This window comes from Quercus robur, chromosome 1 (assembly GCF_932294415.1).
Source record: "Quercus robur chromosome 1, dhQueRobu3.1, whole genome shotgun sequence".
Classification (NCBI taxonomy): domain Eukaryota; kingdom Viridiplantae; phylum Streptophyta; class Magnoliopsida; order Fagales; family Fagaceae; genus Quercus; species Quercus robur.
Genome location: NC_065534.1, coordinates 28,426,269 through 28,498,357, shown reverse-complemented (window position 1 = coordinate 28,498,357; position 72,089 = coordinate 28,426,269). Strand labels below are relative to the sequence as shown.

Below are 72,089 nucleotides of genomic sequence, written 5' to 3'. Positions count from 1 at the left end.
TTGTTTGTACCTAGTTTAGCTTTGATGGGCTTATTTATTGCACTCTACTAGTTGAAGATTTGTAGTGCATGTTGTGTGGGAAAGATGTGTATGGTTTTTGATTACTATGTCTTAATCTTGAAGTCACTTGTTTTTAAATGTTGGACTTGAACTTTTAGAGAAAGGCATAAATAACCATCTCACCACTATTCACTAGCCAATCATGAACACCTTAGTGCATATCATAAGATTTTGTACTCGAGAAAGTGTAGCACATGCACAAAAAGAACATAAGGTGAAGCCTCGATAAAAGTGCTTAATTCTTAAAATCTAATTCGTGTGTACTATTAGGCTTGATGCCAAATTCACATAAACTTAAAATTGAAATGTATATTATGAGGCATAAATACAAGAAACTTACATAATTGCAAGCTTATGATCTAGGAAATGTGGGAGTTATATGATGTAACTCTTTAGGTGATAGTCTCTTTTAAATTCTTTGTGATGAATTTTGTAGATTTGGTGATTGATTACTATTCACATATCACCTCACATGTATCTCATGTCTTTGCTAGTCGCACACACTACACGTGTCACGACCCAAATCCATGGAACAGGAATTTCGAAGCATGACTAACTTGTTGAATTAATATCACTCAATAAACATGATTAATTTAAACATAATTCAAAACTCCAAATAAACAATGCTATTGATAAATCTCTTACAAAAGTCCAAACTCCTCAAATTTAGAATAATCTCCAAAATACAATGCAATCTAAAGCGAAATAAAAAGAAATAACTAATAATCTCTTAAGACTTCAAGTATTATTGACTTCGCCTAAAACTCCCACGCTCTACCTTGCACCTTATTAAGCAATCCAAAGGTTCTGTTCCCCCAACTAAACTTTAATCTGAAAATTGTAATTGATGGGGTGAGCCATACATCCAGTAAGCAATTATACAGAATACACAACGGAATAGAGTCAAGCCAGGCACGAGTATTTTGATTTTTCACAAACTCATTCAATGATATCAAAAATAATTATTCGACAAAGCATATAATGAATCACTTAATACATATGTACTCACATCTTAAAATCAATTGAAATCACATACATAAAATTGATCAGAGCACAGTTTCACATATACACATCACATATTCTCACATACAATCCTGTGAGCGGATACCAACATCTAACCCCTGCTGGTAAGGGATCAACACATATTCTCACATACAATCCTATGAGCGGATTTACACATATATCTGATATATCTGATCAATTCTAAAAACACTTATTTTGAGTCACATATCACAAAGCAAAGTTTATACAAATTATAATAATTTACTTGATATTAACAATTTCTTTTCAAATACAGAGGCATATCAAAGATCACAAAATCGAATAGAACATAAATCAAAGGAAGCTTGACTCTCTTAGGGAATGAATAAGAACTGAAGAGTTTATATACATATATTACAATTCTTGAGTAAATCTAAAAATTTAATTTGCTAAAAGAAACATTTTAAATACCATTTGGAAAATAGGAATATAACCTTAAAATCACTTGGTTTTAACAAATTTAAAGAACAAACACCATTTTGGAAACTTACATTGAAACTCAATTATTTTCTAAAAAGAGTTTAGTTTAGAAATCATCTTTTAAATGAGATTCAGATATTCAAAACATTAATTAAAATTTGAAATTTCTCTTTTAATGATATAAAAATGCTTTCAATAAACTTTAGGAAACTTTAACTTAAAAATATGACTTTTGAAAAAAACCTTGACATCTAAGAACCTAAATGACAAAACTTGTGCATATTATGCATAATTACTTACCTCTCTTGCTAATATATCCGAACACAGCCGAGCACTTTTAGTCTTCTGTAAGCTCTAAACAGAAAATTACTTTAATCAATAAGCATGAAAATTCATTATCATGAACTACTTCCTAAAAAAAACACTATAATCCTCCATAACCTTCTCTTTTTCCTAGAGTCACAATATAGGCAGAATTATTTCCCATACACAGAAACATCTAATCCGAATATACCTATTAGTTATTCTATAACAATCGACCAATATATCAAATATCATATTAAACCAACTACACGACTTCATGTTATTATTGAACACTACCTTCTCTTTAGGGTCAAACCTAAACTAGTAATATAATCAAAGTATTCAAAGTCTAGTCTAGTCCTTCATACCAAATCCTTCACGCACTAAAGTATAATAACCGAATTAATCAATAATCATGGCAGCGATACACTTGAATAGATATTCTATTCATCTTGAATCACAGGCCAAATACTATATGACAATAGCTCTAATAAAAACTATAGATCTGTCCCTGCCAAGACTAGGAAATGATTACCTAATGAGAGATCAATCTTTGAGCGCTAACTATAGTCTATAGATGACGCCTCCAGCCGTCTATGCTCTTTTTCTTTTTTCTTTTTTTGTTAAAGCGTATAATGAAGTAACCCTAGAGCCTTCCAAGATTTTATAGCTTCTAATTAACCTCAATTTAAGGTATTTTAAACTACTGGCCTATTTAGGTAAGCTAGAATTCCAAGGGACTCCAATAACTGTTAGACTTGTTATCCAAAAAGGTTTTTATTCTCTCAGCCTTTTCCTTAACCGATAAGGAGAATACTGCTTTAATTCCTTAATCTTTCTATAATTGAAACAAAATAAATGAGGACTACACGTTACCTAATTGTGCAGTCTATTGTTTCATCTCTTACTTGGTAGTAATCTTTGTTGGCCGCAAAATTACACCTCACATGTAGCATATCCAAAAACTATGTAAATAATCCTATCATGACACTACATGTTTATCCACATCACTTGTCAAAGCTAAAATAATAATATTAATAATGATGATAAAATCGGGGTATTACAACACGAGTTACTCGTTGCTAAATATTGTACATGTTATTGTGTGTGTTTATGGTCTGACCAACCAAGTTTTTGCAATCACCTTGAATTATGTGCAAACTATATTTATTGCTTGAAAATTTGTGAAGAATGCAAAATTTTGTTTTTGGAATATTGGGCTTAAAATTCTTGTTTGGAAAATCATATCATCTCATACTCATGTATTTTTGTTCTTAAATTTCAATGCTTTGAGTTAAATCTTTTTGTTTTTTTCAAAAATTGTGTTTTTCCAAAAAAATTTGGTGAGCCTCTGCCTGATTCGATCGGTCCATTCTGTTTTTCGACCGATCGAAATTTTTAAAATTTTAAAATTTTTAAGAGAGGGAGTCTCTGTCTGTTTCGACCGGTCGAGACTGATTTTCAACGGATCGAAACTCGTGTTTCTGGTTTTTTAAAAAGGCAGAATAGGACTTTTTCAAAGTCACTATTCAAACTTTTTCAAGTTACTCTCTCTCTCTCCGCGTTGGCTCTTGGCTCCACCATTAATTTTTGTCGTTTTCCTTCAAGATTTTTGCAAGGTTTTTGTCCCTAGAAGCCGGTAAGACCTTTTTGCCCTTCTTTTTCAAGTTTATTTCTTGTTTTCATGCATTTTTCATGCATTCTCATGGGTATTTTCGCCATCTTCAAAATTATTGGGTTTTTGATGATTCAAGCCAATTCTTGTGTAATTGATCAATGGGTTTTTGTGCCATGATGTTATATTGATGTTCCCTATAGTTTAATTTGATCAATTTGGTGGTTTTTGAAAAATTGAAAATTCTAGGTTTTTGAATTTGATCCGAATTGGGGATTTTTGTCAAATTGGCTTAAATTGACGAAATTGGCTTCGCCAATTGATGTAATTGGTCATTATTGTTGTTATTCTCTCATGTGTAATGATCAATTCGTCAATTTTTTAAAAAAATTGATCATGTGGTTTCTATATTTTGGGGTTTTTGTGTTAAAAACCTTTATGTGCAAGCCAATTTTGTAATTTGAATCTTTTTGACTCAATTCACTGCATTAGCACATGCATCATGACATTTAAATTTGTTCATGCATCATATAGATCTTGTTTCTATTTTTTGTGCTAACTTGCAGTCTGCCTTTGGTTTCAGTTTTGTGGTTTTTGTTCTTTTGCTCTGTGTTTTGATCCTTATCTTAGCACCATGCCTAGGAAAACTAGAGCTAATAGGACCACTTCCACTTCCTCTGAGTCTCCACCTAGAGTGGAGCTGTTTAAGAATGATAAGTGTAGAGAAGCCTATGACACCTTGAACTGTAGGCGTAAGATCTGGTTTGAGCGAGCTGTTGTGTTAGATGCGCTTGATCCGGCCATTAGGGCTAATTTTGAGTCTAGGGGTTGGTTACCTCTCGTACAGATAGATCATCCACCTCCGACCGCCCTGATTAGAGAGTTCTACTTGAACCTCTCTTGCCACATCTATGATTCCAACACCCTTGTTAGGAGTTGGATACGAGGTGTAGAGTTCACCATTACCCCTCGGGTGGTGGCTGAGGCTCTTAGGGTGCCAGCTGTTCGGGATGTTGTCTATCCCTATGATGAGTCACCCTCTTTAGATGTAGTCATGTCTTACATCACTGGGTCATCTATCCAGTGGGGTTCTGATCCTCAGATCACGTCTGCTGAGCTTACCGAGACTGCCTATCTCTTCTTTAGGATTGCGTGTCATTCCCTGTGGCCTATCTCTCACTTCCACACCATCCCTTAGAGCGATGTGTGTTTTTGTACGCCTTTGCTTCTGGAGCGTCTATCAGTTTTCCTCACTTTTTCTTTCGTTCTTTGAACGAGGTTCATAGGAGTTCTGCCGTAGGACATGCACTGATACATCCTATCTTCATTCATAGGATTCTGCTCTATTTAGGACTAGATGGTTTTCCGTCAGGTGAGCCTGTTCAAGTGATAGCTCCTATAGGTGCCACCTTTCTTCGTCAGAGGGCTGCTTAGTTGAGAGTTCCTCCTTCTCGTCCTAAAGGTGCGTCATCTAGTAGTGTTTCCCCTCCTCCCTCTTCTACACGTATAGCTGCTGCTGAGCCTTCAGGTACTACTGCTGATGCTGATGCTGATGTTCCTCCATCGACTGCTACGAATGATTCGGACATTCGTCGCACGTTGGATCATCTCTTGACCGTTCAGGCGGCTCAAGGATAGATTTTGGTGGACGTGCTTGATGAGATCCATGCCTTGCGTGCAGAGTTGGCGCAATTTAGACCACCTCCCTTTTGATGATGGATATCTTATGTGCCCTTTGGCATTCCGTCACAAAAAGGGGGAGTACTTGTAGAGTTTTTGCTTTCAGGGGGAGATTTTTTTATTTTGGTTGGAGCTTATGGAGTTTTAGATTGTATCTAGGTGCTTCACTGTGTACTTAACATTTTTAGCTCTTTCCCTGTTTTTTGATAGATATTCATGTTAGGGGGAGTTTTATGTTTTTGTTGGTACTTTATTTGTTTCTTGTTTCAAACTGCTTATTGATTTATATTTATGAGTTATTCATTGATATAGGTCTTTATTTGTGTGTTGTTTGAAATCAAGGAGTTATTTTGTTTACTTGTATTTTTTCCACACATGCGGTTATGCATTTTGTTTAGTGTTTCAGGAAATATACAGGTTGATTCAATTGAGCTGCTGTCTACACTTACAACTGATGGATAGCAGTTAGGATTGAATTTTTGTTTATGAGCATTATTTTGTAAAGGGCTTTTCATTTTGTAAACTTTGAGCTTCTAAGTTGTGTTTTGTCACGGATTGCCAAAGGGGGAGTTTGTTAGGTTCTAAAGTTTAGGACTTTATGTATTTTAGAACTCTAATTTGTAATGTTGGCAAACCATGATCAAAACAATGTGTTTAGAAGTGTTTAAAGCTAGCTCAAAGTTGTATGTCAATGTAAAGTTGGAATCGAGTGTAAAGCAGAAAGCAGTGTGGCTTTCGGCCTGGCTCGATCGATCGAAGCTTAGGCTCGACCGATCGAACGTCGGGCAGATTGCTTTTCTGTAGAATTTTCCAACTCAGCCCTAATTGTTTTAAAACGTTTTTAAGGTTTCTTATTTGTCCTAAGTATAAAAGGCAAACCCTAGCTACGTTTTAGTGTTGCTCATATTGCGGTTTGTGTAAATCTCTTGTGAGATCTAGAGGAGCTTTCCTTTACACAAACTTAGGGTTTTCAAGGAGGAGATATTTTCTATACCTTGATGATCAAAACTGTTGCTGCCATTAAAGCTTAAAGAATACACAAGCGGGGGTGCTTGTAGCTGGTGGGAATCCAAAGAAAGAAGGAGTCGTGGATTCGAAGCTTGCACGTGGTCGTGTCAGTAAGTTCTACTAGTTGGTAGCATTAGGAAGTCGAGCGGGGGTGCTTGTAAGTCCTTTTGTATGAACTTCGATTCTTTCTGATAGTGGATTCAAGTTTACCTTGAGGATAGCTAGGTCAAATCCTCCCCAGGTTTTTACCGGTTTGGTTTCCTGGTGATCATATCGTGTGTTATTTATTTTCCGCTGCTTTGCATGATTTGATCTTTATAATTGTGATAACCTAGACTTGTTTAATTGGACTAAGTAACAACTTGGCTAATTACCTAGGTTTAATCAATTGTTTAAGAGGTCTAAAAACCGTTCAATATATATTGATGAAAGCGAGGAATAATATTAAACATATGTTGTTCTACTATAAAAGAGTTCTCAACTTTTTCAAAAGATAATGGGTTAATCATCATTGGCAATAAAATATCATACAAAATAATAATATTAGAATTGCATAGAACCCAAGTTGGTAAGTGCATTAGCCCATTGATTGACTTCCCTAAATAAATGTTAAAGGCTTAAAGTGTCCTGAGGTCAATTTCAATCAATCTTATTTTCCATTAATTTTATCAGAAGGGCCACAGGCATTTAGGTGAAAATTTGTACTTAGAAAGGTAGGCCTGTTTGGTTGTGTTGTTTAAACAACACAACACATATTTCCACAATACTTAAAACGTTACTAGAACAATATTACAAATGGGCCTACTAGTATCAATGGTGAAGTCCAAATTTCAATTCAAGGAAGGCAAGATTTAAAAACAAGACTGGAAGAAAAAGAAAGTTGTAACACTAATATATTTTAAATTTAAATTGTAATATATCTTTCTAATACTTGGTTAAATTTACTCTAGAGGTATCCATCGGAACCCAAAAACCGACCCACCCACCCAAACCGCTCGAGCCGACCCAAAAACCAACTGACTCAATGCCGGTGATCGTCAGAGATGGGTCTTCGCTGACTTAATGTGGGTTGAATGGCGAGTTATCTTCTTCAAAACCTGATATACCCGATCTGATTGACGAAACCCATGAAAGAAGGCTAGATTTACCTAGATCCTTTCAGTTTTATCGATATTTCAGTGAAGGTTTGGTAGTTTTTGGTTAGATCTAGTGAAGATCTAGGTTTTCTTACTTAGATTCAATGGTGAGATGAAGATTTTGCTCAGATTTAAGCTTGATGTGGTGCTTTTTCTTTGATTTTTACTTAGTTTCGATGATGAGATTGCTCAAATCTGGGCTTGATGTGGTGGTTTTGATCTTCAATCTGGTAAAGATTTGGTGGTTGTAACTCAGTACCAAGGCCGGCCAACCCCACCATTGTCCACCGGAGATCGATCTGACTTGACCCAAGGTCGTCGGCAATCAGTCGTTCAATCATCCACCCGTTGTAAGCGGGACGGTTGCAGGTTAGGCATAAACCCAACCCGTGGACACCCCTAATTTACTCAATTGCCCTTAACAATTTTTCATTTTTGCAATGATTTTTTTTTTCCATATCTAATAATTTGATTATTCAAAATAATAATAAGGAAATGTTAATGAATGTCCTAAGAGAATTGGTTTATGAACTATTTTTAAAAATATTTTATAAAAAAATAATTAACTTTTTTGACAGCTTTTTATATTTCTCATAAAAGTGGTATTAAAAACTTTTCTAATATAGTTTATTAACAATTTAGGGCACCCGTTAAGATGACCCATAATAATATACTTGGAGAGTTGTCTACTTAGTGCCTTAATTGCTTTTAAAAAATTACATAGATTCCAATCTTTCTTTCTATATTCTTTTAATTATTTAATAGATTTAATTTTATAACAAAAACCTAGAGTTTGAACTTTAGATAGTGAAAGATTCAAGAGATTGATCAAAAAAATATTAATGTAGAGATGGAGTAGTAAGGACTGAAAATGTTTTGGACCCAAAACGTTTTTGGGTTCAAACGCTAATGGCCCAAACAATAAATTTTTAGAAAGTGGGCGGAAGAACTAGATTTATCCTAGAAGAAAAATGGTTAAGTTTAACGTTTCAAGACGGTGTGATGCAAGTACTATCAACAATCTCCCTTTGCTAAAGCTTCCCCCCTTTGTTTCATTTGATTTTTTTTTAAAGTAATATTGTCCAGGAGTTCCAATCCCTTCTCTCAATGCATTCTTCCATGTTATATACTGTCATCCTTGTGTCATCCTCACCACACACGTGTAGATTGGATTCGGGGGATTCCTTCCTGTCCCATCCAACTCTTCTTGGAACCTTCAACTAGTATCTATAAGGCTGCTTCATCACTGTTTAGGCATCACCTCCACATTAATGCGGCCAGAGAGTTGGTTGAGAGACAATTAATACGGAGGCAATAGCTGTTTAAGATATTTGTTTATCTTTCCTTTCTTACCCTTGGCCCTATGTCCCACCTTTAGTGGTAATGTAGCTTCAAAGTAAGTCTGTGATGATACGGCGTTCAGGTCGACCTCAGACACATATTGCCGAGAAGGATTTTGTCCTCGGACGAATACTGGACCCATCTCAAGTGGCATCTACTCCTCTTTTCATTTGGTTCCCTTTATAATCTTATGTGGGCCTTCTCGAATGGTCTAATGTCCTCAAATAGGGCCACAGGCCCAGTTAACACTGCTTTAATAATAACTATTGATTAACTGGCCCCCACAAGAGTCATTGGAGAATTATTGTTGTGAGAAAATAGTATACAAATAGTGGACATTTCAAATTATTTGGAATATAATATATAGGATTTGATTTAAACAGAAACGATGTCATGATATGGGATACAACACATTGAGTTTCAATTCCAGTAAAAGACTACCATTTCTATGGTAATTTTTTTATATTTTATTTGTCACATGGCAAAGAAATTATTTTAGGGAAAACTAAAATATGTTTTACCCAAATAAGTTATTTTAGGAAAAACTTAAAAAAAAAAAAAAAAAATTCAAAACTAGATCGTTTTGTAGTAACTAACAACACAAATATAAAGAAGACTAAAGAGTGGATTGAAATGAACAACATAAAGCTATATGACTGAATTAAATTTAATAATGTTCTCATTTAGTTAATTTAATTAAACATCTAAGATACAATAATTAAACAATTATACCTAAATTTGATCATTTCCATAATTATTTATTATTATTGCCGAGGGAAAGTTATTAATAGTTTAATACAGTAATTATATATATATATATATATATATATTGTGGGGGCCAGTTAATCAGGAAGTATTATTCAAAGTGGTACTAACTGGGCCTATGGCCCTATCTGAGGACTTTGGACCATCCGAGGAGGCCTAAATAAGGCTATGAATAGAATAAAATTGAGATAGGAGTAGAGGCAAGGTGAGATGGGTCCAATAAGCATCTGAGAACAAAAGTATTCTCGGCAACATGTGTTCGAGGTGAATCTGAGTGCCTTGTCATCGCGGACTTACTACAGGGTTACGTCACAATGGAGGGTAGGACATTGGACCAACGATAAGAGTAAAATGGCAGACAAATATCTTCAAAGGCTGTGGCCTCCACATTAATTGCCCCTCAACCAACTCTCTGGCCACATTAATGTGAAAGTGATGCCTGAACAGTAATCAAGCAGCCTTATAGCCACTGGTTGATGGTTCTAGGAAATGTTGGATGGGACAGGAAGGAGTCCCCTTAATTTAACTTACACGTGTGTGGTAAAGATGACACAGAGATTACAGTATATAACCTGGAAGAATGCACTGAGAAAAGGGATGGTTTTTGGGACTTTGATACAATTTACCTTTTGAAGAAAACCATATGAATGAAAGTAACATAGTTGGTTCCGAGGAAAAATTCGATAATCTTGTCTGAGTCATATCATCTTGAATCGTTCAGTTTAATCGTTTCACTTCTAAGATAAATCTAGTTCTTTCACCCACACTCTACAAATCTATTGTCAGGGCCAATAACGTTTGAGCCCAATCCTATTTTGGGATCAATACAAATTGAGTCCTTACAACCGGCGCCGTCTATGGGGAGAACTTGATTTAAATCAAAGGAAATCCGATTATAATGTTCATGATGGAGGAAGCAGGCCCACATCACTCCGCCGCAGGATCACACCAGGTAGATGCTAACCAACACCAAGCAGAGTTAAGAGGTTCCCAGAATGAAAATCCACAACGGAGCCTCGAACGGAGAGAGGGCCGCGAGGGGAGTATGCGCACAACCCATACCAACAAAAGTCACTCTCGTAGGAAGAGTCACGTTTCCCATGCAAAGAAGGATAGGGACATGCAACGTGAGATTGACGAGTTGAAAAGAGAGTTGCGCCACGCCCGGCGAAGGCGTTCCCCACCTAGCTCCAAACCATCATCCGAGGAGATAGATAAAGCTAATTATAGAAGGAGATCCAGGACTCCGCCTAGTGAGACTTTTTCCTATGAAGAGGAACATAGCCATCGACGCAGGTTCAAAAGCCCGCCTCGCAGGGGCTTGGGGAACAATGCCATGAAAAAATCGTTAAGCCGAGTTTCCAAATCGCCCTTCACAAGGAACATTAAGGAGGTGATTCTTCCTCGTCGATCCCATCAGCCTACAATTACCCTATATGATGGTCGGACAGACCCAGTAGAACACGTTAGCCATTTTAGCCAAAGGATGACTATCTACTCCAAAGATGAGGCCTTAATGTGCAAGGTTTTTCCATCAAGTTTAGGTCCGGTGGCAATGAGATGGTTTAACAGTTTAAGGGCCAACTCTATTGAGTCCTTCAAAAAACTTACCCGGGCTTTTAGCGCTCGCTTTATTACTTGTAGTAGGGTTCATCGGCCTTTGGGATCCTTGTTGTCTATGTCCATGCAAGAGGGCAAAACTCTTAAAGCTTATTCGGACAGATACTGGGAAATGTTTAATGAGATAAAGGGAGAGCATGATGATGTAGCAATAAGTACTTTTAAGGCTGGTCTTCCAAGCGAGCACGATTTAAGGAAATCTCTAACTGGTAAACCTATTATTAATGTATACCAATTGATGGATCGAATTGACAAGTATAGAAGAGTAGAAGAAGATCAACTGTAGGGAAAGGGAAAGGCTAAGGTAATCCCTCAAGAGAGGAGGGATGTCAAGTCGGACCGTTACAATAATAATCGACCTTAGAAAGACTTTGTTAGGCAATCAGGTTCTGCTGAAACCCAGGCGGTTAATGCTGTGTTTCGGGAGCCGATGCGAAAAGTATTGGAGAAGATTAAAAATGAGCCATTTTTTATATGGCCAAACAAAATGGCGGGAGAACCTAAGAGACACAATCAGAATCTTTATTGTCACTATCATCAGGATTATGGGCACACCATTGAGGATTGTAGGAATTTATGGGACCATTTGGAGCAGCTAGTCTGAGAAGGGAAGTTAAAGCAACTCTTGCATCCTTCCAATGGTTGGGTAGACCAGGCAGGCTTCGAGATGCGCGAGGATGCTTCTTTGAGACTCCCCCTTGGCACAATAAATTTTATTTTTGCTACCCCAGAGAGGACTGGATCTTGTCCTTCCAGAGTGCTGTCGGTGTTACAATCTCCAGCTAAGGAGCACAGCAAAGCATCCAAAAGAGCTAGGATGGACATCCCGCTGATTTTGGGCTTTTCTGACGAGGACAAGGCTAGAACCATACAACCCCATGATGATGCTCTGGTGTTCACACTAAGAATTGGTGGGCATGATGTGAAGAGGGTGATGATTGATCAGGGCAATGTTACTTATATAATGTACCCAGATTTGTACAAGGGGCTAGGCTTGAGGCCTGAGAACCTAGCAACCAACAGTTACCCTCTCGTGAGTTTTGAGGGAAGGATGGTCGTTCCAAAAGGCTAGATCAAATTGCCTGAACAAATCGATATGGATGTAGTAGAGGTGGACTTCATCGTTGTGGACGTTTTCTCTCCGTATACGGCTATTATGGGCAGACCTTGGCTTTACACCCTAGGAGCAGTCTCATCTATTTTACATCAGAAGGTGAAGTACCCATCTGGAGGCCAAGTTTTAAAGATAGTAGGAAGTTAAGTCGCAGCCCGGCAATGCCTAATAGCGGCTATACAACATTGGCCAGAGGCAGAGACCTTGACTACCGCCAATAATGGATTATAGCAATTAAAAGTTTCAGCATTACCCCTAAACGGAACAGCCGACAAGGTAAAGTGTGAAGATTTGGAGAGGTTAATTATTGCTGATGATCCGGAGAGGTTTTTCCAAGTTAGGGCTAAACTGCTTTCGTAGGAGAAAGAGCGATTACCGTAATTCCTCAGAGAAAATGTCGATGTGTTCGCATAGAGCCCATACAAAGCCCTAGGTATAGATACGAGTTTCATATTTCATCAACTCAATGTGAATCCTACCATTATTCCGAAAAAGACAGCCCCTCAGTGCCCATCAAAAAAGCACGCCGAAGCTGTCAGAAGTGAGGTGGCCAAATTCAAGCAGGTCGGGGCTATTAAAGAGGTTTTTTACCCTTAATGGCTAGCCAATACAGTGGTGGTGAAAAAGAAGACTGGGAAGTGGCGAGTGTGCGTGGACTTCATGGACCTCAATAAGGCTTGTCCTAAGAATCCTTTTCCTATGCCGAAGATAGATCAGTTGGTAGATGTAACAGTAGGTCATCCTCGGATGAGTTTTTTGGACGCCTTCCAAGGATATCACCAGATACTGTTAGCATTGGACGATCAAGAGAAGACAACTTTTGTCACCCCCATTGGAAACTATCATTATAAAGTAATGCCCTTTGGTTTGAAAAATGCAGGGTCTACCTATCAACGGATGATGACAAAAATGTTCAAACCACAGCTAGGCAGAAGCATCGAAGTCTATATCGATGATATGGTTGTGAAGAGTAAGTGTGGAAGATCTTGCGATCATTTTTGGAATACTGAGAGAGCATAAGCTACGCCTGAATGCCTCAAAGTGTTCCTTTGGGGTAGGCTCCGGAAGGTTCTTGGGGTACATGGTGACTCATAAGGGAATTGAGGTGAACTCAGAACAAATTAAGGCCATTAATGATTTACAAGCATCTCAGAATCCGAAAGAGGTGCAGAAACTGACAGGAATGATTGCAGCTTTGAACCGATTTATCTCTAAGTCAGCTGAGAGGTGTCGCCCCTTTTTCCTTCTATTGCATAAGTGGAAAGGATTTAAGTGGACCGAAGAATGTGCTGCGGCATTTCAATAGTTCAAAGAGTACCTGTCCAGGCCATCTATCCTGTGTAGCCCTGAGGTGGATGAGGTCCTTTTTGCTTATCTGGCAGTTGCCTCTCATGCAGTTAGTTTTTTTTTTTTAATACGAGAGATAGCGGCATCCAAAGACCAATTTATTACGTAAGTAAGTCACTTCACGAAGCCGAAGTGAGATACTTACCATTGGAAAAGGCCAACTTGGCGATTGTCCATGCAACGTGTAAATTCCCACATTATTTCCAGGCCCACTCTGTAGTAGTTTTAACTCAACTACCACTCAAGTCCATACTTTGAAGTGCAGATTATACTGGAGGATCGCTAAGTGGGGCACAGTCCTAGGTGCTTTCGACATTAAGTATATGCCCCACACCTCGGTGAAAGGCCAAGTCCTCGCCAATCTAGTAGCCGAGTTCGCTAAATGTCCAGAAGAAGCTGACGTGAAGCAAAGTGACATGGATGAAAAAGTCGGTTGGTCTAATCTCTACACAAGGCACTTCCTCGTGGAGAGTATATGTGGACGGACCAGCAAACCAATAGGGGGTAGGATTGGGGATGTTCTGATATCCCCTGAAAAGATTATCATTGAGAAGTCCTTGAGGCCAGGATTCTCAACTACTAACAACGAAGCAGAGTATGAGGCTTTGTTGATGGGAATGAGTATGGTTCAGAAAATGGGTGGAAAGGTAGTAAAGTTATTCTCGGATTCAAGATTGATAGTCGGCCAGGTGAAAGGAGAACTGGAAGCCCGAGATGCAAGAATGCAGGAATATTTGAGTCTAGTTAGGCGTATGCAAATGAAATTTGAATCTTTTGACTTGTCGCATATTCCCCGAGGTGAAAATACCCATGCCGATTCCTTGGCAACCCTTGCTACTTCTTCATCACAGAGTTTTCCCCGGGTGATAATCGTTGAAGATTTGTGCACCCCCACCCCAGCAGGGAAGGATGCGACTTAGGTTCATCAAGTCAATCTCGCGCTGAACTGGATGGATCCCATATTGAAATTCTTTGAAAGTGACACCTTGCCTGAAGAGAAAATAGAAGCCAAGAAAATACGGAGGAAAGCTCCTTGGTTTTGGTTATCTGAGGAAAAAAAGTTATACAAACGCTCTTTTTCTGGGCCATATTTGCTTTGCATACATCTTGAGATGTCAGAATCACTCCAGAGGAACTACATGAAGGAATTTATGGAAGTCATACAGGGGGAAGGTCCCTATCACACAGGGCCATCACTCAAGGATACTGGTGGCCAAATATGCAGAAAGAAGTACAGGAGTATGTTAGAAAATATGACCAGTGTCAGAGGTTCGCTCCAAACATCCACCTGCCTGGAGGAGTCCTTAACCCTCTGTCTAGCCCTTGGCCTTTTGGTCAATGGGGGTTAGACATTGTAGGCCCTTTTCCTAGAGTATTAGGAAACAAAAAGTATCTGCTGGTCGGCACGGATTATTTTACTAAGTGGGTCGAAACTGAACCTTTGGCTAACATTAGAGACGTAAATGTTAAGAGGTTTATCTAGAAGAGTACTGTTATGCGATTTGGAACTCCCCACACTCCCGTTTTGGATAACGGCCTTCAATTTGATAGTAACGCTTTTAGGCAATACTGCTCAGACTTAGGGATAAAGAATAGGTACTCCACTCCAGTCTATCCTCAAGGGAATGGACAAGCTGAAGCTGTTAACAAGGTAATAGTCAATGGAGTTAAGAAAAGACTGGATGATGCAAAAGGAAAATGGGTGGAGGAACTACCGCATGTTCTTTGGACCTATCGAACAACGCCTCGACGATCAACAGGAGAGACTCCTTTCTTCATGACCTATGGAGCTGAGGCTGTCATCCCTCTGGAAACTAGTTTCCCAACGTTAAGGACTACTGCATTTACCTCGGGCGGTAATGATGGGTTGTTAGGGAAAAGTTTGGACTTGATCAAATAACGAAGGGATAATGCGACGGTCCAATTGGCTTATTACCAACACAAGCTTAAGCAAGGCTATGATACCAATGTAAAGCTGAGGCCATTAGCTGTAAGAGATTTGGTGCTAAGGAAAGTTCTCAGAGCTACCAAGAACCCAGCTTGGGGAAAATTAGGGCTTAACTGGGAAGGACCATACCGGATTACCATAGTAGCTGGAATAGGAGCCTATTATCTGGAAGATGTAGATGAAAAACATGTACTCCATCCTTGGAATGTAAACAATCTCAAGAGGTATTATTATTAATAAAAGTAATCTAGTTGGGTTTCTTTTAATTTATGCTAATCACGCATCTTGTATTTCCACGTCTATTGAAGTATTAAATAGAAATTAAGCTATGTCAGGTCCTCGGACCACAAGCTTAGTGGAAATTAATACCCGATGACGCCTATTGAAGTATTAAACAGAAACTAAGTTATGTCAGGTCCTCGGACCACAAGCTTAGTGGAAATTAATACCTTATGACATCTATTGAAGTGTTAAATAGAAACTAAGTTATGTGAGGTCCTTGGACCACAAACTTAATGGAAATTAACACCCTATGACATCTTTGGAATCACTAAATGGGTTCAGTAGAAACTAATACAACTCCTTGCTATCCAAACGCTAGTGCCACATGAGCTTGAACTTTCCAAAATAATAAACCCTCTGATATCATCCCTGGATCAAAGGGTTCCTAATTACCTATTGAAGATATAAATCCCAATAAGCCTGTAAGCACCATTCAATGTATAACTGAAATACTTTAAACCCAGCTTTATCCAAATTTTAAACACTTCCTTAAGTTTTAGTTTATTATAAGGAGTACATACGTATCCAAAATGTCTCCATGTGACCTCATAGTCTTAAAGCATATCATCCATTTTAACCACCAATTGTAAATGTATGGAAGTTTTATTTTTCTCTTTTAAACAAAAGACAATCAAGATGAAACCATTCAAACTGAAATGACAAAACAAACAACGCAGAAACAAAGTAAACGACAATTCAAAGCAAATTCCAAAAGTAAAAATGCATACTTCATTAAGATAAGTCTAAAAAAAAAAAAAAACAAACAAAAACGAAAAACAAAACAAACAATAACAACAACAAGAAACAAACAAAGACAAGATCCTTACAAAAGTAGTCCTAATCACATTACAAAATAAGGGCCTATTTTTTCAGCTTAATTTGAAGCTTGGAAGTTTGGTTGGCCGGTTTTTCTACCCCCAGAGGAGTTATTCTCTCTTTGTCCTTGGCATCTCCCTCGGCTGGCATGATTGTGGAAGTCAAATCTTGTTGAAAACCTTAAGAGGCTACCTTTGCCTCAGGAGCAACTGCAGCTTTGTCCAAAGATGCTTCTTCGGTTACACTGGCCTCTTTGGCAGGTTTTTGTTGGCTAGGAGGAAGAGGATTCTGAGGTGGAACTTCTTGATCGAGCTCAATAGTTGGAGGAGTCACCTCGGCTTGGGTGGATGGAGGGTCCGATGCTTGAATTGTAGTAGGATAGAACACATTCTCTGCCTTCCTCAACTTGGATGAAGCCTTGACCCCAGCTCAGTTAAAGGCTTCATTCCAAGTTTGGGCACAGTAAATGTAGCATACCATTGGCACCTCTACCCTGAGGGTTTCCTCTGTCTCGACCACCCCAAGGTCGTAACCTTTCTGTTCGGCCTCGTTCGTTGCCTACTCGGCCTCTGCCTTTGCCTTCTCGACCTCCTCCCTGGATTTTTCAGCTTGATCCTTTAACTTTTGGGCCTACTCTAGCTGCATTTTAAGGACTGCCATTTGATCCCTGGCAATTTTCAATTCTTCATTTGCTTCGCGCAAGCGCTTTCTCTGATCCTCGACTTGCCTTTGTGCGCCTTCCAAGGCCGAGTCAGCACTTTTACGAGCTTACTCCTCAGCAATTAGTTTCTTCCTCGCGTCCACCAAGTTGTGCTCGGATATGGTTAAAGTTTGTATGGCCGATGTCCTTTTTTTCCTTTCGTCTTCTAACTGTTGGTAACAGTTATTGTACATCTCATCCAATCTAAAAGTGTTTTGGATAATCTAAAAGGAAGAAATCAACACCATAGTCAATAGAGAGCACACATCAGTGAGTAATAATCGTGAAAAGGAAAAGAAGAGAGTTAACGCTATACTATTCCCAAATATCTTTTATTGTTGAGGATGAGCTCATTCTTCCTTGCATTTTTTATTTCGGCCATGTCCTTTGGAAGTAATAAAGCTTCCTGTATAGCCGAGGCTATGTGGCACCCAATGCCACCGTTGAAGTCCCTAATTGATGCATCATCTCTTAGGGGCTCCCTACCGTCCATGGGTGCTGGCAGCCAGGATTGTGGCTCAGGAGTTTGAGTGTCCGACCTCTCCTGGCCTCGCTGTAGAGTATGGTTAGTCTTCTGCTACTTTGCAGCTTATTAGGCCTCTTCTTCACGAGTCGGACAAGATTTTTTGGTATCTACCACGTCCTTCCCTTTCTGCTCCTTTCGCCTTTTCAAATTGGCAGCTTCTGCTCTGACCGGCTGGGGAGGTTGATGAGAAGGCTGATGAGGAGCGAGAGGAGGAGACTTGGTAGGAGGAGGAGGAATTTAAGACTGCGTAAATTTCACCGGTGCACTCTTCCCAGGCTGATTCTCTATCAGCTTCACAAGACTTTTCTGGGGCTTCCTTTGTAGACCCATTTCGTCAAGATCTTCCTCGGAGTGTATAGGTTGATTAAAAATCTTGAAATCATCCGAGGAGTGTGATAATTCTACAACTTCCTCTGGATTTTCTTCTTCTCCTGCCTCTTTTTCTTCTTCTCCCTCTTCTCTGAGGGCAAGTTGGGATGAAAAGGCTCCTGCTAAGACAGTGGCAACGAAGAGGGGTTGAGTGCGAGGGGTGTCTCTAGGAAGTGGAACACTTTCTGGGACGACGAACCCCTTGTAGGCAATGCTAATATGGTGGAGCCGAGGATCACGGGCTCTGATCACACACTTAGGTGCTTGGAAAGCAAACTAGAGGGGGGTGTATCCGAGGATTAAATGGGCTTCCCGAAGTTGGCCGTCAGCTTCGTTCACGTATATCTCGGCTTGCAATACCCTGTCCAAGCTTGCTTTGTTGACTAAGCTGAGTCTGGGCTTGGTAGAACGTCTATCTGCGAAATCATTGAATTGAAATGAAGTGTCATTAGAGATACGAATATTGGGACTCAAAAAACAAAAAAAAAAAAAAAAAAAAAAAAAAAAAAAGAAGGAAGAAAAATATGTGTATAAACCAAACTTTATAAATCTACGACTATATTCCCACCTGGCTCTCCCTCCTCCACCGGGCAAGGCAGACCATCATGCCATTCCATGGAAAGGATAAGGAAATCCTCCTTTAAGTTCTTGTTTGAAGTGGGAAGGTATTGAATTAGCCTCATCGCGGGATACCTCGACTCGAGATAGTAACCCTGCCCCTTTAAATGGTTGAGGTTGTACACCCAGTTCATATCATGATGGATTAGGTTTAGGTTCATCCTTTCGTTCAAGGCTTCTATACTTCCTAGAACCTTAAAAATGTTCGGGGCACATTGAGTAGGGGACAACCTAAAGAACCTAAGGTAGTTCCTAGTAATAGCACCCACAGGAATGGTCATCCCACCTTCTATGAAGGCAATCACAGGAATGACCACTTCCCCTATTCTTCTGGCACCGGCCCACTCACCCTGGGCCGCATACCTTACACCCACTGTTGGGGGAATCCTATACTTAGCCCAGAAACTTCTCATACCCTCCTTGGATTTAACCAGATCTTCGAATTTACCCATTCTCCTAAGGGGTTTCGAAAAAAAATCGATAAGTTCAAGATGGAAGTTAAAAAGAGGTTTTGAGAAGACTTACAGGTTTGAGAGAGGGTCCTCGAACAAGAGTCTAGTATATGTAGATGCACAGGGAAATGAAAGAAAGTGACAAGTTCAGTGTATAAGCTCTAGAATTGTGTGATTGTTGAGAGTAGGAGAGAGAGTTGATTTGAAAAACTATTTATATTGGCTCAGGAGTTACAAGCGAGAAAGTTCCCGCTCGTAAAACAAGAAAAGTCTCCCACCGTTCGATCTACATCTTACTGTTGAACATGGGAGACAGGGACGTCGTCAAAATTTAATGCTAAGCACGCCTTGGACGTTGAAGCGTTAGGAGCGTATCCAAAGCATACCAAATGACATGAAGGAGATCAGGAATACGAAGTAAAGCCAAAAACGAGATAGGATAAGGATGTCAAAATCATCCTTTTCTTCCGAGGAGTCAAAAAGAAAGATTTTGAGGGGCTATTGTGGGGGCCAGTTAATCAGGAAGTATTATTAAAAGTGGTAGTAACTGGGCCTATGGCCCTATCCGAGGACTTTGGACCATCCGAGGAGGCCCAAATAAGGCTATGAATAGAATAAAGTTGAGATAGGAGTAGAGGCAAGGTGAGATGGGTCCAATAAGCATTCGAGAACAAAAGTATTCTCTGCAACATGTGTCCAAGCCGAATCTAAGTGCCTTGACATCGCGGACTTACTATGGGGTTACGTCATAATTGAGGGTAGGACATTGGACCAAGGATAAGAGTAAAAAGGCAAACAAATACTTCAAAGGCTATGGCCTCCACATTAATTGCCTCTCAACCAACTCTCTGGCTACATTAATGTAGTAGTGATGTCTGAACAGTAATCAAGCAGCCTTACAGTTACTGGTTGATAGTTCCAGGATATGTTGGATGGGACAGGAGGAGTCCCTTAATCTAACTTACACGTGTGTGGTAAAGATGACATGGAGATTGCAGTATATAACCTAGAAGAATGCACTGAGAAAATTAATTATTTGGGCGTTATTTTCTGGGCTTGTAGCTTGCACATGGGTCTACTACTCATAGGTTCATGGAGTTTGCAACTGCTCCAGGTCCAAGCCCTTATTCAAAATCAGCATCCTAGTACCATAGGTAAGCTTAAATAGATTCTCCTTTTGATCTCAATCAATACGATAGAGTATTGTACTTGATGCAATAGCAATGACTGGTTGAGGTTGAAAATTATTTGAGATTGAAAATTGAAAAAAATAATTTTCAATCTCAACCATTAAATACTAAATTTTGAATAATAGTTAAAAAATTAAAGTTAAAAATTAAGATAGTAAAAATTTATGTGAGAAGAAGTAGAGTAATTGGATATTGCACGGGACCCAAATCCCAATCAATACTACACTCCTTCAAAATTTCCCAATAAAGTTACACAAGTTTAGGGCAAATAAAATAAAATAAAAGAATAATGGGCCCTAAAATAATTGGGCTATCTTTTTTCGTGGATTTTTGGAAAAAAAAAAAAAAAAAAAGGACATTAACCAATATGTACTTAAATCACAAATTAAACGAGTAGAAAATACATTAGAGGTGTGTAATGGATTACAAAACTTCTACCTGATACAACTTGTCTTGGCAAGCACATCAACAGAGCTCTAGTTGATGCATGGTATGTGCTAGCCTTGCATTCTATTACTTGTTTACACTCAATACTTCAATATTTAACAATTTATAATAATTAATATGACTTTGTATTGAGTTACATATTCATGCACGTGCACTCAAATTTTATTAAATACAAACTATTGAGAAGAGAAAATATATGTTTTTTTAAGTAATTATTTAGTGCTCAATGACTAAATCGATGTGAATCTCCTTCATCTCATGTTATAGAAGATTATATTAGTTAAACTTCTAGTTGGATTTATTATTTATATGAGCGGTGGAAATAACGAGTTGTTGTGCACCAAGAGTGTCTGATAAGTTTTAAAATTTTTTTTTTTGGTTGAGTTTTTTCTAATAAAAAAAAAAAAAACTAAGGCATTCATAAAACTTTGGATGACTAATGGATTAGGCCCAATACGAGTATTTGTGGGCATTTTGGCACAGCCTAGTAATAACTGGGCTAGAACGCTAGGTCCAACAGAAGGTTCTCAAAGATGCTAGAGAAACTGGAAAGTTCATTGAAAAACAAGAAAGTTCGTTAACGAGACCAGATCGAGGAGACAAACAACTACTAGAGTTCGCGAGAAAACACATGAAGAATCCTACAAGAACCTATAAATATAGAAATCATTCTTTCTTTCCAAACCAATCCGAAGTCGCAAGTATCATTGTAAGCTTTCCCAACGAACAAAAACAACTTCTAAGGTTTTCTCTTTACAGTAGTTATTAACTTAGATGTCGCTAATTCCAAGCTTCTTTGGTAGCCGCCGAAGCAATATCTTCGATCCATTCTCGCTCGAGATTTGGGACCCATTTAAGGATTTTCCGTTCTCATCTGAACCTCAGTTTGCAAAAGAAACTTTTGCTTTGGTTAACACTCGCGTGGATTGGAAGGAGACCCCAGAAGCCCATGTGTTCAAAGCTGATCTTCCTGGGCTCAACAAAGAGGAAGTGAAGGTTGAAGTTGAAGATGACAGGGTGCTCCAAATAAGCGGAGAGAGGAAGGTGGAGAAGGAAGAGAAGAAAGACACGTGGCATAGAGTGGAGCGTAGCAGCGGTAAGTTCTTGAGGAGGTTTAGGCTTCCTGAGAATGCAAAGATGGATGAGATTAAGGCTTCCATGGAGAATGGTGTTCTCACTGTGACGGTCCCTAAGGTGGAGGTGAAGACGCCTGATGTCAAATCGATTGAGATTTCTGGCTAAATTGTGATTTTGGTCCCTCTATTGCCATAGTAATTAAATAAGCATATGCCTGATTCTGTGATTGTAGAAGATCTCAAAAAATAAAACTTGTAATCGCAGAAAATAAATAGGCATAGTTCTTCTTTAGTTTTAAGTTTGATAATTGTCATGATGTGTCCCCGACTACCTGTCCGGGCCCCGGGGAGTATGTAAACGCTTTGGTTTGTTTTGAAAGTTCTAAAGAATGTAAAAACAGATTGCTTAAAATGTTTGCGACCTTTTTCAGTTTCACTTTCTTCCTCAAATTGACAACATCGAATTAGATACTTTAATGTGTATGATTCCATCAGTTTTTTTGTGGATTCTAACAAATTTCAGATCTTTCTAAGATCAAAGCAACGTTCCGATTAAATGTGGAAGGTAAAAGACTCTTCAACTATTAAAAACTTGAAAAAAGACAAATATGCGGATAATACCTTAGTTAAAAGATCTATCCCCACCCCCCCCCCCCCCCCCAAAAAATAAAAAAAATAAAAAACCCCGCAGGAGCTGTGACCAGTGACTGTGAATCTCTTCATGGCTTCATCTATTCAATACCTTAATAATTAAGATCTAAATGTTAAATGTAGATTAGCATTTTTATGTGGAAGCTAAGAGACCCTTCATCAACTGGTAACCTTACTTACCACTTACGACTAATTATGTAGGATAGGATTACTCAACCAACAGAGTGACAAACCCACCATTCCTTTTAAGGGGACACCTCCATGCATATTCTTATGTTTCCCTATCCTAATATATTTTTGTTTCCCAAACTCCCACGGATGATAGTGTGAACAGATTTTGTTCAAATTGAAGAAATGGAAATTTTTTTATACATGCTATGTTATGCCAACGTAAAGGTCGAGTATTGATATGATAGCAAATGTCATCCACCAAAAGCAGTAGGTTTCCAATTTGAGTTTGAGAACTAGCCTTTGTTTTCAAAGCAAATTGAGGGTAAGGTTGCTTACTATAACATCTTCTAAACCTTACAAAAATTGAGAGTTTTCTGTATTTGGTACAACCTTTTTATAGTATGCCAACATGTCAATTGTATGATTATAATCATTAGATGAGTGAGAAAGCTCATTTGTTGGTTTATGTATCTTTTTAACGTGGAAGATTGTAAATGAACCAAACTATACATAAATAATTTAGACTTAACTTTAAAAATTTGTTTTGTTTATATATATATATATATATATATTTTAGTGAACAAGTTAAACTCAAACATATTCAAGTGCTTGTGAACAAGCTCACGAATATGAGGCTCGAATACTAGGCTAGCTTGAATAGATGTATATGTATATGTATATGTATGTATATAGACACAATACAATATTATATATTTATTAAGTATACATCCATAAAAATATAATTGCATAGGCTTAAAATTGGATTGTATAAGTTTGTAAATATATTCCTAATATGTTAACTTATTATTTGTAATTTATTGATAATATAAACTGTTTATTTTGTAGTAAATAATTATATATATATATATATATATGTGTGTGTGTGTTATTGTATTAGGTAAATCTAATTTTTATAATTTTACAATTTAGTCTATCTTATGAACTCAAATAATGTAATTTTAACTTTAACTAGGTTGTAACCTATGCTTAATTACGCAAACATTTGATTGAAGCAACGATAAAATAGTTTTACCTAGGTGAGTGAAGTGGTCATCTCTGCTTTCGCGTTCAGTATTATGAATGACTCACTTGACATTCAAATAAAGAAAATTAAATTGGACATGTAAAGCAAAATTAGACAACAATTAAAAAAAATTTTAAATAATGATTGTGCTTCGACTTTATATAATACTAGTCGCTAACCCGTGCGATGCACGGGATAGTTAAACAAAATTTATACACATTCACTTTTATTGGTACAATCATTTGAAAATAATTCTAACTAATACCCAAATGTAAAAGACACATTGACTTACTATTTAAAGTAGCCTTCTGAAGAATTTACACATATTGTGCAACTGAACCTTAATTTCTCATCAATGGTTAGAAATATAAACTGCAAATATATAAATAAAGACCATGACTTGAGAAGGACACATTAAACTTCAAATTAGATTAGTAATGTTACTTTCTCAATCTTTGCTCAGTTGTAATAATAATATAGAGGAAATTCAAAACATGGAAAGAAAATAAAAATTACAATAATTAATTCCATTATCTTTCATGCTATACTTTGTAATTGCACGGAATTAAGTCAACTCAATTTAAGTAGTTGTAATAAAATTGGCTTCTACTATTATCTATTCTATAGAGATATGAACATATTGGATTTCTCAAACAATTACTGGTATTGCAATAAAATGATTTATTATTGAGAATAAGAAACAAAGAAAATCTCTCTATAGCTTAAGAAACACAATATACTAAAATTAAAGAGAGAAAATTTTCGGAGGACAAAATATTATAGATAATTTAAAAGAATTTTGGTTTAATTCCTGAACACTGTAACTCCATAAAATTCATACTAATAATAATATTTTATGATAGCGCAGTTAGAATTTTGGTTTAATTCTTGAACACTGAATTGGAAATTGATTATATGAGTATTCAATGGTGAACAAAAATGAAGTTAAAATTTGAGCATTGTAACAACTTCTTCACACAGTATTCTACGGGTAGCAACGAATTTAATTTGATTGTGTTACTATATAATCCAAACTTATTAATATATCAGGACTTTGAATTAACTCAATAAAACTATCAAAGCCTTTCCACTACAAGAACATGTGAAGATTCTGTTAATTTGAGCAAACTTAAACCCCTCCATCCACTTAAATTTTAGAAACAGATTATACACTTAAAATGGTTAGTAATTTATAGCACTTACCCCCCACTATTAGTATACAAACACCAAGTGCAGTCATTGTAACCCTTTGAAAGAACATTCCCCAATTGGACCCTATCAACAACAACAACAACACACAAAAAAAAAAAAAAACCCAATTAACAAAATTGATCCAAAAGGGTCTAAAAAGCACCTAAAATCAATTCAGAAAACAAAAATATGAGACAAAGTAATTACTTTCCGCTGCCAATGAAATCGTCTTCTGTATTGCTGTTCCAAACTGCAACACTTATCTCTCTAAGGCCGTCAATTAACGAAAACACAAACTTCTCTTGGAATACCGGAGTATTATGACCATCTATATACACACACACACACACACAAAAAAATCAACATAACTCACTATAACTCTATAGAAGCCTAAAAAATATAAAAAGAAATTAAAGGGGTTGAATTTGATATTTACGTTTGGAGAGTGAAAGTTTGCAGAAACCGTGACTTTATATTTCTTAACTTGAGAGGGGGGTAAGGTTGATAGGGTTTTGAGGAGTTATAATGTTTTTATTTTTATTTTTATTTTTTATTTTTTAAATATTGTGTTGACGTGGAAAATTTGAGAAAGGGGTAAGGTTGTTAGGGTTTTGAGGAGTTATAATGTTTTTATTTTTATTTTTATTCTTTAAATATTATGCTGACGTGGAAAATTGTGGTGCCAGCAGAGGCTTCGGTTTTATTTTTATTTTTTAAATATTGTGCTGACGTGGAAAATTGTAGTGCCAGCAGAGGCTTCGATTTTTTTAAATATTATGCTGACGTGGAAAATTGTGGTGCCAGCAGAGGCTTCGGTTTTATATATATATATAGATAAGATGTTATATTATATATGACTTTTTTTAGAACCAAAAAAAGAAAAAAAAGAAAAGAGGGCTCGCGTGTGTAATCATTACCCCATGCCCCACAATACATTGCCACTTAGATTTTTGGATAAGCCCATGGTTACCACTAGTGCAAAGCAAGGTGTGCTACTAGCCTACTATTCAACCTCATTGCCATGATTTCTTCATATTAGGAAGTATGGGTCAATATTAGGACTTGATCCCACAATCTCTTGGCACTTGGTTTGAAGTGATGGGTCTTTTTGAGTGCTTCCTATCACTGCACCACATTTGCCAATGGCGGTTATTATTAATTAAAAATGGACATTAACCAATATGTACTTAATCACAAATTAAACGAGTAGAAAATACATCAGAGGTGTATAATGGATTACAAAACTTCTACCTGATACAACTCGTCTTGGCAAGCACATCAACAGAGCTCTAGTTGATGGTATGTGCTAGCCATGCATTCTGTTACTTGTCTACATTCAATACTTCAATATTTAAAAATTTATAAGAATTAATATGACTTTGTATTCAGTTACATATTCATGCACGTGCACTCAAATTATATTAAATACAAACTATTGAGAAGAGAAAATATATATATATATATATTTAAAGTAATTATTTAGTGCTCAAGAACTAAATCGACATGGATCTCCTTCATCTCACATTATAGGAGATTATATTAGTTAAACTTATGGTTGGATTTATTATTTATATTAGTTGGTATGCATAAATACACTTAAAGATATATAATAAATGCATGATATAATTTCAATACTATTGATAGTCATTTTATATTTTGTTAACTCTTTAAAAAAATTTGTAAGGATATTATTAGGCATAAAATATAAATTGTTCATTTTTTAAGAAAATTATTGTGATGCACTTTTTTTATTATTCATTTATTCTAGACTCTTTAGTTTTTGTACTTAATAACTCACTTAGATGAATATTTATGATGTGATCCCACATTTGATTCTAAAATTAAGAAATACAACTCTTTAAGAATAAATAATTTAGGATACATGATGCAAAATTGGATCTCTAATTTGAAATTTTAATTTGAGTTCCTCTCAGTTTCACCTATTATCTATATATATTATTATATATATAAAACCGAAACTTCTGAAGCTCCTACAATTTTCCACGTCAGTACAATATTTAAAAAATAAATCATTATTGTTTTTTTAAAATAAAATTATTTTTGTTTAACAAGGAGTAAAACTCTATCTCTCTAACCAGTCCAACTTAAACTCAAACTCATCATTATCATATATATATATATATATATATATATAAACTAGATGGAGAAAACAAACCCTAAGTACCCTTCAACAACCCGACCATATAAACCAGATGGAGAAAACAAACCCTCAGTCCAAACTCCAAACTTAACATGTCCAGGGGACCTCTATGGCCGGAGATAAATCAGAAACTGCTCTATACCAAGCTCTGGTGGATCGGTTCCAGAGTTTGGAGGCGAGTCACAAGAGGCTGAAAGAGCAGTTTGATGAGCTGGTTCGAAAAAATAATAAGATAATAAAGAACAAGGAGGTGGATGATGATATGGTGGGCTCAGACTCAGATTCGAGGTGGGTTGCTTCCCTGAGTTCTTTGGGGTTGGGGGTCCGTACAGAAGTGTGTTAGAGAACATGGGTCATGCTGTTCACGTGTGTAAAGCTTCTTCTGGGGAGATCATATACTGGTATGTATGTATGCAAAGAGATTTTATGAAAGTTTGTATGTTCGTGAACTTTATTTATTGGTTGACCATGTTTGGTTGTGAATTATACTGTGAGTGTACTATTGTGGTTTCAATGGAACAATTATGGAGAAAACAAACCCTTAAGCCACTACAACCCCTCAGCCTGCTGCCAAGCCAAGTCTACCACCGTGGGTATGTGTTTCGAATTTGTTTATATTATTATTATTAATGAATTTCAATTCAACATATGTGGATATTTGTTTATATTGTTATTAATAAATTTTATCTTTTATGTCGAATTTTTTATTTGCTTTCATATGTGCCTGAGTTTTTCTTTCTATCTTATTCTTTTGTTATGTTTAGAATTGATTTTCTTTTGAGTATTTGGGTTAATCTCCATATTTATATTGACATTGTTTTCATGGGTTTGGTTTTTGGTTTGAAATTTCTACGAATTATTTTATATTGTATATGGCATATGAAGCATCTCTATTTTTTTGGAGAAAAATCAAAACTACAACCTATGTCTTTCAGCCTAGGGATAAATTTTTATTTGGTATGTTATATATAAATTTGTTGAATTTGAATGGTTTTATTTGGTTTTGAAGTAGAATTTGGGGATTCTATAAATTTGGAAGTTTTAAGTCTTGGGGTTTTTGGTATTTACATCTCAGTAAGTTGATCTTAATTCTTTACCTTAAATACTTTTTATTTGGGTTCATGTGATTTTTTGTTTTCTTAATTAAAGTTACAATTTTTGGTTGATTGATTATTTGTTTGGATTCAACATAAAAGATAATGGAATCAGGTGTTATAATTTTAATATTTGAATTGTCTATATTGTTATCACTACGACTAAGTAAGATTGAGAAAAGTATAGAAGTTAAGTATTTCTTCATTTTTTTTTTTTTTTTAAATACTAACTAGCAAAATGTCTATAATACGCATATTATTAACCCAATTTTCTATATCTAAATTTCTTAGATTTTATTATAAATAATTTTTAGTGCATAAACAACATTCTGCCACTGCCACGTCAAAGTTGTGGCAAAAAATTGTAAATTTAAATTCTTTACTCATTATTGGATTTTTTTTTTCCGTAGTCAATAGATGCACGGGTTAGCAACTAGTTATATATATAGATGTGCGGTAGAAATACCAAGTTGTTGTGTACCAAGAGTGTCTTATAAGTTTTGATGTTTTTTTTTGGTTGACTTTTTTGACATTTTGCTCAAAAAAAAAAAAAAAAAAAAAAAAAAAAAAAAAAAAAACCCTTCTGCTTTCACAAAACTTTGGATGACTAATGGATTAGGCCCAATACGGGTATTTGCGGGCATTGTGGCACAGCCTAGTACTCACTGCGCTAGAATCGCTAGGTCCAACAGAAGGTTCTCAAAGATGCTAGAGAAAAGTGGAAAGTTCATTGAAAAACAAGAAAGTTCGTCAACGAGACCAGATCGAGGAGACAAATAACTACTAGAATTCGCGAGAAAACACTTGAAGAATCCTCCAAGAACCTATAAATACACAAATCATTCTTTCTTTCCAAACCAATCCGAAGTCGCAAGTTGTAAGCTTTCCCAACAAACAACAACTTCTAAGGTTTTCTCTTTACAGTATTTAGTAACTAAGATGTCGCTGATTCCAAGCTTCTTTGGTAGCCGCCGAAGCAACATCTTGGATCCATTTTCGCTCGAGATTTGGGACCCATTTAAGGATTTACCGTTCTCATCTGAATCTCAGTTTGCAAAAGAAACTTCTGCCTTGGTTGACACTCGCGTGGATTGGAAGGAGACCCCAGATGCCCATTTGTTCAAAGCTGATCTTCCTGGGCTCAACAAAGAGGAGGTGAAGGTTGAAGTTGAAGATGACACAGTGCTGCAAATAAGCGGAGAGAGGAAGGTGGAGAAGGAAGAGAAGAAAGACACGTGGCATAGAGTGGAGCGCAGCAGCGGCAAATTCTTGAGGAGGTTTAGGCTTCCTGAGAATGCAAAGATGGATCAGATTAAGGCTTCAATGGAAAATGGTGTTCTCACTGTGACGGTTCCTAAGGTGGAGGTGAAGAAGCCTGATGTCAAGTCCATTGAGATTTCTGGCTAAATTGTGATTTTGGTATCTATATTGCCATAGTAATTAATATATAAGCATATGCCTTAGTCTGTGATTGCAGAAGATTTCAAAAATAAAAATTTTGATTGCTGAAAATAAATAGTCGTAGTTCTGGGAAGGTGTTTAGTTTTATGTTTGTTTGATAATTGTCATGATGTGTCCCTGACTACCTGTCCGGGGAGTATGTAAACGCTTTGGTTTGTTTTGAGAGTTCTAAAGAATGTAAAAACAGATTATTTAAAATGTTTTCGACCCTCTTCAGTTTGTTTTCACTTTCTTCCTCAAATTGACAACATCGAATCAGATACTTTAATGTGTATGATTCCTTCAGTTTTCTGTGGATTCTAACAAATTTCAGATCTTTCTAAGATCAAAGCGCATCAACGTTCCGATTAACCATCTAAATGTATCTTGGCATTTTTTTTTTTTTTTTTTTTTTTTTTTTTTTTTTTTTTTAATGTGGAAGGTAGCATGAGACTCTTCAACTATTAAAAATTTAAAACAAGAAAAATCTGCGGATAATACCTTAATAAAAAGATCTATACCAAAAAAAAAAAAAAAAAAAAAAAAAGAAGACCGCAGGAGCTGTGACTAGTGACTGTGTGCCTCTTTATGGCTTCATCTATTCAATACCTTAATAATTAAGATCCAAATCTAGATAAGCATTTTTATGTGGAAGCTAAATAGACTCTTCTTCATCTATTAGTAGGTTACCTTACCTCTTACCACTAATTATGTAGGATAGGATTACCCATCCAACAGAATGACAAACCCACAATTTCTTTTAAGGGAACACCACCACACATCTTCTTATGTTTCTCTAGCCTTAATATATTTTTGTTTCCCAAACTCACTTGGATTACCTAGTGTGTACAAATTTTGTTCAAATTGAAGATATGAAAATTTCTTATACTCGCTATGTTATGCCAACATAGACGTCGAGCCTAGATATAATCACTGTTTTAAAAACCGGACCGGACTGGCCGGTCCGACTGGTTCAACCGAGAACCGGAAGCCAATTCGGTCCGGTTAAAAACTCAATAACCGGTCAACAACTGGAAAACCGGCCAAAAACCGGTCAAAAACCGGGGTTGAACCGGAAATTTAAAAAAAACGGTTCTTTGACCGGTTCGATTTTTAAAACCATGGATATAAAAACAAATGTCATCCAGCAAAAGTAGTAGTAGGTTTCGTATTCAAGTTTGGGAACTGGCCTTTGTAAAACAAATTAGAGGTAGATTACTTACTATGACTTCTTTCAGATTTTGCAAAAAGTGAGAATTATATGCACTTGGTACGATCTTTTTATGATATGTCAACATGTCAATTGTATGATTATAATTATATGATGAATGAGAAAGCTCATTTGTTGGTGTATGTATCTCTCTAATGTGGAGGTTGTAAATGAACCAAACTATAAATAAATAATTTAGACTCAACGTTAAAAAAAATTGTTTATACTTTTTATTTAGTAAACAGCTTAAACTCAAACATAATCAAGTGCTTGTGAACAAGCTCACGAATGTGAGGCTCAAATACTAGATTTGAATATATATATATATAATTATTTTTAAAACATGCATAAAAAATAATTACATAGACTTAAAATTGAATTGTATAAGTTTTTGTATATATATATATATATATATGTTCATAATATGTTAACTTATTATTTGTAATTTATTGATAATATAAAACATTTTATTTTGTAGTAAATAATTATATAAATTTTTTATAGCATTAGGTAAATCTAATTTTTATAAGTTTATAAATGAAAATTAGTCTATCTCATGAACTTAAATAATGTAATTTTAACTTTAACTAGGTTGTAACCAATGCTACACAAACATTTAATTGAAGCAACAATATAGTAGTCTGACCAAGGTGAGTGAAGGGGTCATCTCTGCTTTCGCATTTAGTATTATGAACGACTCATTTGGCATCCAAATAAAGAAAATTAAATCGGACATTTAAAGCAAAATTAGACAACAATTAAAAAAAATTAAATAAAGATTGTGCTTCGACTTCAATATAATATATATTATATATGATTTTTTCTTAGAACAAAAATAAGAGGGCTTCCGTGGGTAATCATTGCCTCACGTCCCACGATACAATGCCACTTAGGCTTTTGGGTAAGCCCATGGTTACCACTAGTGCAAAGTAAGGTGCTACTACTCGAATTCGCAATCATTTGGCACGTGGTTTGAAGTTATAGGTCTTTTCAAGTGCTTCTTATCCCTGCATAAAACTCGCCAATGGTGATTATTATTAATTATTATTAAAAAAATTGAGAAGGCAGTACAAAATTTTAGTTAAGGCGTTTACTATATAGAAAAAGAATAAGTTAATCAAAGAATTCGTGTGTAAACTCTACTCAACTTTAAATAATCAACTCAACTCATTTACAACCCCACAAATATACAACTTCATTAGTAAATTACTCAAATATACCTTAATCTACTTCTGTTACCTCTCCCTACCTTTATTCATTACTAATCTAAAGTACTTAAAAAAATTATGGAACTGATTGTGTGTGTGTGTATACACACATTTCCATGCCAATTATGATTTTTCCTCCTTCCTTGATTTGCTGCCCCTCAATTTTTAATAAGAACAATGTTAGATACACAAATTTTGTCACAACTTATTAAGGTGTTAAGTTTCAATTAGAGAATGTCTAAAATAAAATAGTTTCAATTGAAGCAACATCATTTTACATGGGTCAACTACTGATGCAAATTTTATTATGTAACAATCACAACAAGTTGTAATAATAGCAGATGCAAAAAAGTGAGAACTTTTTTGTCCTTAAATTATTGTTTTGATAAATACCACTTTTACGATGAATTAAGTTGTTTTCGAAATGATCCATTATTTTGAGTAAATATATTATAAGATGGTCTCATGAGATCATATAATACAAGAATTTTCTCCATTATTTTATGCTGGTTAAAATTTTGGTGCTTTTAAAAGTTACAAGAATTAATATTCCATATACAGATATTGACACACATTTCGTTTAGATCCATGTTAATCAGTTGATGCCACCCCTTATATATATATATATTTATATATATTATCTTGGTTGGGTTAAAATATGTTGCCAAATCCTTGTAAGTGCAATTGTACAGAGGCCCGATACATGAATCAGTAACACAAGGAAATACCCAAGTAGGCCAGTTCCACAAAGGTCTGCAAAGATCATACTACAACGTTCGTTTGGAAAATTAAAATTAACCGACTTGAAAGTTTGTCAAGAAAAGCAGAGAAGACTAATAACTAGAACTCCTGAGAAAATACCGTAAGAATCCTCCACGAACCTAAAAATTTCGCTACCACTCTGTAATCTATCAAACCAGTCAAAAATCGTGTGTCATTGTAAGCATCCCAACAAGCAACTACTTCAAACTTCAAAGGTTTTTCTGTACTATAGTTCCTAATTAAGATGTCGCTAATTCCAAGCTTCTTTGGTAGCCGCCGAAGCAACATCTCAAACCCATTCTCACTCAAGATTTGGGACCCTTTTAAGGATTTTCCATTCTCATCGGAATCTCAGTTTGCAAAAGAAAATTCTGCTTTGGTTAACACCCGCGTGGATTGGAAGGAGACCCGAGAAGCCCATGTGTTCAAAGCTGGTCTTCCTGGGCTCAACAAAGAGGAAGTGAAGGTTGAAGTTGAAGATGACAGAGTGCTCCAAATAAGCAGAGAGAGGAAAATGGAGAAGGAAGAGACGAAAGACACGTGGCATAGAGTGGAGCACAGCAACGGCAAGTTCTTGAGGAGGTTTAGGCTTCCTGAGAGTGCTAAGATGGATCAGATTAAGGCTTCCATGGAGAATGGTGTTCTCATTGTGACTATTCCTAAGGTGGAGGTGAAGAAGCCTGATGTCAAATCCATTGAGATTTCTGGCTAAATTGTGATTTGGTCCCTATATTGCATAGTTAATATAAACATAGGCCTTAAATTCTAATTGCATAAAATAAATTTTAGTTCAATGTTTGTTTCATTGTTTGATAATTTTCATGACTTGTCCCCCCAAATAAATGTTGTACGGGGAATATGTAAAAACTTTGTAATGTTTTGAAAGTACTAAGGAATGCAAAAACGCAAGAAAGAAGAACGCATAGAAGAAGAAGGAAAAAATAATACAGCGAAACTTGAGTCTTAAAAACTCGAGTTCCCACCACTTACAAATCGAGACTTAAAAACTTGAATTTTATCTTAAAACTCGAGTTTTAGACACTCAAAATGCTAGTTTTTCACATTTTTTAAAATGTGATAACTAATGAAATTGTTTGATATTTAAGGTTATTTGGAAAAAAATTGCAGTCCTTTATTAAAGGAATGGTACTGAATTGATGGAGTTGAGGTCTGACAAGTTAAAAAAAAAATAAAAAAAAGAAGAAGATGAAGAAGAAATAGTGGCTGTTTTTCCATAAGGCACATGGCCTAGCTTGTACTTGGAGTTATCATCTCAAAAGATGATAATGGTGGCAGGTGGTAGAAAAAAAAATTAAAAAATTGTGTATCCGTAAAAGCGCAGGTGCTTTGATTTAGATGACATAGTCATGTATCTAATTTTGTCCTTATCTCAAAAGTGCACTACGGTTTTAGGTGGCAGAAAGTAAAGGAAATATATATTATGAATATGTGGATTTTTTTGTGTGAGTTAATAATGAGAAATTATTAGTTATTATTTTTTAGTAGTCTCTCTTCTAACCGGGTACTGTTATAAGTTTTTCTTGAGTTATTTGATTATTGAGTATAGTGCTTGAAAATTATTTAGGTAATATCTAAGGATTTTAGAGAAAGTGTTAGGGAGAAGTTCTTTGTGGTGAGTTAGCTGAGGCAAGTAACCTTATCCTAATTGATTTTATTTTACGTATTTTAACTACTGAATTTTTTTTATAATTGTTACAAGTTTATTTTAATTGTTTAGCTACATTGAATTAAAGTAAATAATAAAGAATTGTGACAAATATATTTGATTTACTAAATATATGATTTTATATATGTATTTGAATTAAATATATTTTTGTTTGAACTATAATTTGATATATATGATTTTAGACAATCTGACTATGTTTTAACTCTGATACCTAGCCAATGGGGGTTATTCATTGGTACTGAAACTAATTTTATCTGGGGCATCACGAGCTTATCGTGTTTTTGAACCCAGTTAATGGGGGAAATACATTAGCATGGAACTAGTTTCATCTGAATTTGATGCCTAGTCAAAGGGATGTAGTGTAACCATAGTTGTAAGGATTGTTAAGAATATGAATTATGTTGAATATTTGAATTGTTTAAAGTCCTTGAAATTGCTTTTGTGTTTTTGGGAACCTATTGTTAATTATAGCTTTGATATATATGGAAAATATATTAATTTCTAATTTATCTATGATATATTTGTAAGATTTAAAATATTTGATCTATATACAACTTATTATTTTACAAATCTATTTGCTTGATAAAACTTATTAGGACTTTGGTTACTTATTGAGTTGTCAACTCACCCCCCTTCTTTCCCCTTTCAAATTCTAATTAGGAAGAGTAATATATGTTTGGGCTTCCGCTGGGATGTGCGCATGAGTGAAGTTTAGGAAATCAATGGAATAAGATTTGAACTTTTAGGTTTTAAATTACCATTTGTATAGAACTTTAGATTTAAAGGATTTAGTTTATTTTTATTTCGATGTTGGAAGATTATTATTTGGAGATCTTTTGAGAATTGCATTATTGAGGATATTTTTAAATTTATTGATGAAATTTTCTTTGAGGATAATTCTTTAGTTGTTAAGAAGGTCTTTCACACTTGTAAGGTGTAAACTTTATAAGTGTGTGGCTGTTGTCACATGCCTAGCTCTTACTTGGGTTCAAGGCATGACAGTTGGGTGGTTTGGTTGGCCATGAGTATGGGTCTATGGTGGTTTGGGTTCTGATTTATGGTTTTGGTTTGTGGTGTTGGGCTTTGTAACAATGGTGGTGAGGCGGTGGTTGTGATCTCAACGGGTAGATTTTTGGGTTGTGGTGGGTTTTGTTTTTTTGGTTTGCGCAATAGAATGAGGGACAAGAAGTAAGAAATATGAAAGAAGAGAGAAGAGTGAGGAGAGAGGAAAGGGAGTCTCACCGTTTCGGACCAAATTGTGCTTAAGGACCAATCTGGTTAGTTTTGAAAAGTCTTGAACTTTTTTGGAATTAGCCCAAACCTCGGGGTTAGTTTATGTATTTGACCCTATAATTATATATACTTGAGATTGAATTGTATAAGTTTATAAATAAATTCATAAGATACTAAACTATTGTATTTAAAACTTATTCATGATTTAAATAGTTCATCTGGTACTAAAAATTATATGTAGTACAAGGTTGGTAAATCGTTTTTTTTTTTTTTTTTTTGAGAATTAGATTGATAATCTAATTTTTATAACTATACAATGAAAACTAGTCTTCCTAATTGATTCAAATGATATATTTATTATAGATTGACTCAAATGATATATTCGTAACTATAATTAAGTTATCAATTATTGGAATAAAATTGTGAAGGCGGTAAATAATTTAATTGTTGTTCTTATTATATGCGGAAAAATAATAATTTAATAATAGCTTGTTGTGAACAAGCTTGAAATTCTTCAACAAGAAAATAAACCAAGTTTAGATATATATTATAACTTGATGATGTGTCTGGACTTGCTTGTGATTGAAATTAAATTAAATTAAGCAAACCTAAACTTTTAATATTCAGCATGACTTATTTACAACCCAACTAATATGCACCTCAATTAATAATTATCTAATACATTACCTTACTACAATTTTGCTATGATTTATTCTTTATTAATATAGATAATAGATTCCTTAAAGAAAATTATGGAAATGATATAATTTTATGTGATGTCCGTTACATTATCATTCCAATTATGATTTTTTTTCTTCTCCCTTTCTTATTAGTTGTTCCTTGAATTTTAATAAAAGCAATGTTGGAGACAATTTTTCACAATTTTTTTACATAACTTGTTAACATTAACCTATCAAGTTTTCATTATAGATAACATCACATTCACATTGACTCATTGCCAACGTCACTTTTATTATGTAAAAATCGTAATAACATATCATATCAATAATTGTAAAAAGGTTTTGAAATTTTTGTGTCTTTAATTTAAAGTTTTAATTTACTAGAATTAATTTGATTTTTTCATGGCTGGCTGACATAATCATATATTCATCATACACACATATTATAAAGAGTCTTATATCAGCGATATTTTTTTCTCTCCTTTAGAAGCAAAATCAGAATTCAAATATCTTCGACCATAAAATCATAATAATACTATAATAATTTAATACAAAGGATTTCTTTTTTGGTTAAATCTTGGTTGGGTTGAAAATGTGTTGCCAAATTTGTGCTAACGCAATTGTGGATAGGCCCAATACGCGAATCAGTGGCTGTGTGCAACACGAGATACCCAAGTGGGCCAAGTCCAAAGAAGGTTCACCAAGATGCTAGAAAGTTCGTTGAAAATAATCGGTAAACAGCCAGAAAATTCATTAAGCAGAAAGGAAAAAGACAAACAACAACCAGAACTCCCCAGAAAATACCTGAAGAATCCCTCACGAACCTATAAATTCGCTATCGCACTCTTTCTTCCCAAACCAGTCAGAATTAGCAAGTGTCATTGTAAGCTTTTTCAAGAAACAACCACTTCAAAAGTTTTCTCTGTACCATAGCTCTTAATTAAGATGTCACTAATTCCAAGCTTCTTTGGTAGCCACCGAAGCAACATATTGGATCCATTCTCACTCGAGATTTGGGACCCATTTAAGGATTTGCCATTCTCATCTGAGCCTCAGTTTGCAAGAGAAACTTCTGCTTTGGTTAACACCCGTGTGGATTGGAAGGAGACCCCAGAAGCCCATGTGTTCAAAGCTGATCTTCCTGGGCTCAACAAAGAGGAAGTGAAGGTTGAAGTTGAAGATGACAGAGTGCTGCAAATAAGCGGAGAGAGGAAAGTGGAGAAGGAAGAGAAGAAAGACACGTGGCATAGATTGGAGCGTAGCAGTGGCAAGTTCTTGAGGAGGTTTAGGCTTCCTGAGAATGCTAAGATGGATCAGATCAAGGCTGCAATGGAGAATGGTGTTCTCACTGTGACAGTCCCTAAGGTGGAGGCGAAGAAGCCTGATGTCAAGGCCATTGAGATTTTTGGCTAAATTGTGATTTTGGTCCCTCTGTACCATAATAATTAGAATATACTATGGCTTTAAATTGTGATTGCAGATAATAAATTTAGTACATGTATGTTTTTTTTTTTAATAATTGTCATGATTTTCCCCCAAGTATACGCTGTATGGGGAGTATGTAAAAGCTTGTAATGTTTTGAAAGTTCAAAGGAATGCAAAAACAGAGTGCTTAATATTGCTGCTTACATTTTCTCAACAAAAAAATAATAATAATATTGCTGCCTACACCCATATATTGTTTCATTGGAAAAGTTTATGCATTTTTTAATATTTGGTAGTATAAAAAACTATCAAAGAAAATTATCTCTTAACTTAGCATGAAATCGAGTTGTCTTTTTGTTAAAATTGTTGAAAAATAACTCTATTTTACATAAAACTAAATAGAGAAAACGAAATTAAAAGATAATTTTTCAATTCAGATCTTTCCAGGAGCAAAGTGCAAGAACGTTTTGATCAACCATCTAGATTTGGCTTAGCATTTTTATATGGAAGCCTGGAAGGCACTAGCTAGAGACTATTCATCTATTAAAACAAGAAAAATTCTATGGATTATACCTCAATAAACTTTTTTTTAATTGTAAAATCCTACTGTGTAGCGAATCATTTATTACTAAAAATATATAAGCTTAACACATGGGCCAAAAAAAAAAAAAAAATAGTAATAACTTGGTTCCAGGCATCTACCACTATACCTATAATGATTGGCCCAGGAACACTACTACCTAACTGCTCCAACTATGCCCAAACCCCCTAAAAACTTTGAAATTGATAGCCTGGACTCCGCCAACTGATCCTTATGTTACTCTAAATATCAATGGGAGTCTCAGGAAACCCGGGTAAAGCAAGGGGGTGGATAGGAGAGGAACCAAAAATTTTTAGTTGAGGGAGGCGGAGTTGTGATTTTAAATAACTTTACACACATTTCATCATACTTTTTCACCCATACATATATAAAAAACACTCAAAAAAATTACTCACACTCTTTTATCAAATGGGCCCTTAATGTTTTATTATTAGAGTAAGTTATAATTTATAAATATATTGCAGATAAAATATAAACTTTTAAGCATATATTTAGTAAATATTTTTAGGAGAATTTATTATCTTTTAAATTTTAATGAATATATAAAGGTAGTATTATTTGATATTAGACATGAACAAAAACATTTTATAAAAGAATGTTTAGCATCTCCTATCAAAATTACGCTCAATGAAGATTTTTAATAGAATAAAATTCATAAAAATAGCAAGCTCGCCCTTTGGGGGGGTGTTTTTGGAAATAGCTGTGGCCATTGGATTAAAGGTTTCTCTTTAAAATTAAGCACCAAAACCAATAACTTGGCTGAACATTGGGCGATTTGATAAATCTAGCATGGCGTCTAGGCTATAAATTCATTAATTTTAGAAATTGATCTCCAAGTTGTGGTTAATTGGCTAACCCCTCATGGTGTTTTGGCAGTGGATATTGTGGAATTACTTTGTTATTGCAAGAACACGATGGCTCAAGACTGGACCGTCCACCTAAGGCTCTTCTGTGAAGTAAATAGTTGCGCAGATGATCTAACAAAAATTGAAGAGTCTAAGAGAGCAACACAACAAAATGTGACATATGTTCACATTTTTTTTTTTTACCACACTGTTTTGTATTGGATTTGAAGAATGTGGGTACCTCAAGAGAGTATCTTGCGATTGTTCCTTTTGTATGATTTATACTTTATACATAAAGTCATTAGACACTAAATTGTTATTTATAATTTAGTGGTGAATTAAATAGTCCATTTTGTTGAAAATTTTTATATAGTACAAATTTGGTAATTTAATTTTTATAAGTACACAAAAAAATAAGTCTTTCCAATTGATTCAAAATGATATTTTTTTAGTATAATTAAGTAGTCAATTAGTAGAAAAAAATTGTGAGGTTGGTAAAACTTTTTGGTTGTGATGTTTGTTATATGTGGGGAAAAAATAATTTAATCAAATAGCTCATGAATAAGCTTAAATTTGTTAAACAAGAAAATAATTTAAGTTTGAATATGTATTATAGCTAAGAAAATAATTTAAGTTTGAATATGTATTATAGCTTGATGATGTGCTCAACTTTGCTTGTGTTCAAAATAAAATATACTTAACTAATTCTAAACTTTTAATATTTGGTTCAACTTCTTTATAATTTCTGCTACTTCTCTTGTTTTATTCTTGCCAATATAGAGTTCTTAAAGAAAATTATGGAAATGTTATTATTTTATTTGAAATTCCATTACCAATTTCCATTCCCATTATGGTTTTTTCTTCTTCCTTGATAATTCGTTGGTCCTCAAATTTTAATAAACACAATTTTAGAAGACTTTTCACAATTTTTTACTAAATTTGTTAAGACATCAAGTTTTGAAATTGCAATATCAAATCCTATCAACGGTTGTAAAAAGGTTTTGAAATTTTCTATGTCCCTAAATTTATGATTTAAATAAAAAACTTGATCTCTCTTAGAAAGAGAACTACATTTCAAATCCCCATTTTCTTGTTGTTGCTTTTTTTTTTTTTTTTTTTAATAGAGAATTTCAACCTATGGAGTCCGTTCCTAATTATAACTCTTTATCATCAAACTAAGATACCAATCGATTTTTGAAGTAGGCGGAGATTGAATCTCAAATCTCTTATTCAACCATTAGAGACTTTATCAGTTGAACTAATTCGAGCTCACAAATAAATGAATACCACTTTTATGATGAATTGCATTTGTTTTCAAAATGACACACATTTTATGGTGATATAAATTTTGATGCTTCTAAAAATGTACTAAAATTAATTTGATTTGTTCATTAGTGACATATTTAGAGAATTATACACATTACGTGCACTAGAATATTAATACACAAGTCATGAGTCTTTTATCTTAATAATATTGTTTACTCTCAACCAACAAGAGGCAAGGTACTATATATCTTTCACCATGTGGGCGAAGTTTGACAATGAATGAGAGCTATCCCCAAGATGAGTATCTATCTCACATTCCAATATCACTCGATCAAAACCTGTCTCCAAAGCCAATTCTAGAGCCCTCTTTGCTGCCATAGCTTCCACTTCAATGGCTATGAAAGGGAGAGTATTTTTTTTGCAAGAGAGAAACCACAACCACACTAGCACTATATTTTGATTCAAATAGAGCACTATCGAAGTTCACCTTATATAGATTTCTGTTCGAAGATTGCCAACAGGTGGGTGGTCATACCACTGGTGTTATGGTGAAGGAATTATGGAGGATAAACTCGCGCAACCTCTCCTTTGTTTGAGGTAGTAGCTGGTTGTGAGGAACTATAGTCTATAGGTTTTTCGAGTCAAAGATCATTTCTTCAATCCCATTTCACCCAGATTACAATCTATACTTGGTCAAAATTAAATAAAAAAAATAATGGGTTGTATTTGCTTATTTCGCAAACAAATCAAGTTCAAAAACTCACATTAAGAAGAAAAAATGAAAAAGAAAAAGTCAATTTCAAAACCAATTTTAAACTTGACTACTAAATATGTCAAACTCAAATATAAATGTGTTTATGAACAAATTATGTTAGTAATTTTATTTAATTAATGAGCTAATATAAAAAATACATTAATTTTACTAGTGTAACATTATATACTATATAATAAAAGATAGGCTTAGAAGTTGTAATTGCGCCAAGTGGATTCACCAAATTGCAGAATTTTTTTTAGATTTAAAAAAATAAATATAATTTTTTTTGGTCTTATCTTCTTCTCCTATAATTTTTAAATTGATAGAAATATTAATTTAATTACAATCCAAACTCTTTATCTAATCAATTTTTTTATTTAAATTATATTATTACATTAAAAAGAAAATAGTACACGTAAAAAAAAAATGCAACAATCTTCATCTAATCCTTTATTTTTATTTAAATTATATTACTACGTGTAAAAAAAAAAATAATAATACACAAAAAAAAAAGCAATTTATTCAACTACATATTCAACGTATTTAATCTATATGAATTTTTTTTTTACAGATAATTACTTCTAATTTTTTTCATTCAATCTATATGACTTTTTCTTTTTCTTTTTTTGGGATAAACATACATCCTAAGTTAATTCTTCTTCTCATATAATTCCTAGAATGATTAGAAATCTAATTTCGTCACAATTGAAAACTCTCTCTCTCTCTCTCTCTCTCTCTCTCTCTCTCTCTCCATATATATATATATATACAATTTTTATGCTGTTTAGAAATCTAACTCTCCTTTATTTTTTTCCCCTTATTACTTTAGGCAATTTGATGTTTTTGAAATCCCTGATTTTTATCAATCATTAAATTTTCTATTATTACGATTTTTTAGATAAATATATTATTTTATTTATCTTCATCAATTGTGCATGCTTAGAAACTTTAAAAGGTTCGAGTTTTACGAATTCACTTTTTATTTCCCTTGAATTAAGAGAGTTTGAGTTTAAGTTTAGTATTGCTTTTACTTTTTAACTAGTTGCTAACTCGTGTGATGCACGAGATGGTTAAATAAAAAATTAAAAGTACTTATTTTGCTTAAAGGTTTATGACTTAACTTTAAAAAATGTATAACTTGAAAATGCATGAAAATAAGTAATTTTTTGTTAAATATAATGGTTTAGAAAAATTCTTTTTCTTTCATATCATTGGTTCCACATAACATATTATAGCGTGGGCTATTCTATGGTGATGACTTCACATAATACTCAACTGCAATTAAATCTACTATCCACCACCAATTTAATCTATGTTATCTTGATAGTAGATCTACAAATTGCATTATCATATCCTTAGAGCTTGTCACATCATTATTATTATCTATATATGATATAAAACCGAAAATTTTGACTTTTTGCGAGACCTACGTTAGAATTAGGATTAAAAAAATAATTATACTTTTTTTAATTAGACCTCACATTAGATTTTTTTTTTTTTTTTTAAAGGACTCACTTTAGGTTTCAAAAAAAAAAAAAAAGACTCGTGTAATAAATAATAAATAAATAAATAAAACTTTAGGATGAAGGAAAAAAGAGAGAGAGACTCATGTTAGGACTCTCTCACTATTTAGTTTTAAAAAGGACCACACGTTAGAAATTTATTTTTTTTAAAGGGACTCACTTTAGGTTTAAAAGAAAGAAGAAGAAAGACTCACGTAAAAAAAAGAACTTTAGGATTAAGGAAAAAAGAGAGAGAGACTCCTATTAGAACTCTCTCACTATTTAGTTTAAAAAATTAAAATGATGATGTGGAAAATTGTGGGAGTTTCAGAAATTTCGGTTATATATATATATACACACTAATATTATGCCCATGCGTTTCACAGCTTAATTAGAAGTTATTTATGTTAAAACTATATTAATAATTTGTGACTAATTTGTGAGTCATACGATAAAAACAAATGAATTTGCAACATGTATACATACATATATTGAGTCACTTTGTGCATACATGGTGTGTAGTATATAAATTTTACATATTAAAACATAAAATTATGATATATAATCAAAATATTTAATTTATTTTAAATTACTTGGATTTAATAGAATTTGAGGTGAGTGAAATATTAAAATTTGAGATTAAATCACATCGTTATAATTACTTATATATATATACATAATAATTATATATTCAAAACAATAGTGAGAAACCTATCAAAGTTTGATAAAATTATTTTAATTAAATAAATAAATAGCAAGTACTTTTCTCTCTCTGTCTCCCTCTATTTTTATGTCTTGCATTTGATCCTTTGGCATATTTGTATGCTTATTTAGACTTGCATATTTGCAAATTCTGTTGTGTCTCCAACATGCATGTCTAGCATGTATATGAAATATTGTTTTTCCATTTATATCAATTAGTATTTATATATATTCAAAGTTAACCAATGGTAAATGTTATCATTCTAACATAAACCTTAATATTAACAAAAATAATATTTTTTCTAAACTTTTCTTTTTCAATCTTTATAAAGGTCAAAATTAACAAAATGCAATGATTCAATCTTTTCCTCTTTCTCATCAAGGTTGAATTCAGATTCTTCAAAACTATATTGAAATACAACATGTTAAAATAGTGTAGAAAGAGAATTTGCAGCTTTGTTTAGCTACAAAAAGAATAGTCTCCTTATCATATTTGAGAATTAATAATAATAGGGCAAAAAAAACAAAGCTGCAAACAATGTATTTTTTAGTAAGAAATTTATTCTAGGAAAAAAAAACACACAGAAAAACCAATATAGCTAAGAGAAAGGGTATTACAGGACGAATATTTTGACTAAGAGTCTAAGACTAAAATTGATAAAGATTGCACTATTAGTGGAGAAAAACGTACCACATCCATAATCCATTAGCACAAAAACTGTAACATAACAATAAAATCCATTAGCACAAAAATGTACCACATATAGGATTCAATCTCTGCCTACACTAAAAACTCATTGGTGTTTTGGTCCGATGATAAAGAGTACAATTGTAAAAAACGGATTCTATAGGTTAAAACTCTATAATAAAAAAATACCAAAAATTAAAAAATTCTATAAAATTCTAAGGAAAGATCACATATTGATGTGGGAGTCAAGGTTGTGGAACCTTGAATAAAAATTTCCCAAGGATAAACAATGCTATCTTGATTACACAACTTTTTGATTAGTTGGCATGATATCATTGATATGTCCACCCGCAACTTAATACAAACATCCCCTTCATTATAGTTTTATTCTAAGGAAAAAAATAGTAACAAAATATAGATAGATAACTGAAGTTATACAAGTTCATGTGCTACCTGATTGTTTTCTCTTATCGTACTCTACTACTCTTTGCTCTTAGGCGAAATGGACTGCTTCTACAGGGAAGCCTCTTTTTGTTTTCTAAATATATATGATTTAATTTTTTTTTCTCGATTGATTTTACCATTAAAAGATAGTAGAGTTTCAAGTTAAACTCTGATATAAAATCTCATCAAGTTATTAGATATACTTGAAGATATATATGAAAATAAAAAACTAGGGTGACATTTGTTTGGTCATCTTGAAAGCTATGACAATTAAAATAGAAGCCATAAAGCTCAGAAATTAATCTACAGCCTTTCCTGCCAGTTATTTTCCTACCACACCCTAAATTTAATGGCTAGTTTCAATTAGTTCCTCCAAGAACCAACATCTGGAATGGACCAATAAATATTGAATGAATTAAAGAATTAGCCAATGCTGTGGTGCAATTTTATTGAAACATTCAAATCGGAGAAAAGCTTTTCAAAAGATCACGGGTCTTGGTGCTTAGAGACATTACTTCCATTGATACTGAGTTTTGGCAGTGCACTAAATAATAAGATGGGAAAAGGGAGATGTAGTAAATTACAACTTAACAAACATAGGGCAATTTGAACTATAAAATCTAAGGATATTTGGCTCCCAAAAGTTCCAAAAGCTCTTTTTTAAGGGAAAATACAATTCTGAGCAAGGCAACAGATAATTACTAAACTTGAGAAAAAATACTGCCATTGATTTCATAAGTTGAACATTACATAGTTGTGAACATTTTTATATTACATTACATCTAATTTTCACATATAGATACATTACATTACAAATCCTTTTTTTTTAGTCCCTACATATATAGTCACTACAAATAAAGATGACTTTCAACGTTAACACTTGGACCCCATACAAAAGGCTATCACAATCCCACTTATTGATTTAAGAAACCACTAATAATCACCAAAGCCACTTAGGGGTTCTCTTATGCATTGCAGCTTCATTCTTCAACCTTTAGTTAGTGTCAAATAGTCTAGTAATTACACTTTTTTCTCATAATGTTTTGGGCCTTAAACTAAAGTTTAAAAACCTAGAAAATTGGACTGCCCAGTTAAACTAACTTCAAATAGTCATAGCTTACTCAATATAAGCCCAAATTAAGAAAAAAAATTATGTTCAATTGAAGCCCAAGATGTCTACTTTCCAATGAAACAAATATCACTCAAAAATTCTTTGTGGATCAAAAGTTATGGTCAAAATAGTGAGTAAAGGTCATTTTTCAATATTGATTTCAAAGCGATTTAAGCAGTTTTGAGTTGTGATTACTTCCAAACTATTGTGAACTCTTTAATTACCCTTGGTTGACATATGTCAAGCTTATCATTAGGGTCGGGGACCAAAATTTATTAACGGGTACAAAATGCGGTGTTTACAATGCCACACCTCAAGAATTAAAATCCTTGATTACATTTTCGGTCATTGATGCTGGTATGACGGTCAAATGCCAACATAATATTTAAAAATCAAAAACACACACACAACCACACCAAATCTAAAGACTAAAACACAAAAAAAAAAAAAAAAAAAAAAAGGCCACGTCGAATCTTAAGATCAAATCAAACTCTTAGTTACCTTCCTAAATTTAATCCAAAGCACAGAGAGCTAAGTACGTGAGGGAGTTCCTCAATCCAAATCATGGAGGTGTAGGCTAGGCATGTGAACCTTGTGGATGACATCACTACACCAGTTTGACCTTATGAGAGAGAGAGATAGAGAGAAAAACAAATGCATAAAAAGCGGAGAATGAAGGAGTTGGGAGTTTTGTTCACGCTCCGTTTGTGTCGATGGAAAACCTTGCGTAAAGATAGTTTTCCTTATTTTCTAGTGTTTGGTAGCATAAAAAAAAGATGAGTTAAAGGAAAAATATCTTTAGTCAACATAAAAAATATGGCTTATTTATAGAAATTGTTTTCCATTAAATTTTTTTGAAAAACAACTCTATCTCACAGTAAGCTAAACAAAGGAAATTAGGAGGTTGTTTTTCAACTCATTTAAAGTTGCTACCAAACATTAGAAAATGAGATAGTTTTATAGGAAATACTTCTTAGAAAATGACTCATTTTCTAGAAATTATCATTGTTGAAACAAACAAAGCATTAGTTCCTAGACAAAATGGTGGGTTTTATGAAGGATATACCCCTAACAACGGTGTGATATGGACTTGTAAGAAAGTTTTAAAATAGGAATTGATACCACACTAGCTAATGACCGATTTTCCTCAAAATCTCTAACCTCCATTATGTGCGTCTTTGATAACAGTTAAGAGTGGTACAACCACCTCAGCTCCTTCTAGATTTGTCAATTCCAATCGGAACGGTATAGCCCTAGACGTGGCAATGAACATGATTGATAAACTTTAACAATTTAATTATTTGTAAGACATCAATTTGTAAGTCATCAGTTTGTAAGTCTTATATAATAAAAGGTATATTGTCTCTAACATTGCTCGATTTTTACAACTTTCTTCACAACTTATTAAGGTGTTAGGTTTTCATTAAAGTAACATTATTTTCATATAAACACATCACTAATATAATTTTAATTATGTAAAAACTAAAATATGTCATATCAATAGTTGTCAAACAAGCTTTATGAAATTTTGTATCCATAGGTTTATTATTTTTAATAAATAGTCTGATTAACGAGTGCTCTTAGGACATTAATTAGTAAACTATTTTTAAAAAAATTTAATATCATTTTTATGAAAAATATAAAAAGTTGTCCAAAAAACTAGTTACATTTTTCTTTACCTATAAAAATTTTCTAAAACTATATCCTAATCATAGGTATATATTAACTTTTCCCTTTAATAAATACCACTTTTATGAAAAATTATATTTGTTTTCAAAATTTTCCATTTATTTAAGTTGATTTAAATTTGACGCTTTTAAAATTTACAAGAATTAATATGAATTTTTTATGAGTTTCCTGTTCATTCCTACACATTTCGTGCATTCCAATGTTGATAGAAAGTTGAAAAAAGAAAAAGAAAAAGAATAAATATGAAAGTTTTTTTTTTTTTAAATCTTGGATGATTTCAAAATATGCTGCCAAATCCGTGTAAGCCCAATTATGGAGAAGCCTAATACATGAATAAATAGCGCAATGAAATATCCAAGTGAGCCTGTTCCACGGAAGGTTCACAATCATACTAGAATGTTCGTTGATATATTTGAAAATTTTTATAAAGCAAAAAAAAAAAAATTTGAAAATCCCTATTTTTTTAAAAAAAAATTTTAGAAAGAAAAGTCAGTATTTTCTTTTAAAATTCAAATATTGAGACGTCATTTTGGGTTTAAATCAAAGAAACTCGCACGTGCAACTGTGCCAAGACTCTAACGGCTAGTAATTATAAACGCATAGTCTTTTCAATTTCTCTTTCTCTCTCACTTTCCCTCACCCTTTCTACACTTTCCTTCACTTCTCTCTCTAAAAAAATCCTCTCACTTTCAGACACTTTCCCATATAACCCATCTTCAAACGCAGAAAATTTTCCCTTAAGAAGTGGATTTCCTTACCCCAAAAACATATAGATTCATTTCTAATCTCTCAAATCTTCTTCACCATTCAATTGAAGAAACGGGTACAAAGATTTTCCCCAGAAAATCTGATCCCTCTCTCTCTCTTCCTGAATGCTCCAACTTATCCTCAAATAGAAAGTGGTTCTCTAACAACTGCAAAAAAAAAAAAAAAAAAAAAAAAAAAAAAACACTTTTCTTGGAAATTCAGGAAAAGGGTTTGAAGATTTTTTCGGGAAAGTGGATTTCCTTACCCCAAAAACATATAGATTCATTTCTAATCTCTCAAATCTTCTTCACCATTCAATTGAAGAAACTGGTTCAAAGATTTTCTCTAACAACTGCAAAAAAAAAAAAAAAAAAAAAAAAAAACACTTTTCTTGGAAATTCAGGAAAAGGGTTTGAAGATTTTCTCGGGAAAGTGATTTCCAGATTTGAATTTTAAGAAAAGGCTATGTGGAACAACAACAAGATTTTTCCGGCAAGGGGGTTAAACATGTTCAGGTCAGAGATTTTTTTGTGCTTTCATATGATTTAGACTAATGTATTTTTTCTGTCTTCTGATTTTGTTTGAATTGAATTACAACTTCCTGCTGATTTTCATTCTTGTCAGTAATGAAAAACTTCTTTTTGGATTTTCTTTGGTCTCTTCCTTTTTGGAATTTCCTGGTTTTTGAATGTTATTGATTTTTATTAACTAGAGTTTTCAATTTTGTATAATTTTGAATGCCTTTCTTGGTAGTCTTAGCTGTACCCCGTTGGTTTTTTCTTCTAATTGGTGTGGAATATCCTTTCAAATGTATACGGACTTGAATGAATTTTCATGCTCCTGTTTTTTTAAAAAGATTTAAAAAAAAAAAATTATTTTCTATGTTTTTCCTCTGAAATTTGTGGCATGTGAAGCCATGTCAAAAACATATAATTGGAGCCATGCTATACTCTTCCACCTAAGAATTTTCCCTAAGAACACTATCATTTGAATGAGCAAGGTTCCTCTCAATTTCTAGTGGAATGGAGATAGTCCATTTTAGTGTTCATATTTTATTTGTTGTATCTAACAGGTATACATGATGATGGCACTAGAGACATATTTAGATTTTTAATATTTAAAATCTGAACCATGAAATCGATTCATTTGAGATGGAGAGGATCCTATTCCCATTTCAACTTAATCAGATTTGATCAACTTTTGTTTAAAATGTAATATGTAACATTTAATTAATTTGTACTTCCTTTTCAACAAATTTGTGGTGTTTGAAGTTCAGGTGTCAATCCTGTTTTTTCAATTAATTTGTACTTCCTTCTTTCCACTTGACTCTGCTCTTCGTAACATAATAAAGTTGCAGGATGTCCACCAGTATAATTCGTTCACTGAAATGTTGGGGCCAGAGAGTCTTGCAAAGGTTCTTCCCGGAGTTGAAACCCTTGAAGAAGGTAACAACTGCTTTTTTAATTTTTAATTTTTTTATTGTGTTTCACTTCTTGTATGGTGATAAAGTTTATCCATCTAGGCAAAATGAAGTTAATTGTTCTGTCAAATAGCTGTAAATAATTTTGTGCTTGCAGCAGAAAATATTCCGGTGACATTTTCAAGATTCAAAACTTTGTTGTGCATAATAGTAATAGGAACAGTGACTAATAACAATAGAATTTACAATAGTAATAGACCCAATTGAATTTACAATATTAATAGACCCAATAAGTGGCTTAGAATTTCTTTTTAATTTGATTAGGATCAGTTGTTGTAACCCAATAGAATTGGTTTTGTTGTATTATATGAGTCAGAGCATTAGATTTTGCTGTAGTATATCTTGCAAGGTGGTTTCCTTTGGGTAGTTTAGGTGAGGAACTATTTTGCGTTAAAATTGGTTGATTGTAATGGCTTGGAGTTTGTTTAGCACTTCTCTGTTTTGCAATGCTATTATAAGTTCTTTAAATAGTTCTATGGTGAAAATTGTTGTGCTTTCGTACCATACTCATGTTAGTAGTTTGTTTATTATTTGCATTATTCTTGTTATGCATTGTTCTTGATATGCCCAAAAGTCTTTGAGCTAAGTTCCTAAGATTGTTTTGAGTTTATGTGCTCTATAGTAAGTTAAATCTCATGTAAACAATTTTCATGAACTCTTATAAGCAGTCTCTCTTACCTTATGAAGTTGATGTATCACTTGTTTGTTGCCCCAGTAGTTATTTTCATTTTGACTTACGTATGAGATGTTTTACATATGAGATTTGAATTTTAAGAAAAGGCTATGTGGAACAACAACAAGATTTTTCTGGCAAGGGGGTTAAACATGTTCAGGTCAGAGATTTTTTTGTGCTTTCATATGATTTAGACTAATGGATTTTTTCTGGCTTCTGATTTTGTTTGAATTGAATTACAACTTCCTGCTGATTTTCATTCTTGTCAGTAATGAAAAACTTCTTTTAGGATTTCCTTTGGTCTCTTCCTTTTTGGAATTTCCAGGTTTTTGAATGTAATTGATTTTTATTAACTAGAGCTTTCAATTTTGTATAATTTTGAATGCCTTTTTTGGTAGTCTTAGCTGTACCCCGTTGGAAATTCATTACTCTTAAAAAAAAAAAAAAAATGGAAAGGCTGGGTCAGAATGTGAGTAGGTACTTGATTTTGAATAAAAGCTGGGTTATCCAATTTCTCAATGAAGGCGAATCTTTCTAAATTGTTATTGTATATATGAACATGTTTTCTGTTATGTTTTGGGCAAGCCTTGTTGCTTTTAATAAAAAATTGTCAAAGAAGATATAGTCTCTTGATCATTATACCAGTTTTATAAAACTAAAACCTAGTTTAACTTATTATAAGTAAAAGTGATGCACATTTTAGGATGCAGATGGATAGATTACAAACTTTGTAGTGACTTCCACTAAGGTTTTAGATTGCATCTGTTTTCTTTACAGTAATGATTTGACACCTTATCTTGTTAAAAGATTCCTGTGTTTTAAATTTCTATTTTTACTGGTCATGAAATCAGGTTGATTTTTTTAAAATCCCTCTTATGTTTAGTTGTAAGTGAAATTTGATATTGAGCGTGACAGTTGTGGCTTTTGATTTACTTTTCTCTAGTATGTTACTTGAATTCATTGATGTACAATAGATTAGAATTTATTGCGTATGAGATATTGCATATTTTGGTGCTTTGACTATTTCCTCCTAGAGTCTCATTTAGAATCAAATGGGTAAGAATTTGAATAGGCAAGGAAATCAAAGTGAATGATCAGAATGTTTCCCATCATGAATTTGTTTCCAATTGAAGCTTATGCATGTGGACTTGGCTAAATGAGGTACTATGACTTAGTTTCTTTTCTCTGATCGTGTTGATGGTAGATGACAGGTCGGAATTCTAACCACGTGGCGATTTCTCTACCGTTGATTATGATTGTGATTTTTTTGGTGATGGCAGCGACGACGAGGACTTGTCCATTGACATCAATACGCTGCTTGACATTCTTGGAGAAGATCCTCAGCCTTCACAATTACAGGTAGGTTCTTCAATATTTTTGCTCTCTAAATTATATAATTTGATGGTTTTTTTTTTTTTTTTTTTTTGAGGAATATTCAATTGTGTAGGTCAAATAGTTTGTAGTAACTAGTTTCTCTTAATCATTGAATTTTGAATTTATGCTACACTCTGTTTGTCTTAAAACTTAATTGAGAAGAAACTTCCTCAGAGCATAGCTATTGATTTGACCCTAAAAGAAATAATCGAAATGGGTTTTAATTGTCGAGAGGGGTTTATGAGAAGGGTAAGACTTACGTACAGTACTTAGGTGCTGTTTTTTAGGTTCCTTTCTTAAGATTCTGCAATGTAGATTTTTTCTTATGAGATGAAAGTGTGTTTTTTAAATAGCCACATGGCTGAATCTTAAAAGGGAAACTTAAGAAACATCATCTAAGATACTGTACCTAAGTTTTGTCCTTGAGAATTATCATCCTTTGTTGAAATCTCAACTTTTATGAAGTTAGTAGAGCGTATAGCGCTGGCAATGGAGGTTGTAGAAATGGTGATTTTGGTTTGATTGAAAAATTTATTTGGTATTTGTTGCCTGGCTTACAATAAACCTTTTATTTTTGAACGGCATTGAATATGGTCATGCATGCTATTTTTTTTTTTTTTGTGTTGTGTATCTTTTGGTTTTGTAACCATTTACATACATCATGTGTTGGGTGATTTAGTAATTCTTGGATTGATACAAGTGTTATTAGTTTCCTTTATTACAAGATAACATTTTGTTTCCTTTTATATCTAAACATGGCAGCCAATGTATCCTTCCTTGCATTGTTTTCTAATTTAACCTTGTGTCTAGACATTCATAGCTAAATAGTCCCCATGGAGTTTGGAAATAAATTCTTGCATTTAATTAGGTAATCAATGACTTGATTAAACTGTGATTGCATGATTTATTTTCTTCCCTTTTTTTATATGGTTGACATGCATAATACTTTCCTTGTACATTGGTCTGAATTCAAATTTAAAGTTGATTGATCAATTTAAGGGAAGTCTTGAAAGGTCATTTAAAGATGAAATCTTTTCTAATCAATGAGAATTAAATCTTTTGTCAACTATTTCCAAGATGAGGTTTTGGAAAGAAAGTTATCATAAATGCTTTCAATGTTAAAAGATTTTCTTTTGGAAATTAATTTGATTTAAAATTAGGGATGGAATTTGGTAAGTAATAAAATATGGTTGGTTATTAAATGCTCACATGTCTACATGTTTTGATGATCACATGCTCTCATGCTTTGATTATTAAATGCTCACATATCTACATGCTTTAATAATGATATGCTCCTACATGAACATGCTTTGATGATCACATGCTCCCATATTTTTACATGCTTGTATGCTCACATGCTAGTATGCTCTTATGCACATGCTTGTGTGCTCTCTTCTGTTGACCTTCACATGCTTGATTGTCTTCCACATGATCCTTTTTCTGCTTTCTATTTTATCTGTTTCACATGAGCTGTAGAGGAACACTAGCGCTTAGATGTATGCGTGTGTTCACATAGACCCATAAGATAGACACCACTTGACCATTATCGAACTATGGTATTTGAAAGCCGGCTATGGCTAGGCAAGATTGGGGTGCCTAATCTCTTCCCATCCTATATCCTAATTCCGGGCCTAGTCTGGTAGGTAGATCTTCATGGAGTCATGTTATAGTTCTTGGATCGATAACCAGGTGGCAACTCTTTCTACTATTTTTAAGTGATGATCACATTCTCCCATGCTCACATGCTCCTATGCGCACATGCTTTGATAATCCCATGGTCCCATGCTAATATTCTTTGATGATCACATGCTCCCATATTCACATGCATTGATATTCACATGTTTGATATCCACACACATTTGCACACATTTGGATGATGATGAGTCTATATGCTTGGAAGTTTAATTGATCATGCAATTGGACGTTCATGTGCTCAAATGCCTTAACAATTGTGCTTGAATACTGAAGTGATTGGACGGTAAGAGATATGTGTACTTGGGTGCTTAAATACTCATATGCTTGTTTGCGCTATGATCACATGCTTGTATGCTCTCATGCTAACATGCTTGTATACTCTCATGCTTAAATGCTCATAAGTTCAATTAAGTGTCACTCCTTCATAAGATTTATTCATTAATTCTCATTAAGTATCAATCCTTTTTTTTGTATCCACATGTGCACACACTTGGATATCGATATATCTATATTTTTGGAGACTGATGTGCTCATCCATTTTGATGCACGTGCGTGCTAAAGCTCACTAGTTCTTACATGCCTAATTGCTCATTTTTTTGCATGCTACAATGATTGTATGCTCCCACACTAACATGCTTGATTGCTCACATGCTTGAATGCTTATAGGTTGGAATGCTCACATGCTCTCATGATTTGGTGATGACATGCTCCCATACTCATATACTTTGATTATGACGTGCTCCCATGCTCACATACATTGATATTCATATGTTTGATATTTATACACATATGCACACACTTGGATGATGATATGTCTATAGGCTTGGAGGCTTAAGTGATCGTGTAGTTGGGCGTTCGTGCGCTCAAATGCATTAACAATTGTGCTTGAATGCAGAGTTGATTGGGAAATTAGAGGTATGTATACTTGGGTGCTTAAATGCTCATATACTTGTATGCTCTCACGATCACATTCTTGCATGCTCTCACGATCAAATGCTTGTGTGTTCTCATGTTTTGTTGATAATATGCCCACATGTGTACTTGCTTTGATGATCACATACTCAAATGTCTACTTGCTTTGGTGATCACATGCTCTAATGTTTAGATGCTTTGATATTCAAATTCTTTGATGATAACATGCTTCGATGATCGTATGCTCACATACCTACATTCTTTAACAATCACATGCCCATTTGCTTAGATAACTTCATGCTCATATGCTTAGACGCATTGATGATTACATGCGCCTATGTTCAAATGCTTTGATATTCGCATGCTCACAAGAATCGATATTCACATGTTTAATATCCACACATTTGGATACTAATATGTCTATAAGCTAGGAGGCTTAAATGATTGGGTAGTTGGACGTTCGTGAGCTCAAATGCTTTGACGATTTTGCTTTAATGTTATGGTGATTGGTAGATTTGAGGTATGTGTACTTGGGTTCTTAAATGCTTATATGCTTGTATGCTCTAATGATCACATGCTTATACGCTCTCACATCAAATACCTATATACTCTCATGCTTAAATGCTTACATATAAATTAAGTGTCATTCCTTCATAAGATTTATTTTTTAACCACATGTGCACACACTTGAATGACGATATATCTATATGCTTGGAGATTGAAACGATCATGTAGTAGGATGCTCACGTTCTCACTCACTTTGATGATCGTTCTTCAATCTTAAGCTGATTGGACGGCAAGATGTATGTGTGTACTTGGATGCTTAAATGCTCATGTGCTTGTACGTTCAATGCTTTGTTGATCAAGTGCTCACATGTGTGCACTCACAATCAAATACTTGTATACTTTCATGCTTAAATGCTTACATATAAATTAAGTGTCACTTCTTCATAAGATTTATTTTTTAACCACATGGGCACATACTTGAATGACGATATATCTATATGCCTAGAGACTGAAATGCTGATGTAGTTGGATGCTCGGGCACTCACACGCTTTGATGATCGTGCATAAATCCTAAGGTGATTGGACGGTAAGATGTATGTGTGTACTTGGATGCTTAAATGCTCATGTACTTGAATGTTCAATGCTTTGTTGAGCAAGTACTCACATGTGTGCACTCACTATCAAATGGTTGTATACTCTCACTCTTAAAAGCTTACATATAAATTAAGTATCACACATTCATAAGATATATTTTTTAACCACACGTGCACACATTTAATCGACAATATATCTATATGCTTGGAGACTGAAACGCTCATGTAGTCGGATGCTTGGACACTCACATGCTTTAATGATTGTGCTTAAATCCTATGGTAATTGAACGGTAAGATGTATGTGTACTTTCAGGATTGAATGCTCATGTGCCTATATGCTCATATGCTTTGTTGATCTCATACTCAAATGTGTACATGCTTTGACGATCATATGCTCTCATGTCTACATCCTTAGATGATCACATGCTTTTAGGTTCACATCTTTTGAAATTCACATACTTCTATGTACAAATGCTTTGTTGATCATACACTTCTATGTTCACATGCTTTGATAATCGTATGCTCTTATGTTAACATGCTTTGAAGAGAACTTGCTCACTTGCCTATATGCCTTAATGCTCATATGCTTGGACACTTCTATGATAGGATGCTCCTTTGTTAACATACTTCTTTGATGATCACATGTTTCGATGGTAATATGCTCCCATGCCTATGTGCTTTAACGATTACATGCGCAATTGCTTTTACAATTTCAAGATCCTACATTCAAATACTTTGATGATTGCATGCTCAAAAGTATTGATATTCACTCGAATGATATCCATGCACATGTGCACACACTTGGATGCTAATATGTGTATAAGCTTGGAGGCTTAAGTGATCATGTAGTTGGACGTTTGTATGCTCAAATGCAATGATGATTTTGTTTGAATGTCAAGGTGGTTGGTATATTTGAGGTATACGTACTTGGATTCTTAAATTCTAATATGCTTTATGCTCTAGTTATCATATGCTCTCATGATCAAATGTTTGTATTCTCTCATGCTTTAATGCTACATATAAATTAAGTGTCACTCCTTCATAAGATTTATTTTTTAACCACATGTGAACACACTTGATCAATGATATATCTATACACTTGGAGACTGAAATGTTCATGTAGTTGAATGCTCAGGCACTCACATCTTTGATGATTGTGCTTAAATCCAAAGGTAATTGAATGGTAAGATGTATGTGTACTTTGAGGTTTTAATTCTCATATGCTTGTATGCTTACATGCTTTGTTGATCTCGTGCTCAATCTTGTATTTGTATTGACGATTATATGCTCTCATGTCTACCTGCTTAGATGATCAAATGCTTTTATTTTCACATCTTTTGAAATTCACAAACTTTTATGTACACATGCTTTGAAGATCATACATTTCTATGTACACATTCTTTGATAATTGTATGCTCCTATGTCTACATGCCTATATGCCTTAATGCTCATATGCTCGGACACTTCTACGATTGGATGCTTCGACGTTAACATTCTTCTTTAATGATCACATATTTTGATGGTCATATGCTCCCACACCTACATGCTTTAACGATTACATGCCCAATTGCTTTTAAAATTTCATGCCCGTACCTTTGGACAATTTGATGATTATATGCTCCTACATTAAAATGCTTTGATAATCACATGCACACAAGCATAGATATTCACTCGTACGATATCCACGAACATGGGCACACTTGGATGCTAATATGTGTATAGGCTTGGAAGCTTAAGTGATCATGTAGTTGGACGTTCGTACGCTCAAATGCTTTGATGATTTTGCTAAGGTATGTTTACTTAGGTTTGAGGTATGTTTACTTAGGTTCTTAAATTCTCATATGCTTAATGCTCTAGTGATCACATGATTGTATACTCTCATGATCAAATGCTTGTATTCTCTCATGCTTAAATGCTACATATAAATTAAGTGTCACTTCTAAATAAGATTTATTTTTTAACCACATGTGAACACACTTGATCGACGATATATCTATACGCTTGGAGACCGAATCGTTCATGTAGTTGGATGCTTGGGCATATACATGCTTTGATGATTGTGCTTATATTCGAAGGTAATTGAACGGCAAGATATATGTGTACTTTGAGGTTTAAATGCTCATGTGCTTCTTTGTTCACTTTCTTTGTTGATCTCGTGCTCACATGTGTACTTGCTTTGATGATTATATGCTCTCATGTCTACTTGCTTAGATGATTACAAGCTTTTACGTTCACATCTTTTGAAATTCACATACTTCTATGTACACGTACTTTGTTGATCATACACTTCTATGTTCACATGCTATGATTAACGTATGCTCCAATGTCAACATGCTTTGAAGAGAACCTGTTCACTTGCCTATATGTATTAATGCTTATATACTTGGACACTTCTATGATTGGATGCTCCTATGTTAACGAACTTCTTTGATGATCACATGTTTTAATGGTCATATGCTCCCATGCCTACATGCTTTAAGGATTACATGCCCACTTGCTCTTTAAATTTCATGCTCATAACTTTCAACGTTTTGATTATTATATACTCCTACATTCAAATGCCTTGATAATCGCTTTCACACAAGCATAGATATTCACTTGTATGATATCCACACACATGCACACACACTTGAATGCTAATATTTGTATAGGCTTGGAGGCTTAAGTGATCATGTAGTTGGACGTTCGTACACTCAAATGCTTTGATGGTTTTGCTTGAATACCGTAGATTTGAGGTATGTGTACTTGGGTTCTTAAATTCTCATGTGTTTTATACTCTAGTGATCATATCATTGTATGCTCTCATGATCAAATGCTTGTATTCTCTCATACTTAAATGCTACATATAAATTAAGTGTCACTCCTAAATAAGATTTATTTATGAACTACATGTGATTGACGATATATCTATACGCTTGGAAATCAAAATGTTCATGTAGTTGGATGCTTGGGCACACACATGCTTTAATGATTGTGCTTAAATCCTAAGGTAATTGAACGGTAAGATGTATGTGTACTTTGAGGTTTAAATGCTCATCTGCTTGTATGTTCACGTGCTTTGTTGATCTCGTGCTCACATGTGTACTTGCTTTGACGATCATATGCTCTTATGTCTACTTGCTTTGATGATCAAATGCTTTTATGTTCACATCTTTTGAAATTCGCATACTTCTATGTACACATGTTTTGATGATCATACATTTCGATGTTCACATTCTTTGATAATTGTATGCTTCTATGTCTACAAGCTTTGAAGAGAACTTGTCCAAATGCCTATATGCCTTAATGCTCATATGCTTAGACACTTCTACGATTGGTGCTCCTACGTTAGCATACTTCTTTGATGATCACATGTTTCGATGGTCAAATGCTCCTACACCTATATGCTCTAACAATTACATGCCAAGTTGCTTTAAAAATTTCATGCTTGTACCTTTGGATGTTCCAACATTAAAATACTTTGATAATCGCATGCACACAAGTATAGATATTCACTCGTATGATATCCATGCACATGTGCACACACTTGGATGCTAATATGTGTATAGGCTTGGAGACTTAAGTAATCATGTAGTTGGACATTCGTACACTTAAATGCTTTGATGATTTTGCTTGAATGCTGAGGTAATTGGTAGATTTGAGGTATGTGTACTTGGGTTCTTAAATTCTCATATGCTTTATGCTCTAGTGATCACATGATTGTATGCTCTCATGATCAAATCCTTATATTCTCCCATGCTTAAATGTTACATTTAAATTAAGTGTCACTCCTTCATAAGATTTATTTTTTAACCACAAGTGAACACACTTGATTGACGATATATCTATACGCTTGGAGACTAAAAACGTTCATGTAGTTAGATGCTTGGACACTCACATGCTTTGATGATTGTGCTTAAGTCCTAAGGTAATTGAACGGTAAGATATATGTGTACTTAGAGGTTTAAATGCTAATGTGCTTGTATGTTCAAATGCATTGTTGATCTCGTGCTCACATGTGTATTTGCTTTGTCGATCATATGCTCTCATGTCTTCTTGCTTAGATGATCAAATGCTTTTATGTTCACATCTTTTGAAATTCATATACTTCTATGTACACATGCTTTGATGATCATACATTTCTATGTTCAAATTCTTTGAAAATCGTATGCTCCTATGTCTACATGCATTGAAGAGAACTTGTCCACATGCCTATATGCCGTAATGCTCATATACTAGGAGACTTCTATGATTGGATGCACCTATTTTAAAATACTTCTTTGATGATCACTTGTTTCATAGGCCTTATGCTCCCATGCCTACAAGTTTTAACGATTACATGCCCTAACGATTACATGCCCACATGCTTTTATAATTTCATGCTCATACCTTTGGACGATTTCATGATTATATGCTCATGCTTTTATAATTTCATGCTCATACCTTTGGACTATTTCATGATTATATGCTCCTACATTTAAATGCTTTGATAATCGCATGCTCACATGCATAGATATTCACTCGAACGATATCCACGCACATGTGCACACACTTGGATGCTAATATGTGTATATGCTTGGAGGCTTAAGTAATCATGTAGTTGCACATTCGTACGCTCGAATGCTTTGATGATTTTTCTTGATAGCCGAGGTAATTGGCAGATTTGAGGTATGTTTTCTTGGTTTCTTAAATTATCATATTCTTTATGCTCTAGTGATCACATGATTGTATGCTCTCATGATCAAATGTTTGTATTCTATCATACTGAAATGCTACATATAAATTAATTGTCACTCCTAAATAGGATATATTTTTTAACCACATGTGAACACACTTGATCGACGATATATCTATGCGCTTAGAGACCGAAACGTTCATGTAGTTGCATGCTCGGGCACACACATGCTTTGATGATTGTGCTTAAATCCTAAGGTAGTTGAACGATAAGATGCATGTGTACTTTTAGGTTATTTTGCTCATGTGCTTGTATATTCAAATGCTTTGTTGATCTCGTACTCACATGTGTACTTGCTTTGAAGATCATGTGCACTCATGTCTACTTGATTAGATGATCACATGCTTTTACATTCACATATTTTGAAATTCACATACTTCTATGTACACATACTTTGTTGATTATACACATCTATGTTTACATGCTTTGATAATCGTATGCTCCTATATCAATATGCTTTGAAGAAAACTTGTTCACTTGCCTATATGCCTTAATGCTCATATGCTTGGAAACTTCTATGATTGGATGCACCTAAGCTAACATAATTCTTTGACAATCACATGTTTCAATGGTCATATGCTCCCATGCCTACATGTTTTAATGATTACATGCCCACTTGCTTTATAATTTTATGCTCATTCATTCGGACGATTTGATGATTATATGCTCCTACATTCAAATGGTTTGATAATCGCATGCTTGTGATATTCACACATACAATATCCACGTGCTTGGATGCTAATATGTGTATAGGCTTGGAGGCTTAAGTGATCATGTAGTTGGACATTTGTACGCTCAAATGTTTTGAAGATTTTGCTTGAATGTCGAGGTGATTGGTAGATTTGAGGTATGTGTACTTGGGTTCTTAAATTCTCATATGCTTTATGCTCTAGTGATCACATGATTGTATGCTCTCATGATCAAATGCTTGTATTCTCTCATGCTTAAATGCTACATATAAATTAAGTGTCACTCATAAATAAGATTTATTTTTTAACCATATGTGAACACACTTGTTCTACGATATATCCATACGCTTGGAGACCAAAATGTTCGTGTCGTTGGATGCTCAGGCACATACATGCTTTGATGATTGTGGTTAAATCCGAAGGTAAGTGAACGATAAAATATATGTGTACTTTGAGGTTTAAATGTTCATGAGCTTGTATGTTCACTTTCTCTGTTGATCTCGTGCTCACACGTGTACTTGCTTTGACGATTATATGCTCTCACGTCTACTTGTTTAGATGATCACATGTTTTTACGTTCACATCTTTTGAAAATCACATACTTTTATGTACACATATTTTGTTGATCATACACTTCTATATTCACATGCTTCGATAATTGTTTGCTCCTATGTCAACATACTTTCACTTTCCTATATGCCCTAATGCTAATATGCTTGGACACTTCTATGATTGGATGCTCCTATATTAACATACTTCTTTGATGATCACATGTTTCAGTGGTCATATGCTCCCATGCCTACATGCTTTAACGATTACATACCCACTTGCTCTTTAAATTTCATACACGTACCTTTTGATGTTTTGATTATTATATGCTCCTACATTCAAATGCTTTGATAATCTTTTTTCACACAAGCATAGATATTCACTCGTATGATATCCACACACGTGCACACACATGGATGCTAATATTTGTAAAGGCTTGGAGGCTTAAGTGATCATGTAGTTGGACATTCGTACGCTCAAATGCTTTGATGATTTTGCTTAAATGCCGAGATGATTGGTTGATTTGAGGTATGTGTACTTCGGTTCTTAAATTCTCATGTGCTTTATGCTCAAGTGATCATATGATTGTATGCTCTCATGATCAAATGCTTGTATTTTCTCATACTTAAATGCTACATATAAGTTAAATGTGACTCCTAAATAAGATTTATTTTTGAACCACAAGTGAACACACTTGATTGACAATATATCTATACGCTTTGAGATTGAAACGCTCATGTAGTTGGATGCTTAGGCACATACATGCTTTGATGATAGTGGTTAAATCCTAAGGTAATTGAACGGTAAGATATATGTGTACTTTGAGGTTTAAATGCTCATGTGCTTGTATGTTCACATGCTTTGTTGATCTCGTGCTCACATGTGCTTGCTGTGACGATCATATGCTCTAACGTCTACTTGCTTAGATGATCACATGCTTTTACTTTCACATCTTTTGAAATTCACATTCTTCTATGTACACTTACTTTTTTGATCATGCACTTCTACTTTTACGTGGTTTGATAATCATGTGCTCCAATGTCAACATGCTTTGAACAGAACTTGTTCACTTGCCTATATGCCTTAATGCTCATATGCAAGGACACTTCTATGATTGGATGCTCCTATGTTAACATATTTTTTTGATGATCACATGTTTTGATGATCCCATGCCTGCATGCTTTAACTATTACATGCCCACTTGCTTTTAAAATTACATGCTCGTACCTTTTGACGATTTGATGATTATATGCTCCGACATTCAAATGCTTTAATAATTGCTTTTACATAAGCATAGATATTCACTCGTATGATATCCACACACATGTGCACACACTTGGATGCTAATATGTATATAAGTTTCAAGGCTTAAGTGATCATGTAGTTAGACGTTCATACGCTGAAATGCTTCGATGATTTTGCTTGCATGTCAAGGTGATTGGTAGATTTGAGGTAGGTGTACTTGGGTTCTTAAATTCTCATTTGGCTTATGCTCTAGTGATCACATGGTTGTATGCTCCCATGATCAGATGCTTGTATTCTCTTATACTTAAATGCTACATATAAATTAAGTGTCATCCCTCAACAAGATTTATTTTTTAACCACATGTGAACACACTTGATCAACGATATATCTATACGCTAGGATACAAAAACGTTCGTTTAGATGGATACTCGGGCACATACATGCTTTGATGATTGTGCTTAAATCCTAAGGTAATTGAACGGTAAGAAGTAATTGTACTTTGAGGTTTAAATGCTCATAAGCTTGTATGTTCACTTTCTTTGTTGATCTCATGCTCACATGTATACTTGCTTTGACGATCATAAGCTCTCACGTCTTGTTGCTTAGATGATCACATGCATTTATGTTCACATCTTTTGAAATTCACATGCTTCAATGTACACATAATTTATTGATCATACACTTTATTGATCATACAGTTCTATATTCAAATCCTTTGATAATCGTATGCTCCTATGACAACAATCTTCAAAGAGAACTTGTTCACTTTCCTACTTGCCTTAATGCTCATATGCTTGGACACTTCTATGATTGGATGCTCCTATGCTAACATACATCTTTGATGATCACATGTTTTGATGGTCATATGCTCCCACGCCTACATGCTTTGACGATTACATGCCCACTTGCTTTTTAAATTTCTTGCTCGTACCTTTCGAAGATTTGATTATTATAGGCTCCTACATTCAAATGCTTTGATAGTTGCTTTCACACAATCATAGATATTCACTCTTATGATATCCACAGATATGGATGCTAATATTTGTATAGTCCTAGAGGCTTAAGTGATCATGTCGTTGGAGGTTCGTACGCTTAAATGCTTTGTTGATTTTGCTTGAATGCTGAGTGGATTGGTCGATTTTAGGTATGTGTGCTTGGGTTCTTAAATTCTCATATACTTTATGCTCTAGTGATCACATGATTGTATGCTCTCTTGTTCAAATACTAGTGTTCTCTCATGCTTAAATGTGACATAAATTAAGTGTCACTCCAAAATAAAATTTATTTTTTAACCGCATGTGAACACACTTGATGGAGGATATATCTATACTTTTGGACACCGAAAGGTTCGTGTAGTTGGATGCTCGGGCACATACATGCTTTGATGATTATGGTTAAATTCGAAGGTAATTACACGGTAAGATGCAGGTGTACTTTGAGGTTTAAATGCTCATGTGCTTGTATGTTCACATGCTTTATAGATTTCGTGCTCACATGTGTTCTTGTTTTGACGATCATATGCTCTCATGTCTACTTGCATAGATGATCACATGCTTTTACCATCACATCTTTTGAAATTACATACATCTATGTACACATACTTTGTTGATCATACACTTCTATGTTCACACGCTTTGATAAATGTATGCTCCTATGTCAACTGGCTTTGACTAAAACTTAATCACTTGCCAATATGTCTTAATGCTCATATGCCTGGACATTTCTACGATTGGATGCTCCTATGTTAAAATACATCTTTGATGATCTCAAGTTTTGATGGTCATATGCTCCCATGCCGACATGCTTCGACAATTACATGCCCTCTTTCTTTTTAAAATTCATGCTCGTATCTTTCGACGATTTGATTATTATATGCTCCTATATTCAAATGCTTTGATAACCGCTTTCACACCAGCATAGATATTCACTCGTTTGATAACCACACACAAGTGCACACACTTGGATGCTAATATTTGTATAGGCTTGGAGGCTTAAGTGATCATTTAGTTGGACGTTCGTACTCTCAAATGCTTTGATGATTTTGCTTGAATGCCGAGGTGATTGGCAGATTTGGGGTATGTGTACTTGGATTCTTAAATTCTCATATGCTTTATACTCTAGTGATCACATGATTGTATGCTTTCATGATCAAATGCTTGTATTCTCTCATGCTTAAATGCAACACATAAATTAAGTGTCACACCTAAATAGGATTTATTTTTGAACCACATATGAACACACTTGATCAACAATATATCCATACGCTTGGAGACCGAAACGTTCATGTGGTTGGATGCTCAGGCACATACATGCTTTAATGATTGTGGTTAAAGCCAAAGATAATTGAACGGTAAGATGTATGCGTACTTTGAGGTTTAAATGTTCATGTGCTTGTATGTTCACATGCATTGTAGATTTCGTGCTCACATGTGTACTTGCTTTCACGATTATATGCTCACACGTCTACTTGCTTAAATGATCACATGCTTTTACATTCACATCTTTTGAAATTCACATACTTCTATGTACACATACTTTGTTGATCATACACTTCTATGTTCACATGTTTTGATAATCGTATGCTCCAATGTCAACATGCTTCGAAGAGAACTTGTTCACTTTCCTATATGCCATAATGCTTATTTGCTTGGACACTTCTATGATTGGATGCTCCAATTTTAACATACATCTTTGATGATCACACGTTTTGATGGTTATATGCTCTCACGCCTACATGCTTTGACGATTACATGCCCACTTGCTTTTTAAATTTCATGCTCGTACCTTTCGACAATTTGATTATTATAAGCTCTTCCATTCAAATGCTTTGATAGTTGCTTCTGTAGCAGCATAGATATTCACACATATGATATCCACAGCCATATGCACACACTTGGAAGCTAATATTTGTACAGGCATGTAGGCTTTAGTGATAATGTAGTTGGACGTTCATACGCTCAAATGCTTTGATGATTTTGCTTGAATGCCGAGGTGATTGGTAGAATTGAAATATGTATACTTGGGTTCTTTACTTCTCTTATGCTTTATGCTCTAGTGATCACATGATTGTATGCTATCATGATAAAATGCTTGTATTCTCTCATGCTTAAAAGCTACATATAAATTAAGGGTCACACCTAAATAGGATTTATTTTTTAATCACATGTGAACACACTTGATCGATGAAATATCTATACACTTGGAGACCGAAACGTTCATGCGGTTGGATGCTCAGGCACATACATGCTCTGATGATTGTGTTTAAATCCAAAGGTAATTAAATGGTAAGATGTATGTGTACTTTGAGGTTTAAATGCTCATGTGCTTGTATATTCACGTGCTTGTATGTTCACATGCTTTGTAGATTTCGTGGTCACATGTGTTCCTTCTTTGACGATCATATGCACTCATATCTACTTGCATAGATGATCACATGCTTTTACGTTCACACCTTTTGAAATTCACATACTTCTATGTACACATACTTTGTTGATCATACACTTCTATGTTCACACGCTTTGATAAACGTATGCTCCTATGTCAACTGGCTTTGAATAAAACTTAATCACTTGCCAATATGCCTTAATGCTCATATGCCTAGACATTTCTACGATTGGATGCTCTTATGTTAACATACATCTTTGATGATCTCAAGTTTTGATGGTCATATGCTCCCATGCCGACATGCTTCGACAATTACATGCCCACTTTCATTTTAAAATTCATGCTCGTATCTTTCGATGATTTGATTATTATATCCTCCTACATTCAAATGCTTTGATAACCGCTTTCACACCAACATAGATATTCACTCGTATGATAACCACACACATGTGCATACACTTGGATGCTAATATATGTATAGGGTTGGAGGCTTGGACGTTCGTACTCTCATTTGCTTTGATGATTTTGCTTGAATGCCGAGGGGATCAGTATATTTGATGTATGTGTACTTGGGTTCTTAAATTCTCATATGCTTTATGCTCTAATGATCACATGATTGTATGTTCTCATGATAAAACGCTTGTATTCTCTCATGCATAAATGCTACATATAAATTAAGTGTCACTCCTTAAAAAGGTTTATTTTTTAACCACATGTGAACACACTTGATTGACGATATATCTATACGCTTGGATACCAAAAGGTTCGTGTAGTTAGATGCTCGGGCACATACATGCTTTGATGATTGTGCTTAAATCCAAAGTTAATTGAATGGTAAGATGTATGTGTACTTCAAAGTTTAAATGCTCATGAACTTGTATGTTCACTTTCTTTGTCAATCTCATGCTCACATGTGTACTTGCTTTGACAATCATAAGCTCTCATGTCTACTTGCTTAGATGATCACATTCTTTTACGTTCACATCTTTTGAAATTCAAATACTTCTATGTACCCATACTTTGTTGTTCATACACTTCTATGTTCAAATCCTTTGATAATCGTATGCTCTTATGTCAACATGCTTCGAAGAGAACTTGTTCACTTTCCTACATGCCTTAATGCTCATATGCTTGGACACTTCTATAATTGGATGCTCCTATGCTAACATACATCTTTGTTGATTACATGTTTCAATGGTCATATGCTCCCACGCCTATGCTTTGACGATTACATTCCCACTTGCATTTTAAATTTCATGCTCCTACCTTTCGACGATTTGATTATTATTGGCTTCTACATTCAAATGCTTTGATAGCCGCTTCCACACAAGCATAGATATTCACTCGTATGATATCCACACGCATGTGCACATACATGGATGCTAATATTTGTATAGTCCTAGAGGCTTAATTGATCATGTAGTTGGAGGTTCGTACACTCAAATGCTTTGATGATTTTGCCTAAATGTCGAGGGGATTGGTCGATTTTAGATATGTGTGGTTGGATTCTTAAATTCTCGTATGCTTTATACTCTAATGATCACAAGATTGTATGCTCTCATGATCAAATGCTTGTATTCTGTCATGCTTAAATGCGACATATAAATTAAGTGTCACTCCTAAATAAAATTTATTTTTTAATCACAAGTAAACACACTTGATCAAGGATATATCTATACGCTTGGAGACCAAAACGTTCGTGTATTTGGATGCTCGAGCACATACCTGCTTTGATGATTGTGGTTAAATCTAAAGGTAATTGAACGGTAGATGTAAGTGTACTTTGAGGTTTAAATGCTCATGTGCTTGTATGTTCACATGCTTTGTAGATTTCGTGCTCACATGTGTTCTTGCTTTGACAATCGTATGCTCACATGTTTACTTGCATAGATGATCACATCCTTTTACTTTAACATCTTTCAAAATTCACATACTTCTATGTATACATACTTTGATGATCATACACTTCTTTGTTCACATGCGTTAATAAATGTACGCTCCTATGTCAACAAGCTTTGAAGAAAACTAGTTCACTTTCCACTATGCCTAGACCCTTGTATGATTGGATGCTCCTATGTTAACATGCATCTTTGATGATCACATGTTTCAATGGTCATATGCTCCCACGCCTATATGCTTCGACGATTACATGCCCACTTGCTTTTTAAATTTCATGCTCACACCTTTCGACAATTTGATTATTATAGGCTCTTATATTCAAATGCTTTAATAGTTGCTTCCACACAAGCATAGATATTCACACATAGGATATCCACACACATGTGCACACACTTGGAAGATAATATTTGTACAGGCATGTAGGCTTAAGTGATCATGTAGTTGGACGTTCGTACGCTGAAATGCTTTGATGATTTTGCTTGAATGCCGAGGTGATCGGTAGATTTGAGATATGTGTACTTGGGTTCTTTAATTCTCATATGCTTTATGCTCTAGTGATCACATGATTGTATGCTATTATGATAAAATGCTTGTATTCTCTCATGCTTAAAAGCTACATATAAATTAAGTGTCACACCTAAATAGGATTAATTTTTTAACCACAAGTGAACACACATGATCAACGATATATCTATATGCTTGGAGATCGAAACTTTCGTGTGGTTCAATGCTCTAGCACATACATGCTTTGATGATTGTGGTTTAATCCAAAGGTAATTGAATGGTAAGATGTATGTGTAGTTTGAGGTTTAAATGCTCATGTGCTTGTATGTTCAGATGCTTTGTTGATCTCGTGCTCACTTGTATACTTGCTTTGACAATCATATGCTCTCACGTCTTCTGGCTTAGATGATCACATGTTTTTATGTTCACATCTTATGAAATTCAAATACTTCTATGTACACATACTTTGTTAATCATACACTTCTACATTCTCATGCTTTGATAATCATATGCTCCTATGTCAACATGCTTTGAAGAGAACTTGTTCACTTTCCTATATGCCTTAATGCTCATATGCTTGGACACTTCAATGATTGGATGCTCCTATGTTAACATACTTCTTTAACGATTACATGTTTTGAGGGTCATATTCTCCCATGCCTACATGCTTTAAAGATTACATGCCCACTTGCTCTTTAAATTTCATGCTCGTTCCATTCGATGATTTGATTATTATATGCTCCAACATTCAAATGCTTTGATAATCGCTTTCACACAAGAATAGATACTCACTCGTATGATATCCACACATATGTTCACACACATGGATGCTAATATTTGTATAGGCTTAGAGGCCTAAGTGATCCTATAGTTGGACTTTCTTACACTCAAATACTTTGACGATTTTGCTGGAATGCCGAGATGGTTGGTAGATTTGAGGTATGTGTACTTGGGTTCCTAAATTCTCATGTGCTTTATGCTTTAGTGATCATATAATTGTATGCTCTCATAATCAAATGCTTGTATTCTCTCATTCTTAAATGCTACATATAAATTACGTGTCGCTCCTAAGTAAGATTTATTTTTGACCCACATGTGAACACACTTGATCGAAGATATATGTATACGCTTGGAGATCGAAACGTTCAAGATGTTGGATGATCGGTATGATGTATTTGTACTTTGATGTTTAAATGTTCATGTGCTTGTATGTTCAAATACTTTGTTGATCTCATGCCCATATGTGTACTTGCTTTTAGGATCAAATTTCCTCATGTCTACTTGCTTAGATGATCACTTGCTTTTACGCTGGCATCTTTTTAAATTCACAAACTTCTATGTACACATAATTTGTTGATCATACACTTCTATGTTCACATGCTTCGATAATCGTATGCACTTATGTCAACATGCTTTGAAGGGAACTTGTTCACTTTCCTATATGCCTTAATGCTCATATGCTTGGACACTTCCATGATTGGATGCTCCAATGTTAACATACATCCTTGACAATCTCATGTTTCGATGGTCATATATTTCCACGCCTACATGCTTTGACGATTACATGCCCACTTGCCTCTTCAATATCATGCTCGTTCCATTCGACGATTTGATTATTATATGTTCTTAATGCTTTGATTGCCGCTTCCACACAAGCATAGATATTCACTCGTACGATATCCACACACATGGGAACACACTTGGATGCTAATATTTGTACAGCCATAGAGGCTTAAGTGATCATGTAGTTGGACGCTCATACGCTCAAATGCTTTGATGATTTTGCTTGAATGCCGAGGTGATCGGTAGATTTGAGATATGTGTACTTAGGTTCTTAAATTATTATATGCTTTATGCTCTAGTGATCACATGATTGTATGCTGCCATGATCAAATGCTTGTATTCTCTCATTCATAAATGCTACATATAAATTAAGTGTCACTCCTAAATAAGATTTATTTTTCAACCACATCTGAACACACTAGATCGACGATATATCTAAACACTTGGAGACCATAACGCTTGTGTAGTTGGCTGCTCAGGCACATACATGCTTTGATAATTGTGGTTAAACCCTAAGGTAATTGAATGGTAAGATGTATGTGTACTTTGAGGTTTAAATGCTCAGGTGCTTGTAATTTCCTATGCTTTGTTGATCTCGTGCTCACATGTACACATGCTTTGACGTTCATATGCTCTCACGTCTACTGGCTTAAATGATCACATGCTTTTACGTTCACATCTTTTGAAATTCACATACTTCTATGTACACATACTTTGTTGATCATACACTTTTATGTTCACACACTTTGAAAATCATATCCTCCTATGTCAACATAATTTGAAGAGAACCTGTTCACTTTACTACATGCCTTAATGCTTATATGCTTGGACAATTCTATGAATGGATGCTCCTATGTTAACAAACTTCTTTGATGATCACAAGTTTCGATGATCATATGCTCCCATGCCTACAGGCTTTATGGATTACATGCCCACTTGCTCTTTAAATTTCTTGCTCGTACCTTTCTACGTTTTGATTATTATATGCTCCTACATTCAAATGCTTTGATAATCGCATTCACACAACCATAGATATTCACTCGTATGATATCCACACACATGTGCACACACATGGATGCTAATATTTGTATAGGCGTAGAGGCCTAAGTGATCCTGTTGTTGGACTTTCATACGCTCAAATACTATAAAGATTATGATTGAATGCCGAGATGGTTGGTAGATTTGAGGTATGTGTACTTGGGTTCCTAAATTCTCATGCGCTTTATGCTCTAGTGATCATATGATTGTATGCTCTAATGATCAAATGCATGTATTCTCTATGCTTAAATGCTATATATAAATTACGTGTCACTCATAAGTAAGATTTATTTTTGAACCACATGTGAACACACTTGATTGACGATATATGTATATGCTTGGAGATCGAAACATTTAGTAGTTGGATGCTTGGGCACATACTTGCTTTGATGAGATTGGTTAAATCCAAATGCAATTGAATGGTAAGATGCAAGTGTACTTTGAGGTTTAAATACTCATGTACTTGTATGTTCACATGCTTTGTTGATCTCGTGCTCATTTATGTACTTGTTTAGACAATCATAAGCTCTCACGTCTTCTTGCTTGAATGATCACATGCTTTTACGTTCACATCTTTTGAAGTTCACGTACTTCTATATATACATACTTTGTTGATCATACATTGCTATATTCACATGCTTAGATAATCGTATCCTCCAATGTCAACATACTTTGAAGAGAACTTGTTTACTTTCCTATATGCTTTAATGCTTATATGCTTGGGCACTTCTATGATTGGATGCTCCCATGTTAACAAACTTCTTTGATGATCACATATTTTGATGATCATATGCTCCCATGCCTACAGGCTTTATGGATTACATGCCCACTTGCTCTTTAAATTTCTTGCTCGTACCTTTCTACATTTTGATACTTATGTGCTCCTACATTCAAATGCTTTAATAATCGCATTCACACAACCATAGATATTCACTCGTATGATATCCACACACATGTGCACACACATGGATGCTAATATTTGTATAGGCTTAGAGGCCTAAGTGATCCTGTAGTTGGACTTTCGTACTCTCAAATACTATGAAGATTGTGATTGAATGCCAAGATGGTTGGTAAATTTGAGGTATGTGTACTTGGGTTCCTAAATTCTC

At 34.4% G+C, this 72,089-nt stretch overlaps 4 protein-coding genes and 1 long non-coding RNA gene across 5 annotated transcripts; all 5 read left to right on the top strand.

Annotated features, from left to right (window-relative positions):
- Positions 1-21,418: 21,418 nt before the first annotated feature.
- On the top strand, positions 21,419-22,304 carry LOC126728288 (18.5 kDa class I heat shock protein-like). Its single transcript, XM_050434140.1, has one exon. The coding sequence runs from the start codon at positions 21,573-21,575 to the stop codon at positions 22,038-22,040; it is 468 nt and encodes a 155-aa protein (XP_050290097.1). The 5' UTR covers positions 21,419-21,572; the 3' UTR covers positions 22,041-22,304.
- Positions 22,305-28,854: 6,550 nt separating this feature from the next.
- LOC126728311 (18.5 kDa class I heat shock protein-like) lies at positions 28,855-29,825 on the top strand. The gene has a single exon (XM_050434162.1). It carries the CDS (start codon positions 29,106-29,108, stop codon positions 29,571-29,573), a length of 468 nt encoding a protein of 155 aa, XP_050290119.1. The 5' UTR covers positions 28,855-29,105; the 3' UTR covers positions 29,574-29,825.
- A 3,205-nt stretch (positions 29,826-33,030) lies between these two features.
- LOC126728304 (18.2 kDa class I heat shock protein-like) lies at positions 33,031-33,615 on the top strand. The gene has a single exon (XM_050434155.1). The coding sequence runs from the start codon at positions 33,031-33,033 to the stop codon at positions 33,496-33,498; it is 468 nt and encodes a 155-aa protein (XP_050290112.1). The 3' UTR covers positions 33,499-33,615.
- A 3,523-nt stretch (positions 33,616-37,138) lies between these two features.
- LOC126728296 (18.2 kDa class I heat shock protein-like) lies at positions 37,139-38,012 on the top strand. The gene has a single exon (XM_050434148.1). It carries the CDS (start codon positions 37,332-37,334, stop codon positions 37,797-37,799), a length of 468 nt encoding a protein of 155 aa, XP_050290105.1. The 5' UTR covers positions 37,139-37,331; the 3' UTR covers positions 37,800-38,012.
- A 10,034-nt stretch (positions 38,013-48,046) lies between these two features.
- LOC126728282 (uncharacterized) lies at positions 48,047-50,387 on the top strand. Its single transcript, XR_007656415.1, has 2 exons — positions 48,047-48,675; positions 49,518-50,387. It is a non-coding gene; the product is annotated as an uncharacterized LOC126728282 (long non-coding RNA).
- Positions 50,388-72,089: the final 21,702 nt, after the last annotated feature.

What these genes read in the sequence shown, in the direction of transcription:
- LOC126728288 (XM_050434140.1), top strand. Translation starts at nt 21,573, where the DNA reads ATGTCGCTAATTCCAAGCTTCTTTGGTAGCCGCCGAAGCAATATCTTC.
- LOC126728311 (XM_050434162.1), top strand. Translation starts at nt 29,106, where the DNA reads ATGTCGCTGATTCCAAGCTTCTTTGGTAGCCGCCGAAGCAACATCTTG.
- LOC126728304 (XM_050434155.1), top strand. Translation starts at nt 33,031, where the DNA reads ATGTCGCTAATTCCAAGCTTCTTTGGTAGCCGCCGAAGCAACATCTCA.
- LOC126728296 (XM_050434148.1), top strand. Translation starts at nt 37,332, where the DNA reads ATGTCACTAATTCCAAGCTTCTTTGGTAGCCACCGAAGCAACATATTG.